The 72,089-nt window shown below is 42.6% G+C and overlaps 2 protein-coding genes and 1 long non-coding RNA gene across 3 annotated transcripts in view; 2 read left to right on the top strand and 1 right to left on the bottom strand.

Moving 5' to 3' along the window:
* Positions 1-924, top strand: part of LOC115541728 (uncharacterized) — a 9,723-nt gene extending 8,799 nt beyond the window's left edge. Inside the window, exon 5 of the mRNA XM_030353577.1 lies at positions 1-924. This exon is cut by the window's left edge and continues 2,608 nt beyond it. The gene's annotated coding sequence lies outside the window, so the exon portion shown is untranslated.
* A 24,981-nt stretch (positions 925-25,905) lies between these two features.
* Positions 25,906-38,538, top strand: LOC115541727 (NLR family CARD domain-containing protein 3-like). The gene is made up of 7 exons (XM_030353576.1): positions 25,906-25,930; positions 26,041-26,084; positions 26,502-26,554; positions 28,041-29,207; positions 30,655-30,828; positions 36,551-36,666; positions 38,522-38,538. The coding sequence occupies exons 1-7, from the start codon at positions 25,906-25,908 to the stop codon at positions 38,536-38,538; spliced, it is 1,596 nt and encodes a 531-aa protein (XP_030209436.1).
* A 5,846-nt stretch (positions 38,539-44,384) lies between these two features.
* On the bottom strand, positions 44,385-46,044 carry LOC115542431 (uncharacterized). The gene is made up of 3 exons (XR_003976543.1): positions 45,926-46,044; positions 45,488-45,696; positions 44,385-44,654 (listed from the first exon to the last, which is right to left on the bottom strand). It is a non-coding gene; the product is annotated as an uncharacterized LOC115542431 (long non-coding RNA).
* Positions 46,045-72,089: the final 26,045 nt, after the last annotated feature.

The raw sequence follows: 72,089 nt of genomic DNA, 5'->3' as shown, positions 1-72,089 counted from the left end.
GCCGTAAACATGGTCGTAACACCATGTTTACATGAAGGAGGTGTAAACTCTGCCCCCTAGATCATATAACCTGTAAATTAAACAGACAAGGACTTTTGTTTAATAATAAAATAATCAAGCAACCCAAACGACTAATGCTTCCTGAATTAGAATCTCAACTATGTGAGATCTGTGATAGTTTAATGTTGTACTGCTGTCATTTAGCCAAGAGTTAACAAGAAATCATTAGGAAAATAACCCTTAATTTAAAAAATATTGGCCATTATACATAATTAGATTCCACTACATTCTTCAAAGTGTGATTTCTGTGTTTCTTTTTGGTTTATTGCTATACAATTGCACATTTATAGCATGTTTCGAGGATACGGTTTATCATACTAATATACTATACATACTTTACATTACTATCAGTTAATATTTCGCAATCATGTACACTTTTCTGAAATCAATAAAATCGAAGAAAATTGAATCTGTACATGCTTAATGGAAAAATCTTTTCACGGGAAAAGTAACACTACCTTCGATCCGTTCATCACATATTTGAAGAACTTTAACTGAAAAATATGTTTTTTAATATGTTTTGCCTATGCACTGTGTGACAGTTTGTGTGTGTGTGTGTGTGCCCGCGTACATCTGTGTTTGCGTGTATGTGTTTGTAACAGAGAGGTCTAAGGGGGAGAAAGGATTATGTTTGTTTAACCAAAGCTAGCTCCCTGAATGTGTAACTGAACAGTTTATTAAGTTCATGTTTGAGTTTTGTTTCTATATGTTTTGTATCTATCACGGGGAACAAGGCGCTGAACGGTGGTCCTCGTTCCTCTGTGTACAGTGATTTATTATCCTGGATCTTTGTTAGGCATTCTCCTGACTTAACCTATTTGATTAAGTTGAATAAAAAAGTTGAGACAAAAACAAAAACATGAATGCGTGTCACAACGAATGTCTTCATGTATTTGGATAAAGATGATGGTCATTATAGTGTTGCCAAATTGTGGTTTGACTCATATTAGGGAAGGTTCAAGGGGGGCTATATTTTTATGTTCGATAATACACAACGATGTGTGTGTGTATGTGTGTGTGTGTGTGTGTTGCGCTGCGAAACGAAACCTTCGTTTTAGCAGAAAACACGTGACACGCAATGAGAGAGACGGCTCCTCTGGGGCTTTCCACCGTCTCTCTCTGAGTCAAACCCGGTTTCCCGAAACCTTCTTAGAGCCTTCATTGCGCTACGTCATTCGTATCCTCTTCTTTAAATTATACCTTAACTTCTAGCGTGTTTCCCGAAACGTTCATTGCTACGATCTCTTACATACATTGTTCGTTGGTAAGATTGGTCTGAAGCGCTCATAGAACCTTCTTAGCTGATGGTTCTGCTTCTGACGCTAGTCGCCGCCACTGTAACCTTTAGCCATGCGCAATCTCCGTTGCGAATGGAACTGCCACAATGGCAGTGTTGTGTTTCACCAATGGGTTTACGTCATCCATGAAGAAAATAAATGCTGGAAACACAAGCAAAAAATAAAAAGATAGACATGCAGGATAGAAGTGTTACGAGAGGGCGTCAGTTTGGTTTGAAATGTGCTGGGGACAGAGATGCATTCAGAAGTGCATTTTCAGAAGGGCTGGGTATAATGAGGATGCACTCTTTTTTCTCTCTTTAGTGCCGGTAATGAAAGGTTCTGGAAGACTGCATACCCATGTAGCTAATTACTAAGGAATAAAATGTATACAAAATCTGTCTGGCACGTTTTATGAAGAAAATGTTTCCAAAAAGCATCGGACACATGACCCACTATGTTCTGCTCCATGTATCCAATGTTGACAACCTGACATGACATGGCTAAGCTACAGACATAAACAAGAGGAGCTAGGAAAGGAAATTAACTGCGTGTTTAAGTTCAGAAGGGGAAACGTGTCGCTACACACAGCACTACAAAAGTCGTCAAGATTGAAATAAAAAATTGTTGGCACAGCTGAACGCTGTATCACATCATGAGCCGGCTGTTCTCAATACACAAAACGCATTCCATCCAATCTAGCCTACATCAGGCATTCTCACCAAAATTCATGCACTCCCCCCCCCCCCCCCACATTTATTCCAGAATTCAAGCAAAGCAGGATTGACCAAAAGTCACTATGTGTCAACAAGAGACTGACTCCAAGACTATCAATTGGAAGTTAAAACAGCCGACCACTTGAACACACACAAGACCTTGCCACAGCACCACCAAATCTTAAGCAATAAATATCACGTCTTACCTTTATTTATGTGGCAGTGGTTTGCAGATGCATCCCGTGGTGTAGCCTACCACATCCATTTAGTTAAACTACTGTCCATGGTACTAGCAACCTGCTCTGGTGCTTTCTACCTATGTATTAAGGCTAAAATGACTTGATTGTCTGATGCCTCATCATCCCAGCCAAAGAGTATTGGTATTTTTAGTAATAGCTACTTGCCAAAACGAAAAAAAAAATTCACACAGTGTGTCTTTTTCCAATGCATTTATTATCATTCGTAGCGTTGATCAGCAGAGAAATAGTTCGCCAAAGTCGTTGACGTCGCTTAGCAACCGAATACGCTGTGGTTGATAACTTACCGGCTGCGGAGTGATACAAATGTCGTGAGTCAGAGGCAAAAAATACACTTCCTTGACGGCGGTCAAATATGCTGGACGTTAGCATTCCACTGCATTGAGAAGAGCCGTGTAATAAGTAAGGAATAATCACCGAGAGGCCGGGCAATAAACAGTTTGATATGCCCGGCTCGTGGACGGCTTACCTTCCGCGAGCCGGGCATATCAAACTGTTTATTGCCCTGCCTTGAGGTGATTATTCCGTTTATTCTACTTCGCGCCGGCCAACATAATAAAACAATTCATATACTTTAATAATTAGCCTTTTTCTTATTCGTATTGCATGCTTATTAAATCTATGCTCTGTTTAAGTTCCTCTCCCTCGAAAAGTAGTTCCCTTTAGAACTATGGTGAATAACGTTAGCTCAACTGTAGGTAACGCGTTTCTATAGCAACCACACAAGGTTGCAACTGATCACTAGTTTAACAACGTAGTTGTTACATTCGTATCAAGTCAGCTTTAATGACGATCGATCAAACATGCACTCCTTGGTTTATTTTTACAACGGACCTCATGTTTGAAATGCATGTGATAGAAAACGATACAAGCGGCGTATTGATCTACTGTGCTCAGTCAGCAGCAAGCAGAACCGACAAGTCAGCGGGCAATATGCCGGATTAATGCACCCCTCCCAGCCAATCAGAATCGAGCATTCTTAAATGAAGTAGAATAAACAAAAATAATTGACAGCTGAACGTTGGGAAGGCCCATGCAAGTGAATGGAGCAGTCTACGGCATTGAGAAGAGCCGTGTAATAAGTAAGGGATAATGTATCCAACGCCGGTCATTATCGGGAAAGTAAGCCCCGACAGGGCGAACAGGACACCGACACGCAGCGAAGGTGTCTTGCTTCGCCCTGAAGGGGCTTGTTGACCGGCGGTGTTCTATACATTATCCCGCTCATTACACGGCTACTTGCCAAAACGAAAAAATAACTTCACATGGTGTGTCTTTCTACAATTTATTTGTTACCAGCAATCGTAGTGTTGATCAGCAGAGAAATAGTCCGCCAAAGATGTTGACTTCGCTTAGCAACCGAAGACGCTAGGGTTGACTAGTTACCGGACTACTTGCGGAGGTAAACCAAAGACGTCATTAGAGGCAAAAAGTCCTTTGTTTTCCTTGACAGCGGTCAATTATACTTAGCAACGGTGAATTATTGAATATAATTCAGCGCTGGAAGTTGTGAAGAGCCCATGCAAGTGAACAGAGTTTTCAACGGCATTGAGAAGACCCGTGTAATAATCCATAATAATTAAACTCAAGTTTTTTAGTTTTTTTACAAGTGGTGGGTACAAATTGAATCTTGACGAAAACTGGTGGGGACACGTCCCCAGCGGAATCGACGCCTATGGGGGTGAGCGAGATGAAGGAAGGGAGGAAAAGGGGGAGGGAGAGGGGAAGCAGGGTGAGAGTGAGTGAGAAAAACTCATATGGCCAGAACATATAAACGGTTTAGCGTGTCTTTACTCACGAAGGTTAAAAAAATTCTTAACATATCGTACGCAAAGACATATCCTAACACCTCGAATGACGTCACAAGCCACCTAATCCCCGTCACCCTCATGTCCTTCGTCTTTTGGGGTCACTTTGTGTGGGGTTGTCTCACCGGACCCCCTGCAGTTCCTCCGTGCCTCCGGGGAAGAGGAGGCCGAGTCGGCGGGCGGCGCGCCCAGCCAGGGCCCTCTGTAGCTGGGCTAAGAGGGGGGGTTGGGTGCCCCTCTGGTCGTAGAGAACCAGCACCACCTGTGACCAGGAACAACACATTACCAGCTGAGGGGGGGGGGGGGGAGAGAGAGTGAGCGAGAGAGTGAGTGAGTGAGTGAGTGAGTGAGTGAGAGAGGGACTGAGAGATGAAGGGAGAGATTTCTCATGAGACTCAATCGAAGGACGACTGAATGACGGGTGAGGCTGCCGACACTACAGACACTACGATGTACCGCTCCCACTTATGACCGGAGACATCACTCCCACCTTCTCCCCCTCTCTCCCTCCCTCTCTGCCTCTCCCTCTTGCCCTCCCCCCTCCTCCCTCTTTCCCTCCCCCTCCCTCTCTCTCCCTCCCTCCCTCTCTCCCTCCCTCTCTCTCTCTCTCTCCCCCTCCCTCCCCTCCTCCCTTTCCCCTAACCCTTCCCCCCTCTCACCTTCCCCCATCCTCCCTCTTTCCCTCCCTCTCTCTCCCTCCCCACTCTCGTTGTCTATGGTCATTAGTTGGGGCGGGACATTGCAGTGTCTCAAATGTTCCAGGTTCGATTCCAAACACGCCCTGAAGGCTTCTTTGAGCCTAGCACTACCTGTGATTGGACAACACTGTGGATCAGAGTGAGCGTACGCTAACCTGCTGACCACTGATTGGGCAACGAGCAACAGGTGTGCAACCTCCCCCAGCCCCAGAGTCCAATCAGACTGACCCTGGGCCAGGTGTGCAGCCTCGCCAGCCCCCAGGTTGGTTTTCAGTCGTCTTTTGATTGAGTCTCATGAGAACCCTCCCTTCATCTCTCCCTCCCTCCCTCTTTCCCTCCCCTCCCTCCCTCCCTCACCCTCTCTGTCCCCCCTCTCTCCATCCCCCCCCCCCCCTCTCTCTCTCTCTCTATGGCTGTAGTAGGAGTCTGTCTGTCTGTCTGTCTGACTGTCTCACTGTGTCTCTGTCTGTTTGTATGTACTCACAGTCCTCAGGCAGCACCTCTTTGAACTGGCTGTAGTAGGAGTCTGTCTGTCTGTGTGTCTGTCTGCCTGCCTGTCTGTCTGTGTGTCTGACTGTCTTTGGGCCTGCCTGTCTGTGTGTCTGTACTCACAGTCCTCCGGCAGCACAGGACAGTGTGCTCTGATGTCTACAAGCTCAGACAGAGGAAAACGAAGAGACACTTGACAGGTCAAACAGCTCGTAGAGACAATTCACTGATTCGCCTTCTTTACAGCAGAACCCACAGGAACATAGATATCATGTTATCAATAAAGAGACTGACGAACATAATGAACAGAAGCACACTCAGAGTAAGGGTAGGCATGTCTGGACTGGCGTTGGCAGGGTTGTTTTCTTTCTTAATTTATCTTCTCCAATCATTTTATGAAAAAAACGTCAAACAAATTGTAACAGAGGCAAACTCAACTGATTTTGTTTCCTCAATATTGTCCGGAGTAAGGAAAAAAAAGCACAGAAGAATCCCATTAGGGGAAAGGTTTGGAAAAATACCCAAATATATTCTATTCATACAACTATTTATTATTTTCTAATGTGAATATGGTCAATTGTTTTACCTTTAGATATCACCACAAAAAGTTGATTACTTACATCCAGACGAACAAAAAATTTGTTACAAGTTTTTTTAAACAGATTGTTAACATGGGCAAATGGTGCATAATCTAATTACGTATGTGCTAATTTGCATAAATACCACAACAAATCCAAACATTTGGTATAGCCAGGTAAAAATGTCTTCAGCTTTTCTTTCTAGAAGATGGCTGGACTATTGTTGGGCTGGATTGGGTTGGGTTCATCTTGTTACATGCTTTACAGGGCCTCGTTTTCCGATAACGATGGATCTTCGCTCATACGATCATTCTCACGATGGATCTTGCGAACCATCATGAATTTCTTTGGAGGACCGACTTTATCTGATTCCGCATAAGGGTTCATTGATTGGCTCTATAGTCTAGAATATTTCTAGAAATTAAAATGCAACGTTCCATTCATTCATTATCATTCAAACGCAGAGGCTTGGCATCGACACAATTGCTGACCCGATTAGGAGAGCTTGGTCTAGAATCTCGATCCTGCATGAAGTAGCCTATATAGGCAGGGTTTGAATTATGATTCCATCTCTGTGGGGGTCTCTTAGTTGTTGACGGGGGGGGGGGGGGGGGGGGAGACCGTACCGGCCTTGCGCCGAGTTGTTGACGGGGGGGTGGGGGGAATATAGGACGTAAATATGTAAGGGATAATGCATAGAACGCCGGGCATTATCGAGAAAATAAGCCCCGACAGGGCGAACAGGACACCGACGCGCAGCGGAGGTCTCTTGCTTCACCATGAAGGGGCTTATTTTACGATAATGACCGGCAAAATTCTATACATTATCCCGCTCATTACACGGCTACTTGCCAAAACGAAACAATTTATTTACAATGTATTTGTTACCAGCATTCATAGTGTTGATCAGCAGAGAAATAGTCCGCCCAAGACGTTGAAGTCGTCGCTTAGCAACCGACAGCGCTTGGGTTGATACATATCCTGCTTATTACATTGACAAGTTACCGGACTACGTGCGGAGTGTTACTAATGGCAAAAAGTCATTTTGTTTACCTTGACAGCGGTCATTATTCATCCGTTGCCAATGAATTATCCAAAAATATTGACCGCCGGAAGTTGTGAAGTGCCCATGCAAGTGAACGGAACGTTGAAAACACCCGTGTAATAATTAAGCAATAGATCACGCCAGGCTGTGGTATGTGCTCATTATACCACTGTTAAGGGGCGTTGTCCGGCCCCGACGCGCAGCGGAGGGCCGGCGACCCCCCCTTCGGCGAGTTATGTATACGCTCATTATACAACAGTTGGGAACCAATCAGATCGCTGGATTTAGGTCCCCCGTTGTATAATGGCTATTATTCTACTTCATTTAAGAATGCTCGATTCTGATTGGCTGGGAGGGGTGCAATAATCCGGCATATTTCCCGCTGATTTGTCGGTTCCACTTGCTGCTGACAGAGCACAGTAGATCAATACGCCACTTGTATCGTTTTCTATCACATACATTTCAAACACGAGGTCCATTGTAAAAATAATCCTTGTTTAAAAAAGTTAAACGAGTGTTTAAAGTATGATCGATCTAACCCTGACTTGATACGAATGTAGCAACTACATTATTAAAATAGTGATCAGATGCAGCCTTGTGTGGTTGCTATAGAAACGAGATACCTACAGCTGAGCTAACGTTATTCACCGTAGTTCTAAAGGGAACTACTTTTCGAGGGAGATGAATTTAAACAGAGAATACATTTAATAAGCATGCAATACCAATAAGAAAAAGGCTAATTATTAAAGTATTTGAATTGTTTCATTATATTGGCCGGTGAGAAGTAGAATAAGTAAGGAATAATCACTACGAATGGTAACAAATAAATTCTAAAAAGACACCTCCGTTTCGCGTCGGTGTCCGGTTTGCCCTGTCTGGGCTTATTTGCCGGATAATGACCGGCGTTCTATTATCCCTTACTTAACGTCAATATTACTCTGCATGTGGAAGGGAAAAGAGCTTTATTTGCAATCACAATATTATGCTGCTGTATTTTCAGAGACCCCCACAGATATTTGAGTTTGCTGCTTTCATGGGAGCCAGACCTCTCTCTATGGGAGCTCAGCTACCACTGGCCCCACCTAACTCGAACCCTGGCTATAGAGCCGGAGCGGTTGCAGCTTGGCACGCCCGGTGTTGTGCCGAATTTCGACCCCCCTGCATATTACAACCCCCCTTCGCGTGAACGCGCATTCGCTTATTTTCAACGCCCCATACTTTCATATAGTTCGAGGCGCTCTTCCTTCTGACAAAATTTGTCAACATTTGTGTTTATATTATATCACAACATCACAAGTTGAGGAATTTATCACAGAAAGCGATGGCATATTTGAGGTTGTAAGTTTTAAGACGAACACATCGCAATGGAACCTCCGACGACCCATGTACGCTACAACATTCACGACAATGAACTACGAGAGCACGTAATAAATAAATAAATAAATAAATAAATAAATACGTAATAGTTAGAAGTAATACATTTATGCATTATGTTATTTGCTCAATTTTGACAACCTCTTGGTAGCCTACCCTAGAAAGCACATTTAACTGTGACTGATCCAAAACTAAGGAAATCCTTTACTATGTACAGACTCAGTTCAGTGCACCCTTTCCATTGTGAGGTATTGTTTATTTTCACCACAACCGTACTGTGCCTTTTTAAAATATTACCTATATATAATGGATTACCCGTGCATCGACCTGTTTGCCTGACTAATGTAGTCTAGACTCCTAGCCTGCTCCCTGCCTGGACTTCGCATACCCATCAAATTTCCTGTGTATGACCCCCTGCCTGTCACTTGACCCATCTCCAGCCTCCTCCTTGGGAATTGTGTTAATAAACATTCTATTATGCTCTGTGCTTGAAACCTCTTTTCGGCATCCTTCATATTCATTATAGTCAGGTTATAATCACAAAACAATTTCAATGTATACACTACTTTTGTACTTGCACCAAACTTTACTTCTTGTCTTCTGGTATTTTTGGCCACAAGACATTGTGGCTATTTTACAAGGGTGTGGGTTTTTTCTGTAGGGAACAGTTGTAGGGCTCATTAATGTAATGTGTGTTCAACGTTGATATCTGTTGATATTATATAGGATTTATGAAAGGAAGTCTATTTTAGAATATTCCTCAAAGTCAGAAGTTGTTAATTGCAATTACTTCATGCATACATATACATATTTACATCCATACACATATTCATAATATGTACTGTTCATTATATTGACATGGTAGGCATCCACACTGGGAGCATTTTGAATGAGTGAGTAGAATTCTGCCAGCATGAATTGGCTGTCAGAATACAACGCCCCCCCCCCCAGGGCCGGCCCTGACCAATTTGGCACCCTAGGCAAGATTTTAGCTGGCGCCCCCTACCCCTTTGGATCTCACAGTAAGTTCGACTCCCTATGTTCATAAACTCAGAGAAGCTACAAAGCTTTATCTTTGAGACTCTTTGATTTTAGATAGAAAATTAAACACACAAAACAAGCACTCAACTGAAGTGTAAAAAAAATACAATAATATATTATTATATGAAAGATATTGGAAATGTACGATATGCAAACCACAAATCCACAAATCATTCAAATCAGCTTGAAAAAAAACACTGGTCCAACAATGGTTACTACAATGCATTGGATAATTTAAGGATAATACCCCCATTTTACTGTGGGTTACAAACTGTTATGGACCTATGTACATAGCAGACATGTTTCGATTTTCATTGAAGCGTGTGGGTTTGGATTGAGCAGCGGACCAGCTAGGTAAAGAGCTGCCGTTCCTTTTTCTTTTTTAAAAACAAACACTGCATGACTAATTAACTCCGGTTAAGTTGTTTACACGTTGCTTGGCAACGCGCTACGCCCTAACTAATAATAATAATAATAATACATTTAATTTAGAGGCGCCTTTCAAGACACCCAAGGTCACCTTACAGAGCATATAGTCATCATACATTTTTTAAAAAGCAAGACATTGTGGAAAAAATAAATAAATAAATAAATAAACATAAGCAATAAGAAATAAAAAATAAATAAAAAAACTATCAAAACAGTGATCAGTTAGACGTTGTGTGCGAGTTTGAACAAGTGAGTTTTGAGTTGTGACTTGAAGGTTGAAATGGTGTCTGACTGTTTTATGTGTGGGGGGAGGGAGTTCCAGAGCCTGGGTGCTGAACAGCTGAATGACCGGGCACCCATTGAAGTGAGTCGTGATGTGGGGATACATAGTAGTCCAGCAGAGGTTGAGCGGAGGGAGCGGGAGGGAGTGTATTCTTGGAGGAGGTCGCAGAGATAACTGGGGGCTAGGTTGTGGAGAGCTTTGTAGGTGAGGAGTAGGGTTTTGTATTGGATGCGGTAGTGTACTGGGAGCCAGTGAAGTTGAATGAGGACAGGGGTGATGTGGTCAGATGATTTGGTGCGGGTGATGATCCGGGCGGCTGAGTTCTGAATGATCTGCAGTCTGTTGATAAGTTTGGTGGGGAGTCCGGTGAGGAGGGCGTTGCAGTAGTCTATGCGTGATGTGACAAATGAGTGAACTAGGATTTCAGCGCTGGATTGGGTCAGTGATGGGCAGAGTCTGGCGATGTTGCGGAGGTGGAAGAATGCAGTCCGGGTGATGTTGTGAATATGGGGTGCGAATGAGAGGGTGTTGTCCAGGATGACGCCGAGGCTCTTGACTTTGGAGGAGAAGGGTACTGGGAATCCATCGATAATTATGAGTGGAGCTGGGGTGTGTTGTGATTTAGTGAGGGTGGATTTGGATCCGATGAGCAGGGCCTCGGTCTTGTTTCCATTGAGTTTCAGGAAGTTCCTGCTCAACCAGCTCCGGATCTCTTCCAGGCACGTGATGAGGGAGGTGGGGGGGATGGCAGCGGTGGGTTTGGTGGAGATGTAGACCTGTGTGTCGTCAGCGTAGCAATGAAAATGGACCCCATGGTGACGGAGGAGTGTGCCCAGCGGGAGGAGGTAAGTTGTGAAGAGGAGTGGACCCAAGACTGACCCCTGGGGGACGCCCAGTGAGACACCTGAACACCCAGACTTGTGGTTGCTTAGTTGAACAAATTGTTGACGGCCGGTGAGGTAGGATGTAAACCAGGAGAGTGCACCACCAGTGATCCCAATACCAGCTAGGCGGTCCAGGAGCAGAGGGTGGGAGATGGTGTCGAATGCTGCGCTGAGATCGAGGAGGATGAGAATGGTGAGTAATCCAGAGTCGGCTGCAAGGAGGAGGTCGTTGGTGATTTTGACTAGGGCTGTTTCAGTGCTGTGTTTTGGACGGAAGCCAGATTGGAACGGTTCGTGGAGATTGTTAGTGTCGAGGTGGGACTGTAGTTGTGCGGCAACCACCCTTTCAAGTGTTTTGGAGATGAAAGGGAGATTGGAGATGGGCCGGTAATGGTTAAGGTCAGTTGGGTCAGCACCAGGTTTTTTTAGGATGGGAGTGATGGCAGCCAGCTTGAGAGTGGGGGGTACAGTACCAGTAGTGAGGGAGGAGTTAATTATGTTGGTGATCATGGGGGAGATGGACGGAAGACATGCTTTGACAAGGGAGGTGGGAAGAGGATCGAGCTGACAGGTGGTGGTTTTGGCTTTGCGGATGAGTTCTGAAACGGTCTGTTCTGTTACTAGGGTGAAGTCAGAGAGGGAGCTGATGAGAGGTTGGCCAGAGGTGATCATCCAGGGTGGGTCATCAGAGGGGGTACGAGATGAGGCCAGTTGTTGGTGAATGGTGTTGATTTTAGAGCTGAAGAAGTCAAGGAACGCAGTGCATTGGGTGGTGGAAATGTCTGGAGGGAGAGATTTAGGAGGCTGAAGTAAGTGGCTGACTGTTGAGAAGAGGACTCTGCTGTTGCCTGTACCAGTGTTGATGAGGTTGGAGTAGTATGAGGTTTTGGCAGTGGTGAGGGCATTCTTGTAGTGATGGAGGTGGTCCGAATACATTTGGCGGTGTACAGTGAGTTGAGTCTTACTGTAGAGTCGCTCCAGTCGACGACCAGTGGCTTTGAGCTGGCGCAGATGAGGAGTGAACCAGGGAGCAGTGTGGGTGAATGAGACTGAGCGGGTTTTCAGGGGGGCCAGGGTGGTGAGGGAGGAGGAGAGGCAGTTATTGTAGTGAGTCACCAGGTCAGTCAGGGAGGAAGCTGGGGGAGGGTTGGGGTAGGAGCTGATCATGGTGGAGAGGTCTGTGGTGTTGATAAGTTTGATGTTTCTGAAGGAGATGGTCCGTTGTTCCTTGGTTTTGTGTAGTTGGGTATGAATGTCAAAAAGTACAGCTTTGTGGTCGGAGATTGGGAAATCAATGACATCAAGGTTAGTGGGAGTGATGTCAGTGCAGCAGATTAAATCCAGAATGTGACCTTTGTTATGGGTTGGGAGGTTGACATGTTGTGTGATGCCAAGACAGTCCAGAAGTGATGTGAAGTCATTAGCAAAAGTACAGGATGGGTTGTCAATGTGGATGTTGAAATCACCAAGGAGGATAACAGTGGGGGACATTGCACATACAGATGTAAGTAGTGATGAGAATTCATTGAGGAAAACGACGGAGGGTTTTGGTGGTCTGTAAATGGTGACAATGATAGTGGGTTTGGGGCCTGAGAGTTTTACAGCTAGACATTCAAAGGAGGAATGAAGGGGGACTGTGACAGTGGTGACTTTGATGTTATCACGATGGAGGAGAGCAAGGCCACCCCCCCTCCCATTAACCCGGGGTTTACTAATAAACGAAAAACCTGGTGGGACAGCTTCATTTAGATGGAAGAAGTCATTTGGTTGTTGCCAGGTCTCAGTGAGGCAGAGAATATCTAGGCTCTGGTCAACAATAAAGTCATTTATCAAAAGGGCCTTATTACTGAGGGATCTGGTGTTCAGCAGACAGAGTTTCAGACAGGTGAGTGGAGTGTAGCAGGTTGCTTTGAACAGAGGGGACAGTACACTGTGATTGACGGGACTGACCGTACGGGCTGTGCGAGGAGGGGGGCGGGGCCCAGTGGACCAGAAGGAGCGGATGTTTTTGTTGCTGGTGTGAGTGTACTGAAAATTCCGTCCAGAGCCTCGGTGGATGTATTTTGGTCGTTTGAGAATGTCCTGGTAGGATGCAAGCTGAGGTGGTTGGGTCCTTGAGAAGATCCGTAGACGTAACATCTCCGTTACCGAGTAACGGAGCGGCAGAGATGCGCTCGTTACGTGAGAGTCAAACATAGCGCAATCCAGAGGAACAGGTTAAAATCCACAGGTTGTGAAGTCGGAAGAAGCCAGCGGTAGATCCAGGCGATTATGGTGAAGCCACAGAGCCAGCACAGCGGAGGCAGAGGAGTGGAGCAAGCCGGTTATAGCTACGCTGGAGACGGGGAAGCCAGTTGGACGGCGCCGGGGGTTAACAGCAGTCTAGCCGGCCAGCAGGTGTCATCCACAAACAGCTGCACGACTCCACGCACAAAACACAAAACAAAACACGCAGACGTTTAACGTTCAGAAATAAATAAATAAATCAAGAAAACTGACGCAGTTACTTAACTTAACTTTGTAGTCCGACCCGAGGTCCAGAAGGGTTTCAGACAGAAGGTGTTGAAAGTAAGCAAAAGAAAACTGATAAAAAGTTAAAAGACTAGAAAGAAAAAGAAAATCGCGAAAAAATAATGTTCAGAATGACGTTCCAGTGAGCAGCAGCAGCAACAGCGTTCAAAAGGCAACAGCGTCCACCAACTGTACGATCTCACGTATAAAACACGTAAAAATAAAGAAAACTGGCGCACTGACAATAGCGAAAAGTGACTATATATAACTAGTAAACTTAGCTAAACTACTAAAAAAAACGACCAAAATGTTCAATGCAATCGTGAGAAATATTGGAAATACTGAATAAAAACAAGCCATACAGAGCGGCGTTAGACTCGCCAGCGTCCCCGTTACTAGGCAACATGACTAGTTGGCTAGTTGGCTAACTGTTGGCGGATTATTTGTATTTACTAAATAATAAAACCACATATTGCTTCGATAAGTGAGTAAATTAAAACAATAGCCACGTATTAAGCAGAGTTATGTATAGGGAACAGTTAGCTCAAGAGAAATAAAGATATAAAGGTGAACAAGAGCCAGACAAAGTGACCAGTTGGCTATAGCCAGCCAGGGCTACATTAAAGATAAACAAATTAAAGTTACTGTATTTCTGTCTTTTTCCCGTTTTTCCTCCCCTTCTTTTGTTCTCTTCCTCCCCTGGGCGCCAGAGTGTTTAGGTTTCTTTGACATTGTGATGTGCAAATAGATAGCTTTCTCCTCTCCGGTCAGAATGATGTATCAAGTGGGTAACTAAGGTAACTCGTCCCTCCCAACCTCCCGATTCAGGTAGAGTCTATGGGAGGGGGGGGGGGGGGCGCTCTTGTAATTTACATGTTATGTTATGTTGTCTAATATTTATTTATTGACTAAGTAATATAAACATTGAAGTTAAAGTTAGATGAATACAATATGCAAAAAATAAATAAAAAAATACTTATTTTTGGCGCCCCCTACCCATGGATGGGCCCTTAGCATTCGCCTATACTGCCTATGCCCAGGGCCGGCCCTGCCCCCCCCACCTGCCAAATGTCCCCTGTTATGACTACACGTCTACCCACAAAAAAATGAAGCTTCTCAGACTTTGCAAACAAGAAATAGGAGGGGGGGTTGTAATACGGCAGGCTAAATTGCCTGCCCCTCCCCCGCCAAATGTCCCCTGTGGTGACAACACGTCTGAAATTTCACATCCAGTGACCTAACGATGTAAACCCAATACATTGTGTCAGCCTTTGCAAACAAGAAATAGGAGGGGGGTGATGAATATGGCAGGCTAAATTGGCTGGATATTGAATATATCCAGTATATATATATATTCAATATGTATTCAATATAGTCAAAATATATATTGGATACATTTAATATATATTGAATATATACAATATCCTTCACAGGCCACCACAGGCCTGTGAGCTGTCACTCAGTTAAATTCTCGTGATAATTGGAGAAAGCTCACCTGAAGTTCAAAGCCGAAGACTTCATAATGAAGAAAATGTTGTCTTTTCAGTAACACTCAACACTCAACCGTCAATACGTTTCTCAGACTTTGCAAACAAGAAATAGGAGAGGGGTGATGAATATGGCAGGCTAAATTGGCTGGATATTTAATATATCCAGTATATATCAATATATCGAAAATATATATTGGATATATTCAATATATATTGAATATATATCGAATATATCCAATATCCTTCACTCTCTCGAAGGCGAGGCTGTGCTCACTGAGTCTGTAGCCTACATAGTAAAGGATTTCCTTCGTTTTGAATCAGTCACAGTTAAATGTGCTTTCTAGGGTAGGCTACCAAGAGGTTGTCAAAATTTAGCAAATAACATAATGCATAAGTGTATTACTTTTAACTATTACGTATTTAAGTGCTCTCGTAGTTCATTGTCGTGAATGTTGTAGCGTAGGCTGGGTCGTCGGAGGTTCCATTGCGATGTGGTTGTCTTAAAACTTACAACCTAAAATATGCCATCGCTTTCTGTGATAAGTTGCTGAACTTCTGATGTTGTGATACAATATAAACACTAATTTTGACTAATATTGTCAGAAGGAAGAGCGCCTCGAACTATATGAAAGTATGGGGCGTTGACAATAAGCGAATGCGCGTTCAGGCGAAGGGGGGTTGTAATATGCAGGGGGGTCGAAATTCGGCACAACTCCGGCGATTTCACGTTCTTATCTCAAGTTTCCTGTGTAAAACCAAGGGGGTCAAATCCCCCGTTCGTCACGGCGCAGGCTTTCTTGGTTCACTGGGGAAGGCGGGGCTGCGCACGGAGTCTCTGACCTCTTTAGAATAATTAGTATTAGGCTATTGCATACTCCCGAATGTTTTAATTTTTTATGAATGAAGACACCCGCATGCAACAATAAGTTCACGTCTGAGTGTAGACTACAAACGCGATTAACTATGGTCAGGGATGTTCGTTACTGTCTAGACAGGGTCCAATAAATAGTGACCTTTCATCTCCTCACAGAAGTGCCTAGAGTGCTTAGTAATGCAAACAATCGCAACAAAAAAAAAACGCTGAAATTCTCCGACACCCGCTAGTCTCAGCATGATGCTTGTCTAGTAGCCTATGTCTTCTGTCATTGATATTAGGACATTTTAAACACGATGGGTGAATTAAAATCAGAGGGAGACAGCAAGTGCAGCTCGAAAGCGACCTCCCTAAGAGGAATCATTTGGATATGCCTTGTGACTTGGCGTTTGATCGGTACATTTTGGCTGCGCATGTATTTTTGGAATTTTAAATTGCTGCAATAGATGTTGTTGTTGACAGCTCGATGCGGTTTCGCAATGACTCCATCTTTATGGAGATACTCCTGAATCGCATAAAACGAAACCGGATCGTTTTCCCCCGTTTCGGCTCCGTGTGGACGGGGCCTCAGACTGTGTGTTTCCCAAAACGTGTTGTGGCTAGAAAACCATTTATTTTCCCTGAAAACACGTGACGCCCATCGGCTGAGAGAGGGTGGCTGTCTTGCCTGCCCGTCATATTGCTTTAATCTTGCTCATGTTAACGGTTCCTCCTCATTTTATCGCAGTCTCTCTCAGTGAGCCGTGAACTTAATCTTTCTCTACGTGCACTCTGATCCCTTTTCCTTGATATACTTGTTTTAGGAACACTTTATCCTCATTTTTTTACATTTATACTTTTATAACTACATACTGTATTGAGCAGAACTCGTTTTAATCACGGAATCGATAAGGTAGGTCTACAGTTGACCACAGTTTATGTTGTCTTTAGTTTATTGGTTTATTATAATGATGTCATGAAATATGTCTGTGTAACGCTTAATTAATGATACAGTTTACTTTAGAGAAATACAACGTTAGTTCGTTTTTCATTGTTGTTGAGAGAGAGAGAGAGAGAGCGAGAGCGAGAGCGAGAGCGACGTTACATAACATCAAGACAATCCCTCCTTATCGTTCGAGAAGTGGAGACAATGCAGCGAGGCTGTGATATGCAACGTGTCAGATATGGACAGGGGTGAGAGGGAGGGAGGGGGGAGAGAGGGACGGAGGGAGGGGGGAGAGAGTGGTTGGGAGTGAGAGACAGAGGGGGGGAGGGGGGAGAGAGAACTAGAGAGGTAGGGAGGGGGAGAGAAAATGGTTGAGAGTGAGGGAGGGAGAGAGAAAGAACTAGATAGAGGAAGGGAGGGAGGGAGAGAATTAGAAAAAGGGAGGGAGGGGGAGGGAGAGAGAGAGAGAGTGAGAGAGAGAGAGAGAGAGAGAGAGAGAGAGAGAGAGAGAGAGAGAGAGAGAGAGAGAGAGAGAGAGAGAGAGAGAGAGAGAGAGAGAGAGAACAAGGGAGGGGGAGAGAGGGAGGAAGGCGGGAGAGAGAGTGGTTGGGAGTGAGCAGGGACCGGCGCTAGGCACTGTGCGATCGCCTAGGGCGGAAAATGAGTTGGGGGCGCCGCCTGGTGGCGGCTTTAATTAATTAATAAAGGAATTTTAATCAAACAAGCGAAATAAAACATGCTGTCCAAACACGTTTCGAAATGGAACGGAGAATGGGGGGAACGGGTGAACAGCTATTGAATTGTTATTGAAACCACCATTGAAGCTCTCTGAAGGGAGGGAGAGAGGGAGAGAGAGGAAGGGAGGGGGAGAGAGGGGTGAAGAGAGTGGTTGGGAGTGAGAGGGAGAGAGGGAGGGAGAGAGAAAACTAGAGAGGGAGGAAGGGGGGAGAGAGGGAGTGAGGGGGAGAGATAACTAGAGAGAGGTGGAGAGAGGGAGGGAGAGAGAGAACTATAGAGAGGGAGGGGGGAGAGAGAGGGAGGGAGGGAGGGGGAGAGAGAGTGGTTGGGAGTGAGAGACAGAGAGGGAGGGAGAGAGAGGAAGAGAGAGGGAGGGAGGCAGTTCGAGAGAGAACAAGAGAGAGGGAGGGAAGGGTGTGTGTGCGTCTATGTTCAGCGTGTTCTCCGTGGTACGCTGGGACCAACCTGGCCTGTGTGAGTCCTTTCTGTGGGGACAGCCTCGGTTGGTCTGTCTGTTTTCTCTGTTGTTTGGGCCTGGAGCTTCAGGGTCCTTGGTTCTGTTAAGAGGGCTGTTAGGAGACGGGACCTTTCTCCCTGGGGGGGGGGGGGGGGGGGGGGGGGGGACATTGGATGAAGAGAAGAGTTCTTCTGCGTGGGGAACATTGGATGAAGAGAAGAGTTCTTCTGCGTGGGGGACATTGGATGAAGAGAAGAGTTCTTCTGCGTGGGGAACATTGGATGCGCTGAGGTTTCAGCCTGCGTCACTTCTCAGGTTGTGCTCTGTGGCGGTCAGGGAGACGTTCCTGCTGAACTTACCTTGGTGAAGAAAGTCTTGCACATGATCAGCAATAGATATCTACCATGATGTGTGAACGGCGTCAACGCCCGGCTCAAGGTTTGTCGTCCACACCGTGGCTCATCAAATCATCCACCCCCACAGCAGAGGGGTGGGCAGTGGCAGGTTCTCGTCCAAGTCATGGTAAAGAGGTGGACAAGAGGAGCAACACAGAGCCACTGGTCCAGGGTCTGTTTGTACCGGGATTCTGGTTGAAGCTCTTCAGTAGAATTGGTTTTCTCTGATGAAGCAGCACCTCAACGGGAGCAGAACCCGGTGCTTCTAACCGGGGATCAGGTCTGTTTCCTGCATGGCGACGAAGACGCTGCCAAAGATGGATGAATGTCTTTTTACTTTCATTTTGTGTCGATGATGTGTCGGAGATGAACACACACCCCCTCACCCCAGTGAAGAAGACGAATACACACGTGACTTCCCTCAATGTGTACCATTGATCGATGACTCCAACACAAAAGTACACAAGGACACAACGGTTCATGAACGAGCAGTCCGCTGTTTCAGCTAGGCCTACCCCCTCAGGTTTCTTCTTTAAAGTGCTTTGGGCGGAGAGTTCTCAGGGGGAGAGGGCCTCGCTGCGACCCACGGCAGGCGATGCGCTTCCATGGCCCTGGTCGTCTGTGAGCGTTATAGCGTTTGACGTCGCAGGTGAAATGCGACAAAGCCTGTGGAGATCCACAGCTGCCCACACAGAGCTCCATACATCCACACACACCTCGCCGCCGGTGTCCCTCGGTGCATCATGTATCAACAGGCCGAGAGCGGCCCTGCACTCGGAGCAGAGCCGAACATTCACCGACTGTCTCGGCGAAGACGGTGGGATCTGAACCCTGGGATTTGACTCCTGTTTTGGCTCCTGGATTTCACGGCATGGTGGACGAGGCCTGGGTCTCTGAACCCTCACCCCTTCATTCAACAGATCCTCCATGAAGGGCATAACTAAGTGTTGCTTGAATTAGATAACTCCACATGCTTCTAGTTTGGTTGCCCTGACAGTGGGGAGCGGAGTAGGGGGTGACGTCACACTGTGACGGCTCCGCTGTCTCCCAGAGGTGCTGGGTCCTGAGTCTGGGCGTCCTGTTTGGCCCGATGCTTTCGTATGATCAACATGTAAGAATGATCACCAGAACCACCTTCTCTCATCTGAGAGACGTTGCTCAAGTCAGACTAAAGTCAACCGCAGCGGAAGCGGAGACGCCCTTCCACGCATCGTCAGCACTAGATGACGTAATGCGCTGATCTCTGGCTTAACCAACTCACCATGAAAAGCCCCCAGCTTGTGCAGAACGCCGCTCCTAGACTCCTAACAGTGTGCATGTTTGTGTGTGTCAGTGTGTGCGCGTGCGTGCTTGAGTGCGTGTCTGAGAGGTCTCAACCCTTCTCCTTCCCTGAAACACCTCTTGCTAGATGAGGTAACATCTCTTCCTCCCTGAGACGTTCAAACGAATTCCTCATCTGAACTTCAGTCTTTCTCAGTGAGCGGCAATGAAGCTCAATCTTTCTCTAGATCCACTTTAATCTATTAATAATTAATACATTGAATCATTTTTATTTTCCTGATTGACTTGTTGTGGGAACACTGTCTCTTCCCTTACATTTATAACAGTTTACTACCGTTTATATTGTGTTTGGATTATTAGTATATAATAATGAACAACCAGTTCACTACCCTTTATATTGTCTTTAAGTTTCTGGTATATAATAATGAACAACCAGTTTACTACTGTTTATATTGTCTTTAGGTTACTGGTATATAATAATGAACAACCAGTTTACTACTGTTTATATTGTCTTTAGGTTAATGATCTCATCGCTTATCAATTAAAGACAGTTTTTAGAGAATACAACGTAAGTTAATGTTTCACTGCTGTGCTTTACTAACCTGTGGTAAATTGAACATTGAGTTCAATATTGAAGTGCTTTGTTTGTCTTGATGCTGAAAAGACGGAGGAGACATAAGTCCTTTGAATGTCCTGATATTTAAGTTGTTAAGTTAAATAAGTTAAAGTTAAAGTTAAAGTTTGAGAGAGAGAGAGAGAGAGAGAGAGAGAGAGAGAGAGAGAGAGAGAGAGAGAGAGAGAGAGAGGGAGAGGGAGAGGGAGAGGGAGAGGGAGAGAGAGAGAGAGCCTCTGATAAGACAAGGTTGGGTAACAATTCAACAATTCATGGATTAAAAAAAAACAGTGTTCACAGTTGATGAATTACCCCCTCAGACATTGTGTATCCGTAACCGGTTTTAGTTTGAACCCTTTATTAACAGCTTTATATGGTATGATTGTTTTCATCATAAGTTATGTAACCACACAGTGTTTCTGCAGAGATTCGGACCGGGGACCTTTCGCATGCGAGGCCGACGTGATAACCACTACTCTGCGGGAACTTCAGAGCGTTAGTTATAATTTTGCTGGGGTAGCCTTAATGAGGAGAAAGACTACTTAAAGTTACTCGATAATTACATGCAAGATACAACTTGTTAGTCCACGTTTACTGAGGCTGCTCTTGTTTGTATGTTTCTTTATTGAATACATTGTGTTTTTGAAACAAGGTCACGTTTTTTGTATTTAGAGTTTGCTGTTAAGAACATAGACATAGTAAAGCTCGGGAGTTGAGAGAATGGATATGTAGGATCAGGGCTGTAGTGGTCAAATTAGAGGTGGGTAAACTATGAATTTTTTGATCAGACCGACCTCGACACAACGCAACGCAAAGTGTTGCGACTCTGTAAGGCTAGCCTGGCTATATTCCATTTTGTTATCAATTAAAGTCATATTAAATCAATCAATGACAGTCAATGAATGTGTTTGTAGTTTATTCAAGTTATTCAAATTTCAACAGTAAAGAAAAGTATGTGTAGATTAAGAACTATCTATCTATGGCATGTGTGTATGTGTGTGTATTAGTATGCATGCTTTTCACAGTAGTACCCAGAGGGCCTCCATGTCCTCCACGTCAGGTCCTGCCTTGCAGGGGCGTGTTCTGGGGTTCATGGCTCCCCTGTGCTTCACCAGCCAGGACTTCACATACGTGTTGGATTGAACTTTGTGGTGGCTGAGTGGTGGGCCATTCAGTTGAATAAACATCAAGGACGACACTGTGACCAAGTGCAGACTGCATCTCAGGGGGCACACTATGATGTTCATTAAGCTGAACCCCCTCTCACACTCAGCAGTGCTAACTGGAATGAGATGGTCGATATTCAGGAGTGGTGCAAGGTTTTCTGGAATGATGCTTGAGTTATCCTTAAAATCCCTATAGCCTTCAAGAATTTTTCTGTCATCAAGTCTGAACCTTTGGGCAAGTTGTTTCAACTTGGATTCCCCATACTGCTCCTCTAGGGAACAGGCCAGTTTGCTGGGAAAATAACTTTAAAGAAAATAAATAATAAAATAAAAATATTTATAATATATAAAATACAAATATTTATAAATATTTATATTTTTATTGGTTTAACCGCCAACCGCCAACCGCCCGAATTTAATTGAAATATATTTTTGAAATTGAAATATTTTTTTTGCCGCGTCATCCGCCCGATACACGGTTCAGCCGCGGAGTCCACGGCTGCAACCGCCAACCTCGCATCTCCAAATTGAGGCTTTAACATAGCAACCAAGCTATAGCGAAGTTGATATGCCGAAACCGGAGTTTAATATGGATAGTAAAACTCTGACTGACTTTCACTCATTTTGACGTGGGCAGTACACGGATAGCATGACTACGCATTGGCCAATCTGAATGCTCGTAGTCACTTAATAGTTCGTCAAGTAAAATTGATTTATAAATCACAAAAACAACTCATGTGAATTGATCATCTTCAGTCTTACTTTGTACTTGAGGCCTTTTTCGGGCATCTGTTGGAGTGGGAGCACTCGAAGGTCTCTTCAAAAATCGCCTGATATCCATGGCTAATTAATGACAGGTATGACAATCCACAACGCGCAGGGCCATGTGTTTACATACTTCCTGTCAGTGGCGGATTGGCCGTCGGGAGCACCGGGACGTTTCCCGGTGGCCTGATGGTCCTCCTGGCCTGACTTGAACAGTCACCGGACTGAGTGACTGACGCCCGGGCCAATCAAATCGATCCATCTAGTTACGTAATAACGCCGCTCGGCGACCTGTCGGCGTAACACAACAACCAATTAGCTCCGCTGTCTTCATTCCAGTAGTCGAGAGAAATGGAGAGTCAGAAAAAGAGGAAAGGTGGAGCAGAGAGAGAGAGGGACAGAAAACGTAAAGCCCATTTGCAAAATGTTGCAAAATAAGTGACATGTTCACCAGAAGGGAAGCTCAGTCAAAAACGATACAGCTTTCATTGCGTTTATTGACATAGACGTCAATAGCAGCATCATGCTAGTTGTAAATAAAAGTTTGATGCCGAACTCACCCCGTGAGTGATGGGACGATTAGTCGACATAGTCGACTTCAAAAATTCGTCGACATGAATAATTTACGTCGACTAGTCGCCTCCCCCCCCCCCCCCCCCCCCCCTCAGTCCAGTCGTGGCGGTATATATGCACCAGCAGTCGGTTGCACCAGCAGAACGTAAAGCCGATCATAAGTTCGGGTGTAAAGTCTGCCTTAACCCTACGCTCGACGTAGCTAGTGCCAAACTAAAGGTGTTCTAAATTTTGGTTGCACCACCATAACTTAAGTTGTAACGTTACTAGTAGTGCATAAAGTGTACCAGTGTCGCTTTTAATGACGTTTAGATAATTTCAAGCCAATCATTGACAGATAACAACGTAAACAGGAAATACCGGCAAGTTTCCACCTTACCCGAGTGAAGACGCGTTAGCACCCAAATGAGAGGGCAAACAAAACAGTTTCAGTCATTTATTCTCTACAATTTGCTTGGACGGTATAGGCGTGAGGTTAAGCTATTTGATGGCGGATTTTATAATAAATAAATAAATATAATAAAATATAATAACCGAAATCGCGCATATAATTCAACATCATCATAATAAAGAAATGGATCGATACGGTCACGGACAATCCGTTCCCGGCGCAAATCGCATTGAAACTCCTCTTCCCATTGCTCAAAACGAATAGCCATCTTTACCCTGCGTTAGTGTTGAAATCTTTTTACGTTTTTTTCTTTTAACGGTTCTTTATCGTTAGTATGGAACTTACACCAGCTAGAGGGGAGGTGTAAAAGATAAGTTATAACTTAGTGTTACGTTGAAACTATCTGCTTGGTGCAACTGCTATTTTTTTAGTAGAGTGTAAAGTCGAACGTTTGGGTGATTTACGTTCAACATAGCCTAAGTGGGACCTTACGTTCTGCTGGTGCAACTGGACCCAGAACGTTAGTCGCCAATCGTTTAATCATAACAATGGCGGCGGCAAGCAGTAGTAGCGGGAGCACAGAGGCTCCAACAGCAAAAAAAACACGACTGAGGTGTTCAAAAGTGTGGGATTTTTTCACTCTCAACGCTCCCAACAAGGTGGTTATTTGCAGACTATGCAAATTTACATTAGCGTACCACAGCAGCACTACGGCAATGCACGAGCATTTAAAAAGAAAACACCCGGGAGCTCTGGTTCAGGATGGCCGCAAACCACCGCAAGTTCTGTTGATTTTCCCCCTTCCCCGAACTGGAATGTTCGTTTATCAAGCAGTCGCAGTAGTATACCAAAGATAAAAGTTTGTATGTTTATTAATATTAATATTCGAATATATTCGAATATTTATTAATAATATTTGGACCATTAAATGTCTTCATTCCTTTATATGGTATAAAACTCGGCCAAAAGCCGAGCTCCGAGGGTTTGTTTACCAGCGTTGCTATGGTGACCGCCAGAGAAGGAGATTCTAATGGCACTTGACAAAGATGACATTATTGACAAGATGGCAGAGAGCAGTGAGCTACTGCGCCGCCTACTGGTTTACTAGGGATAATCGCTGACTGGTTACTCTTAGTGATCTACTTTATTGACACTAATGAGTGAATATTGTATTCTAAGTTCTTCTTTGTTGTTCTTACATTGTTGCTTGTTAAATTTAAAGAAATTAATATATTCCAGTTTTGATAAATGTTTTATATGTTTGATGCTTGAAAGTAAAGTTAATTATTGAACATCCAAGCTAGTATTTGTCTCTCTTTTTACAAATATGGGCCCATTGTTTTGTGTGTCTTGCCTTGTACATTTGTGTATCCTATGGCTGCTGTCCTCAATAGTTTTTGAGTATTCATCCATTGCTATAACATTTGAAAACAGGGTTTTCAATGAAAATCATATATTCAAATAGATAACTCATCGGTCACTCCTAAATCTCTTTTAACTATCAAATAGTGTTAGAATACACAACTAGAGGTATGGTGGTCTGCATGAGAAGGGTGGCCTGGAATGGCATCAAATTCCCGGCCTGAATTATTGTCCCAGTCCGCCACTGCTTCCTGTTTACATATTTTCCTGGATCCTGATTGGTGTTGCTGCCGCAGCCGCAAGGCACTGATTGGAGGGTCACAGACCATAATAGCATAGGCCTACAGCGCAGATGAAAATGATTCAGATTACAGCGTTTATTTGTTCAACAATATGAAACCTTGTCTTAGGTGTTTTAAAATGATGCTGAATTTATTTCCGATTATTCCAACAAGGCACAGGGAACTTTGAGGTGCGTAAACGCTATTTCCTAAATTCCAGAGGTGCGTAAACGGCGTTTACGTGCGTTTACCCTCCACTACAGCCCTGTGTAGGATAATATATTAACTATACCACTTTGTGATGTTGATGGATTGCAAGATTCCAGAAATGTACAGGTATAGGGAAGGAAAGAGAGAGAGAGAGAGAGAGAGAGAGAGAGAGAGAGAGAGAGAGAGAGAGAGAGAGAGAGAGAGAGAGAGAGAGAGAACACTGGATTCAATATTCAAGTGATTTGTTTGTCTTGATGCTTCTCAAAATTTAAAGAAGGACGTGACAGAAGTCCTTTGAATGTGCTGATATTTAAATCACAAGTTCAATATGTGCACATAGTTACTGGGGATTAACAGTTTTATAGATCCTCCTTGTAGCCTGTTGCTGGACTGTACCACTTTCACAGGGGGGTTCCTGTGGCTTAAACCACAGCTGGGGCCATATAGGGAGAGAAAGACACTAGTTGGTCATAAGAGGACACCCTATTGATTTGTTGAGCTTCACCAGTTAATTTTTCTGTGGTTTAGTAAAGTGACAGAATTCAGACTTCGTTCCAGTGGAGAAATTATTCTAACGTTCTTTACTTTTAATTGTTCCGCTATGCATTTTTTTATTCTATTCTATATCTTTTTTGTGTTGTAATTTAAGCAAAGTTACAGTCTCCAAGGTGATTAATTATCATCTTTCAGTTCTCAACTGCTGTACACATCTGTACTGTAGTGAGGGCAGTGTGGTTATGTTGTGTCGTGGGGTTCATATTTATGATCTATGACGTCCATAATGCTTTAGTGTGACACGGTCACAATGATCTTCTCTCTCAATAAACAGATAAAGTTCAGAAGGAGTTGTGTTTGTGTCCAGGTCTCCAGTCTACTATGGATGAGGAGAGAGTGGAGGGGGGTCCTACCTCTAAAACCCCTTTGCCTGGGGAACATGGCTGCCAGAGCAAAGCAAAGAGGTAAGAAGATTATGTCTCTGTCTGTGACTGTTGTCCATCTCAGCACTCAGCAGTGATACATCATGACTCCATAAGTAGTCTGAGTAAAAGATGTGTGTGTTGTGTTGAAGCCCAGAGCAGCAGGAGAGGGCAGACTCCCCCGGACCCAGCAATCGTATGAATGAATTTAATATTAAGACGACTTTTAGTTTTGAACCTTTACTTTACAGGTTCAATGTCTTTCAAACAGCTCAATTATTGAATCAGTTTGAATTTATCTTTGGAGGTGAAGTGATTTGTTGAAATACTGACTGACTGCTCTATTTTCTATGTTAGCTGAAACGCATTGTGAATAAACACTCTATGCACAGTATAAAGGGTACTTAGTGTGTTTTTAGGTCAGCATGTACGTAAGTGCTTAAATACCATAATAACTTTTTCTGCCCCCCCCCCCTTCAATTTCCATTTCAATAAGATGAGAAGGATTATTGAAATCAAAAGTCATGAGAAAGTAGTTGAGTAGCCCCACAATAAATGATCAAATGAAATGACATCCACAAATCCTAACTTCCATATGGTTCTTGTTTTTCAGACGGAGGCAGGAGAGGGCAGACTCCCCTGGACCCAGCTGTGTCTCCATGAAGAGTGACAGCTCTATGGGTATACCTCCTAACCTTAAAGATGGACGCCCCTCCAGGGTATCAGTTTAAATGATTTGATCCAGATATGTAGGGTTATAGTGGGGGTATCAGGTTAAATGGTTTGATCCAGATATGTAGGGTTATTGGAGGTTATCAGGTTAACTTGTTTGATCCAGATATGTAGGGATAGTGTGGGGGAATCAAAACACATGTGTTCCCACTGGCCTGCTCACTGTAATGACCCCCTACTGTGGGTTCCCCTCGTAACCCTGTTGTGCTGCTGTTCTTACCCCCTCCTTCCTGGGTCTCCTCACTGTTCTTACCCCCTCCTACCTAGGTCTCCTCACTGCTGTTCTCCCCCCTCCTACCTGGGTCTCCTCACTGCTGTTCTTACCCCCTCCTATTTGGGTCTTATGTCTTGTTTTGTTCATGCTGTTGGCCATGCAGCTCTTGCTGTTTTTGACTCTAGATTGTTTTATGAATTGTAAGGCGACCTTAGGTGTCATGAAAGGCGCCTTGAAATACAATTGAATATTCTTCTTCTTATTATTATTATTAATATTAATAATAAACATAAACTGTAGATCAACAGCAGAATAACTCAGTGGAAGAGGTGCAACACTATCTTGTTATATTAGCCATTTTACACCAATTCACTATCATTATTATTATCATTAGACAATCATATTGCTGTTACGAAATAGTCCTAAACATTTTGAATCCATAACATGTCTTTGTCACGACCATCTTCTCCGACCACAAGTAATGAAGCCACTAAATATCATGAAGTTGATCATTAAACAGGAAAAATTGACATGTTCCCACTGATGCCACCATCCACTAATTGATGGCTTCTGTTTTTCTCATTTAGGATCTGCTGCTGTCGAGTGCCAACATATAATCAAGTCTAATTTGAAGAAGAAGTTCTGGTGTATGTTTGAAGGAATCCCTAAAGCAGGACATTCAACACCTCTGAATGAGTTCTACACAGAGATCATCATCACAAAGAGAGGCAGCGGAGAGGTCAACAAGGAACATGAGAACAGACTGATTGAAACAGCTTCCAGGAAACCAGTCAAGGAGGAAACACCAATCAAATGTGGAGACATCTTTAAACCCCTACCTGGACAAGATAAACCAATCAGGACAATAATGACAACTGGAGTGGCCGGCATTGGTAAAACCGTCTTAACACACAAGTTCATTCTGGACTGGGCTGAAGGCAAAGCCAACCACGACATACACTTCACATTTCTCCTCACTTCCAGAGAGCTGAATTTACTGAAAGGGAAAGAGTTTAGCTTGGTGGAACTTCTTCATCACTTATTTATTGAGACCAAAGAAGCAGGAATCTGCAGATACGACCGGTTCCAAGTTGTCTTCATCTTGGATGGACTGGATCAGTGTCGACTTCTTCTGGACTTTCAATATACACCGATCTGGACTGATGTCACAAAATCCACCTCGGTGGAGGTGCTGCTGACAAACCTCATCAGGGGCAACCTGCTTCCCTCTGCTCGCATCTGGATAACCACACACCCTGTGGCAGCCAATCAGATCCCTGCCGAGTATGTTGACGTGGTGACAGAGGTCAGAGGATTCACCGACCCACAGAAGGAGGAGTACTTCAGGAAGAGATTCAGAGAGGAGACACTGGCCAGCACAATCATCTCCCAAGTCAAGAAATCAAGAAGCCTCCACATCATGTGTCACATCCCAGTCTTCTGTTGGATCACTGCTACAGTTCTGGAGGACATCATCAAAACATCCAAGATAGGAGAAGAGACTCCCAATACCGTGACTCAGATATACTGCCGCTTCCTGAGGGTTCAGTCCATGCAGGGGGACAGGAAGTATCGTTCGACAGCTGAAACAGATACACACTGGAGTTCACAGAGCAGGCAGATCATTTTTTTCTTGGGAAAACTGGCTTTTAACCAGCTGGAGAGTGGCAATCTGATCTTTTACGAGAAAGACCTGGCAGAGTGTAAAGAATATAGCGACGAAGCCACAGTGTACTCAGGATTGATCACCCAGAAAGACAACAAGTGTGTGCTGTACCAGGACAAGGAGTTCTGCTTGGTCCATCTGAGCCTCCAGGACTTTCTGGCTGCTCTTTATGTCTTGCGGTCCTTCAACTACACTGGTGTCAATCTGCTCTTAGAAGAACAACCAACCTCCGGTGATGATAAACTCCTCCTCCTCTACCAGAGTGCTGTGGATAAGGCCTTAGAGAGTAAGAACGGACACCTGGACTTGTTCCTCCGCTTCCTCCTGGGCCTCACTCTGGAGCCCAATCAGATTCTCCTACAAGATCTGCTGGGACAGACAGTAGCTAGTAGCTCGCATACCAACAAGGAAATCGTGTCTTACATCAAGGGCAAGATAGGTGGAGATCTCTCTCCAGAGAGAAGCATCAATCTGTTCCACTGTCTGAATGAGTTGAATGACCGTTCTCTAGTGGAGGACATCCAACAGTCCCTGACATCAGGAAGTCTCTTCGAAACACATGTCTCTCCTGCTCAGTGGTCAGCTTTGGTCTTCATCTTACTGTCATCAGAAGAGGAGCTGGATGTTTTTCACCTAAAGGAATACTCTTCTTCAGAGGAGGGACTTCTGAGGCTGCTGCCAGTGGTCAAAGCCTACAAAACATCTCTGTAAGTTAACTAATAATATGCAAATCCTGGTGCGTTCCTAGTGGGTATAAGGCGTATACCTGTGTATCACGTAGACTACACCACTGCTAATAATAACATATATCACAATATACAAACTATATAATATACAATAGTAGAATGTAAAAGTTATGATAACATAGAAAACATCTTTCGAGGTTACCTTATGACATGTATCTCAATATACACAATGTTATATTGCGTAACCAGGTTGAAAAGTCAAACTCAAAAGCTCTATTTATTATGAAATAAGGAAAGCCAAGAATTTATATTGTTTTAATATTATTTATTAATACTTGTATTTGTATTTAAATATCCAGCTATATGTATGATAAGTTATTATTGATTTGAGGGATACAATGATAAATATACGTTAATTAGTAATAACCCACTATTTTAACCCAACCTAGTTCAGTAGTTTGGTTATATGGACGCTTTGGGTTTAACCAAGAGGATGTGTTGATAAAGAGACTTCAGGGTCATGTTGAGGAAGGGTGAGAGGTCACGAGTGAGTGGGAAAAGGAGAGAGAGGGAAGAGACAAAGGAGGAGAGTACTTTATTCACTGTTGAGATCGCCCAGCTAAATGATAGTAGCAGCGCTACCCGCAATCAAAGAATTATGATTGCGCAAGCTATGGGTGGCTAGATTGTTTATAGCAGGGGTTAATACATTTGGACGCAACAAATAATACAACACACAACAATATGATATGAATCAACCAATCAAATCACACAACAAGCAGCAACGGTCATCATCACTTACGCAAATGAAAAATATGATTTCAAAGTTCAGTTTTGTTACATATAAGTCAGTTTGATGTCTTCATATAATAATAAATATATATATTATTATATTATTGTGGCAATCACGGCCTTGGTCGTCAAGTGCCACAATGGATCCTGCGAGAGTCAGCCAGCACGAGGCAGTCGTAGTTGTGGGCGAAGGATGTGTGTTTCAGGTGTGTGTATGTGTGGTGTGTTTACATTAAGTCTCTCTCACGTTCGTGCGGAGTATGAGCCACGAGAGTCGCAAACTCTCTCAACTTGGGGTCCCGTCTGGTCGTTCAGTGTGCTCTCCACATTATTATTAAAAACATATTTTTTGGGAGGGGGGGCTTGGAGGGGGCTCAGCCTTTTTTCAGGGGGAGCTTAAGCCCCCGCTAGCCCCCCCCCCCCCTTGTGCCGCCGCAGGTTGTAACGCTAATATTCAAAACATCCTGTAGATGTACTATAACATGTATTACAATGCAATACATAAAATACATAAACCTACAATAAAAAGTCAATGTATTGACTAGTATATATTTGTTAAATTCATAAAACATCGCTAATTAAAGATTTCAACATAAGTCCTTCATTAAGTTAAAAGTAAAAGATCTAAGTTACTTTAATCACAATTCTTAACGTGTTCTGTTTATTGTGTGTGCAGGCTGAATGACTGTGGTCTGTCAGAGGAATGCTGTGAAGCTCTGGCCTCAGTTCTCAGCTCCAACTCCTCTAGTCTGAGAGAGCTGGACCTGAGTTCCAATGATCTGAAGGATTCAGGAGTGAAGCTGCTCTCTGCTGGAATGGGGAGTCCACACTGTACACTGGAAACTCTCAGGTCAGTTTCACTCAGTCAAATGGTCAAACACTTACACCACAAGTTCCACATCAGAGGGCATTGAACAGATTTACCTCCAGAAAGTTAACTGGTCTAAATGAATAAGTAAACAATGTCGTCTCAGGGCTCAAGACACATTCTGGCTACTATCTTTTAATTTGGTGGCACCCTAACAAATGTCCACCCCTTTATTATACGTGAAAATGTCCTTGGTCACCTACCGGGGTCCATTCATGTGAACAGATACACTCATTTCAAATAAGTTTAAGTTAATGTTTTGAATGCATAGGGGGCAGAATGCATTTGAGCCGGAACACACGTGAATATGTTCTGGCACCTCCTTTGTCAAAATTAAAATGAATCGCTTATGTAAAAATAACGAAATCCTGTTTTTGTCTCTACCATCTCCTCCCTCCTCCTCCTTTGCCTTGTCGGTCCATACATGAGGTCATGGGCGTTGCTAGAGCCCTTTTACTGTGGCACCTGCCCCAGTATAAATCTGCTGAGCACCAGTGTTGATCTGCTGTGCCCCAGTATTGATCTGCTGTTCCCCAGTAAATTCTCATGCTCGACTTTTAACAAGCTCCATATTTGGCAGTGGATTAATATAACGGTAAAATGGATTATCAATGAAATGCAGTTTAAACAAAATACAAGCTCAGCCTGTGGTCCGGGTCCATACATTGCTGCGCGCATATTACTGTCTGCGCACGGCAGTGTGCATGACGTAGCCGGTGCACCGCACGCAGCAATCCCCTGATCCTGGTTAATTTAATAGTCTGATGGATAATTGCTGCTTGTGAAAGCGATTGTCGCAATGTATTTGTTTCCCACCCATGCAGTGCAGTTTGACATGTTCTGAAATTCAAATAAAAATTGCCCTGATGTACACACAGCGTTGTTTAGGGTTTTTTTAGTCAGAGAGGCTACGTAGGCAGTGTATTCCGTTACCTCCAAACCCTGTGGAAATAAGAGTTTCCTTGATGCACATGGTTGTTGGTAAAAAGCATATTTTTACTTAAAAACAAACAATACCTCAACAGTTGATTCACTTGCACAACTGAAGCCTCCCTCCAGTCTATAACTCTTGCCCTTTTAAGGAGCAACAGAATGGATGTGGCTCAATTAGCCTATGAGCCACAGCTGCAGACTATTACAGGTCTTATGCTGCGTTCGAGTATTCTCTGCGAACCGACTCAGATCTCGGATCTGACGCCACGCCCACACTTCAAGTTTTTTATTATTTCGCTCGGTCGTTGGAGGAAAACATGGACGTCACCCGGAAAGCTGTTGTCGCGGTAGCATTGGCAGAGGACCAGGCGCTCCAAAATAAGTAGGCTATAGGCCATAGGCAGAGATACGGACGCAGTAAGCAAGGTATTGCAGTAATACGAGTGATTGAAATTGCCATTTAAATCACCAAAGTGGTCCAAGCAAAATGGGCGCAGCCATCTCGAATTCTGTCTCGGAATTTTGCTTGGTCACCACTGAGTTCAACCGAGATGGCGAGTTCGCCGTCCGAGGAAAAGGGGCGTGTTTGTGCGTGTTGCTAGGCAACGTCCTCGGACCTCCGAGACGGATGGATATTAAAACGCAGCATAACACCCAGACAGGAACACATGAATCTTTTAAAACATGTTAAACACAGTGAAGAAGCCATTCACATCATCACACCCCGTTTTGAGTCGCCGGATCCACCCCCCCTCTGCGTTCCGGGACCTCCCACTTTACAAATTAACGTAAGCACTGATAAATGGGGTCAGAACAGTCTCACTAATAATAAATGCAGAGAAAGATTCACAAATGTATTTTTCGAATTACACTCTTCTCACAAATGCATTTCAATGCACACACAAATGGATATCGGTATGTATAAATGTAAAATAAATCCATAAACAAAAATAAGTTTCACAAACACATTTCTGATCCACACACAAATGTGTCTTGTTTTAAATAAATGTAATATAAATCCATAAATATATGAATAAAAAAAATATTTCTAAGTTTCATCAAAAATGTATTTGGATGTTGCTACATTCATATACAAACTGTTAAACTTGAATTTTCAAGACGCTTTTCATTTGTGAACTTGTTTGCATTTGTGTGTGAACTGTTGTGGATTTATATGTGGATTTTTGAGACTCTCCTGGCGTGGCTGGATTCACAAAGGCATTTTTTTCAACATGGAACTCTCTGTAGCCAATCAGATGCCCCCCTCGTTTTCAGCCAATCACATGACTGCAGTGACTGGGTTTTTAGATTGTCGGTGCCGTTAAAGTAGCATTAATAATCGTTTACTACTTTAACGGCACCGACAATCCCAAAACCCAGTCGAAACTAGATGGAAAAAGTGTGTAGTTCAAAATGTGACGCAGCTTATACTTCTTCGCCACCTAGAGATTGTTATGTACGATCATTGAAAAAAAACATGTTATTGACCATAGACATTTGACCGAAGGAACCGGGATGCTCGGAGGCTGGACTTATTCTTCAGAGGTCGGAACTGCAGTCATCTGATTGGCTGAAAATGAGGGAGGCATCTGATTGGCTACAGAGAGTTCCATGTTGAAAAAAAGCGTTTGTGAATCCAGCCACGTCAGGAGAGTCTCAAAAATCCACATGTAAATACAGACCAGGGCCCCGTTTCCCGATAACGATGGATCTTCGCTCGTACGATCATTCTCCCGATGGATCTTGCGATCCATCGTCAATTTCTTTGGAGCGTTTCCCGAAACTCCTCTTAACGTGAACGCGCATTCGCTGCACTCACGACGTCGTAGGATTGTAACTGTCTACTGACACGGTGCTGAAATGGGCTCCGTAGGAGGGGGAGACGCAGGAATGTCGCAGGAAAATTGTGTTAAAAAGGGTTAAAATATATCCCCATCAAGGACAACAGCAGCCTACAAAAAAAATAGACTGCAATTATATGAATGCTAAAGACATTAAAACACAATTGATTAGGCTTAAACTGACATACATCAGTCCTAATCCTGAATGCACTGTGCGTTTCACGGCATTTTCCCCCCTGAAATAATTCCTCTTCACACCTGTGAATAACCCGGGAGACGTCCATGATGAGGAATACAACGAAGCTCACCGTCTGGCCCGGTGCATCGTTGAGCGCACGATCGGGAGGTGGAAGTTGCGCTTTAGATGCCTTCACAAGTCAGGCGGAGGGCTCCAGTTTTCGCCGGCCAAGTCATGCGCCGTGATATGTGTGACGGCTATGTTGCACAACATTGCAGCTAAGGCTGGGGTGGCATTGCTTGAACCGGAGGACGTTGAGGACGATGACGATGAGGAAGATCGGTGTGAGGACGGCCTCCCTCATAACTACGCGGCTGGTTTTCATGCGCGTCGAATAGTGATTGAGACTTTTTTTAACCCCCTCCACCCTCCCTCATGTCACTAAACATTCCCGTCAACGTGACCAATCCCCACCATATCCCAGCCTTTTGCCTGCTTCTTTGCTTGTTTTTTATAATTTTTTTTATTTCTTTATTTTTTTTAATTTCTTTAATTTCGTTATTTTTTATTTTTTTGAATTTGTTTAATTGAATTTTTTTTTTACATTATTTTATGCTACGTTTTATGAGTAGCCTATGTCAGTCTGCACAAATCCCCCCACTTTCTCTCACACATTTTGAGTGCCCTGCCTGCGCAAACATTTTCTGGACTGTCCCGTTTTATTTTGGCCATTTTAACATCTTTATTAATAAATTAATTAATAATCTTTATTAATTACCAAACTAAGAACATAAAGGCGCAATGCGTTTTAATAAAACGCATCCAATATACGGAATGTCCGATGGTGACGCCACTGAGGCTATAGCTGACGATGCTCTTAGCGTCCTACGAGTACCTACGAGCACCCCTGGAGTACTCGTTAGCTACGAGCGTTTTCAAGACGTTCGTGACCAACGATGCTTTCGGGAAACGCGGTGAAAACTCTACGATGCCCTTTCGACGCACTTCACGATCCACTTAGGCTAACGACGCTTTCGGGAAACGGGGCCCAGTTCAGACACAAATGCAAACAAGTTCACAAATGAAAAGCGTCCTGTTTATTCAAGTTTAACAGTTTGTATATAAATGTAACAACATCCAAATACATTTTTCATGAAAATTGCAAATATTTTTTTAATTCATATAGGCCTATGTATGGATTTATATTACATTTATTTAAAACAAGACACATTTGTGTGTCGATCAGAAATGTTTGTGAAAATTATTTGTTTATGGATTTATTTTGCATTGATACATACCAATATCCATTTGTGTGTGCATTGAAATGTATTTGTGAGAAGAGAGTAATTTATATATAAATTACAAAATACATTTGTGAATCCTTCTCTGTGCATTCATTATTAATGAGACTAGCCCCATACTGATATGGTATTTTTCAGTTTTTTAGAAGGTTTACTAACAGGGGTTCAGTGAAGACCTAACAGAGACAGAATGAAAAGATCAGGCTCAAATACTGTGAGACAAAAAGGCTGAACAAATCACATGACTAATTAACAGGGGGCAGGTGAGTCTGCTTAACAAGAGACATAATTTGACGGAAAAACACAGAGAACAGAAAGTCAGAATTGGCGACATCTAGTGGTCTATGACAAAAGTCAGACATTGTGACACCTCCTCCTCCTTCTCAAACAAATACCTACTAATAATAACCAGTGTAACCACTTTATTGTTACCCGCGAACAAGCAACAGCAAGGCCGAGTGGTTTGCAAAAACACTGCCCGATGTTCTGGATTCCTCTTCCTAATTTACTTGCTTGTTCCCGTTATGGCCTACACTTTTTGCAAATCCTCATCCAAGACACACATAACTATTATTTATCCTGCTTATCCTGCTCCCTATGCATACAGAACATAGATAATGTACAGAGCATAGCATGTTCGATCGTTTCAAGGTCCTAAGTTTGACGGTGCAGTTTCAGTGCACCCTTTGGACCCTACACCTGGCATCAGCATTTTAGGCCTGACTCTCTGGCGCCATGTCAAACCCCACTTATAGGGGAAATGTGACTAGCAATTTTCCACCATTAATGTATTTATATGATATATAGGCCTGATAATAATCATAGTTTGCCATAAAATATAGGGTTAATTTCTTCCATACCGGCGTGAATAGCGGTAGTGCTGCGGTGACATTTTAATGAAACTTTGCAGAAAGTACAAATCACTGTTTTAGTTTTCCGATAAAAGCAGAGTGTCTTCATGGGAACTTAAGTGGGTCGTGTTTCCCAAAAGAGCGATCACACTGGCGCCGCAATATAGCTGCGCTTTAACTCAGCACAGAACTAAAGTGGTGAGTTACCTTGTTTGCGTGCATCGCAGTGCCATTACCACTCATCTTAGCAAACACAAGACCTCATCTCACTCTATTTGTGTTGCCATGACAGTGAAAGGTTAATGCTGGCATAAGGTGTATGTTTACATTCTTCTTCTACTCATAACCATGTAGTCAGACAGTAAGGTGGACTTTAGAGTTGTTTAGTTAAGATAATAATAGATTCTTATTAGAAATGTAACTTTTCTAGGGACAATTTCTGGAGTTTTGTTGATGCTTTAGTTATCTTACCTCTAAGTCAGTTATATTTTTAAGATCTACTGTATTGACATTCATTTAAACTAATAAAACATGTCTAATAACAAATTTCAAATGTAACTTTAATCGCAGTTCCTAACATGTTCTGTTCATTTTGTGAAGGCTGAATGGCTGTCATCTATCAGAGAGTTGCTGTGAAGGTCTGGCCTCAGTTCTCTGCTCCAACTCCTCTAGTCTGAGAGAGCTGGACCTGAGTACCAATGACCTGCAGGATTCAGGAGTGAGGCTGCTCTCTGCTGGACTGAAGAGTCCACACTGTACACTGGAAACTCTCAGGTCAGTTTCACTCAATGGTCAAAACAGTTACACCACAAGCTCAAAATCAGAGGACGTTGAACAGATTTACCTCCAGAAAGATAACAGGTCTAAATCAATGAATAAATAATGTCGTCTCAGTGCTCAAGACGTATCCTTGGTCACCTACCAACCATCTGTGTCCATTCATGTGAACAGATTCCCTCACTTTAAATAAGTTTAACGGTAAAGTTTTGAATGCATAGGGGGCAGTTATTCATTTGAGCCGGAACACGCTGGAACATTCCGGCACTTCTTTGTCTAAATGAAAATGAATAGGCTACATGAAAAAAATCCATAACTGTTTGTGTCTCTACCATCTCCTCCCTCCTCCTCCTTTGCCTTGTCGGTCCGTCGCTTTACCGGTTCAACCCCTTTAAATGCGTGAGGTCATGGGCGTTGCTAGAACCCTTTTACTGGGGCACCTGCCACAGTATTGATCTGCTTTGCCTCAGTATTGATCTGCTGTGCCCCAGTATTGATCTGCTGTGCCTCAGTGTTGATCTGCTGTTCCCCAGTAAAATCTCACGTTCAAGTTTTAACATGCTCCATATTTGGAAGTGGATTAATTGAGATTGATATAACGGTAAAAGAATGGTTACTTGTCTAATTGACAGTGTCAAAGCAACGCAGTTTAACCCAAAATACAAGCTGAGGCGGGCACCTTGTGGTCCGGGTCCTTTCACCGCGGCGCGCACATTACTGTCCGTGCACGGCAGTTTGCATGTCGTAGCCGGTGCACCGCGGCGCGCACGCAGCAATCTGTTGATCCTGCTTAATTTAATAGACTGATGGATAATTGCTGCTTGTGAAAACGATTGTTGCAGTGTAGTTATTTTTTTAAATTTCCCACCCATGCGGTGCAGTGTTACATGTTCTGAAATAAAAATAAAAATGGATGTACGTGAAAGAAGAAGGGGCTTTATTGACCATTTCAACTTGTTTTGGGGGTGCAAATATATTTTCAGAGCAGATGGCCTACACCCAAACAGGTTAGGCTCAAAACTGTTAGGGGACAATCCTCTCTTCTCGCTCTCCCACATATCTACCCTGCCATGGTCTGACACACAGGCCACAGTCAGATCACAGGTTGAGAAGAAGCGAGACTACAGCCTCCCCCACACGTCTGCTCTGCCACCATCTGACACATAGATAGCAGAAAGAACACAGACCTTGAAGAGAGACAACAGCCCGCCCAAAGCAATCGACACCGTCCCTTTCCCCATCGCTGATGCTGGCTTGGCGAGGAACGGCCACCCCCCTCCTCTGTACTCCCCCATCAATGATGACCTCATCGTGAGCCTCATCTCTCCCATAGCCACAACAACAACTCCAGCTCCACTGTCTCCTCCCTTTGTGATTTTCCAGCTGAATTTAAGGAACTGGAATATGTTGGCATCAAACTTGTATTTGTGTCAATGATAGCATCACCACGTCATGGCCACAGAGTGATAACACCCAAGTCAGTGGAGGCTTCTATAAGACTACAGTTGAAGCAGTGCTTCACCAAAGAAAAGTAAAAGAAATAAAAATAATAAAATCTGACAATAATCCCATTTTCAGTGCTTTGGAACAGAAATACAGTCACTAAGACGAGCTGTTTTCCTAAAATCAATTCTGTGACAACAGTGCCACCCACGGTGGAACAGGTAATTACAGTGAATCAGACTTTCCTTTTGCTTCACCACAATAGATACTATATTTTCCCATTGACTTCAATGTAAATCGAGTGAAACCCCAAGCGGCTCGTCTTTCTGTTTCAATTTATCGTTATGGCAGATAAGTCCCACCCGTGAAGCAGTGACGATAGGGTAGAATTTTGCACTTCCGTCACTTGATTATGATTGACACAACACTCTGGCCAGTCACCGCCTTCATTGGACAGCTATCGTGTACTGACTTTGACAGTGACGACTGACGAACACATAAGTTATTTGTTGAATATTCATTTAATAAGATACATATTTTTTTCTGTGTAGGTGAGATTTAGTTGTTTAGGGTTAGTGTTATTTAGGGTTAGGGTTTTTTGCTAGCAGCTGCTAGCTCAGGTGCAAGATGGATTGGAATACCAGTGTATAGGGGGATAAACATCGTTGACTGTGTTCATCTTACAGGATTATTTTCAGTAATTTTCATATGAGGACAAATTACGAGTGAAAGTAAAGGGCAGACCAAACCCTCCTGTGAAAATAACACAGCTCGTTGGTGCTACGGTAATGAGAAATTTCAATTGCTCCATGTATGACAAGGTCAACTGGCTAACAAATCAATGAAGGTGTTTGAATCCAGCTAACACAGCACAATGAGAATGTGAGGAAGAACTGTGAAGTTCAGCGAAGGTTGATTGATACAACCACGCTTTTGCGACGCAAGGAGCTTGCTTTTAGAGGGCATGATGAAAGTGCAGTTTCTGACAATAAAGGCAACTACATAGAGTTTGCTGATGTGGTCGCCCGTTATGACGAGGCCTTGTCTTCCAATTTAGAGTAATCTACTGCTCTTTCGGGAATGTCAAAGACGATTCAGAACGATCTGATTGAATCTGCTCCAGCTGTCATTCAAGAGGAGATTAAACGCGAAATAGTCAAAGCACTATTTTCTTGTGGCAGGTTGATGAGACTACTGATATTTCATGTAGTAGGCAGCTGTCCATTATCGTGAGATATGTTGATGTTGCTGGGGTGATCCAGGAACGTTTTCTCAGATTCTTTGACGTGCCAGATGGCAGAGATGCTATTTAAAAAAAATGTAGACAGTGAAATGGCAGTTTATGATTGCAGAAACAAACTTGTTGGTCAAACGTATGATGGAGCAGCTGTCATGGCATCATCTCTTAATGGCTTACAGGCCAAAGTAAAAGCTGTTGCTCCATACGCGCAGTTTGTTCACTGTTATGCTCACCGGCTCAATCTTGTGCTCAGTCAAGGTGCACGGTGTATCCAAGAGGCAAGAGTTTTCTTTGGTAATTTCACTGGCTTCTCAACATTTTTCACCAGGTCAACTAAGGCCACGTTTATACGTAGCAGGGTATTTATAGAAACAAATATTTCCCCCCCTCCATTTTCAAAGTTGTCGTTTACATCAAAACGCATAAATACGCCGTCGAGCGCCATTATAACTATGCCAAACCTATGGGCGGCAGTGTAGGGAGAAGGAAAAAAGCCATGCAAGCCAATCAGAATCCTCAGAATCAACAACAACGAATAACACAAGCGTCTTCCTGTAACAAACAAACTGTAAACATAGGGCGCTCATATGACGTTAAGCATTTCCTGGCGCATAATGTGACGCTTCAGAACCTAAAATCCAGTTTCTCCCCGTTGACACGACAACACATAACCGGCGTTTTCAGAAATCTCCACTTTGGCCGGAGTTTTTAGAAATGATCGTTTTCTGTGATAAATGAGAGGCCAAACCGCGGGGAAATATCTGCGTTTTCCCTTCGTGTAAACGGGGCCTAAGAGAATGATGTATTTGGAGGAGAGTGATTTTTCCCGCCTTCCTAGAATTGCCCCTACCCAGTGGAACTTTCGTCAAGAATTGTTGGCACTGTTGCAAACAATTATGATAAATTGCTTGATGTTTTTGACAGGATGGTTCAGAGTGGTGATGATGATGACACAATAAATAGAGCAGTGGGGTATACCACGAAGCTCGCTGAACATACCCAGGCTTTCTTGGGAAAACCTAGCTCGACAGAGCCGCAACTCGCAATCAGAGTTAAATGGTACCACGAAGCTCACTTTAGATTCAATTAGTTGAACCAGGTTTTCCGCTTTAGGTTCATTGCGCGTTCACGTGAAAGGGGTGTTTTTTGCGTCATTTTTCCCACCTTTATGATAGATCAAGCAGTCTATATGCGTATAAGTGAAAAGATTCTGCATATTGTCTGTAAAATAACTATGCCAAATGCAGAATTGTTCGCCATTAATCCAAATAGAATAACTATGCCAAATGCAGAATTGTTCGCCATTAATCCAAATAGAATGATGATGATTTAAAAATGCATAAGCAACGTCCATCCTGCCTTATTCTATCATTTAGGGAATTCACTTTAAATACACCCTATTTAAGAAATGTATCGCATGTTTTTGACCGCTGAGAGGTAGCAGCTGTAGCGCAGTGGATTAGTAGGCCTATAAGACCCGAACGCCAGCGACCGGGGTTCAAATTCGCCGGTCTATCATCATGCATTTTACCCCCATAGATGTGGTACCAGCACGGCCTTGAAAATATGGGTTCAAGTTCGAAATAAGCACAAAAATATAATTCCATAAGCTTTAGTGAATAAGTATTCCATATGCATGAGAATTAGGACTTTTTAAGCTTCACATAAATTCGCGTCACTTGGGAGTCGAACCCCCGCGCAAAAATTCAAAAAACTGACGCGCTACCTCCACTCTAGCACTCTGTCACTGAGACACAATGTGCAACAGTAATCATTGTCTACATAAGGTCCAAAAGGACGATCAAATAACGAACACCCTCTGATGAGAATCTGTATCTCTCATGAAGAACCCCAATTTCGTTGTTTGCACAATGACAATAAAGTCTGAAATCTGAATACCGTCAGACAATGCCAAGGGATCGGTTCTGTCCCGTAAAACCCTTGTCTATGGAGAAGTGCGCCGGGGTCCACGGGAACACCCACAAATGGTGACGCCATTGTCAGAGGAGGGGCTAGGAAGCTGCGCACGCCGATTTAAGTAGCAGATCTCCGGCTAGACTAAGCCGAAAAACTGCTCCCGACCAGGTTTGGTTGCGAGCATAAGTCACCATGGTGATACAGCGACGCTAAAAGAGATCGACTTTCGTGGTACAACTAACCCAGGCTTGGAGCTCAACATACCTCGCTAACCCTCTAAGCGAGCTTCGTGGTACAGGGCCCTGATGGAATCATGAAAGATTTGGAGGATTTTTAATTTATTTTCATGTTGCTGACATAGAATCAGGTTCTGGCAGAAACTGATTTTGTTTTCAACATTTTACAACATAGAGCTGCAGATGTGGTTTTCTAAAAAGCACGGGTTAACGCTCTTCTGTCCTTTATCACAGAGAAGACTTCAGAGGTGTCATTTTGTGCCATCTATGAAAAGGCTGTTGATATGGCCTATGATCCAGCACAGAATCCAAGGACAAGAAACCGTGGTCCAGAACCAAAAGAGTGTTACAAAGGAGTGTACATGGCTGTGTTGAACAAACTCATCGATCAAATCACAACACGCTTTGCAAACATTGAGAACCAGGGTTTTTCTTCAACTGCTCAATTCAGCTTCATTTCAAGAAATGTCAGTTGGATACCTTTCCAACTGAGGCATTTGACTGCTTGTTGAAGGGATATGGCCAGTTGTTTAAATCAGACAGATTAAAGGCATTTTTGCAAGTTCTATATTAAGACAGGGATTTTCACACTGGAAAGGTTAAACTTTGTGACTTCATTGCATTTTTCAAGCAGGGTGGACTTGACAAAGTTATGTCAGAGGTTTATTGGCTATTGTGCTTAATTGCTACAATAGGAGTGACATCTGCTGGTGTGGAGAGAAGTTTTTTGTATCTAAAACGTCTTAAAACTTACACACGCAATACCATAGGACAGGAGCGTCTGCGAAACTTGGCTTTTGTTGCAATTGAAAGGAGAACAGTTAAATCCTTAGAATGAACTCCCAGTTGGTATATGAGTTATAGACCACTTCACCAGGATGACCAGGAGGGCAGAATTTAACTACAAGGTGAGAGATAGGTTAGGCATGTTATCTTGTTGCCTAGACGGGCGGTTACTTCACTTATGCTTTTAAATTGTAAGTTAAAAATAAAGGGACAATTTAACAACACAGCTTTGGGTAACACTTTAGTTTGATAGTCCACTGTTGACACTCAACAAGCCATCAGTAGATATTCAGTTGCATGTCAACTGTGAATGAGTTGACATTCAACTGAACTATCTCAACTGATAAGCAACATGTATTCAACTAACTGTAAGGTAACTATAAGTTGCACTATTAGTAGGTGGTTAGTTGATATTTGACAGAGCTTGTTCAACAGATAAGAAACATGGATTCAACTGTCTGTTAACTATAAGTTGCGCTATTAGTAGATGTTGTTTTTACACGTAGCATGCATTCAACTAACTGTCAGTTAACTATTAGTTGCATTATTAGTAGATGGTTGTTGATAATCAACAAAGCTTTCAACAGATAAGAAACAAGTATTCAACTAACTAAGTTAACTACACGTTGCACTATTAGCTGGTGTTTAGTTGATATTCAACAGTGAGTTAGTTGATACTCTACAGAGCTTGTCAACAAATATGTAACATGCATTCAACTAAGTGTTAGTTAACTATAGTATATTTTTATTTTGTTCATTTATTTTTACAAAAACAGTCTGCAACAGACATTGTGCTTTTTACTACATGTTCTTTACAAATATTCATCTATCAGTTGAGTGTCAACTTCTAGTAAGTTGACTAACAACTGCTGTTATTAACCAATTCTCAACTTACGTTTCATATGGATCAACTTTCCTCCACTCACAAGGAACACATCTAATGAATGAACATTCAACCCTCTGTTGATCATATATGTTCATTGTAAAATAAAGATGAGAATATTTTATCAATCAATAGGCACCCTGTGTAGGTGACAACCTGTTCATTGTCATATGACTGTCGACAAACTATCAGTCAATATTCAACTAAGCATTAGTAGAGAGGTCTTAGGACTGTCAAATTAAAGTGAAAACAGTTTAGTGTCTACACACTATTAACAGAGCAAAACAGAGAAAATAGTTGACTATCAGTTGATTCTCAACAAACTATCAGTCGATATTCAATTAAGCATGAGTAGACAGGTCTTAGGACTGTCAAATTAAAGTGAAAACAGTTTAGTGTGTGCAAACTATTAACAGAGCAAAACAGAGAAAATAGTTGATTCTCAACTAACTATCAGTCGATATTCAATTAAGCATTAGTAGACAGGTCTTAGGACTGTCAAATTAAAGTGAAAACAGTTAAGTGTCTACACACTATTAACAGAGCAAAACAGAGAATATAGTTGACTATCAGTTGATTCTCAACAAACTATCAGTCGATATTCAACCAAGTATTAGTAGAGAGGTCTTAGGACTGTCAAATTAAAGTGAAAACAGATGAGAACAGTAGACAAACTACAAACTAGTAACTGTACAAAATAGAGACACGTTTTGCTCAACTGATCAGTAACACTGGATGACCGCAAAGTGAAATAAACAACTTTATTATTAAAAAAAAAACTAAACTTTAACAGAACTCTTTTTACAAAGGAAGAGTTTGAAGAGTCAAAAGAACCAAGAATACTATAAACCGTTTGAACATATACAACAAAAACTTTTCTTTTAAAAATAAATTAAAACACTCCCCTTTCTCCTCTGTCCATTTCAGCTTATTTTGATCAATGCCAAGCTCTGCTTCCTATGTCTGATAGGAGCGCCTTATGTCCTTGACAAGCCTGCCAAGGACACCTTCTGAATTTTTCCTCGCTAACCAGTAGGTCCACTCAATAAAGCAGAGCTGCTCTTTCAAGGCCTTCTCCGACCGATTCCCCCGCATTCTCCAAATTTCCTTTTTATAGGTCTGCCACGCTCTCTCGAGGTTCTGGGTATGGAGTCCTGTCTGAGGGTCAACATAATGTTGGCTGTGGTTCACCCTGACATGCCTGTAGCCCTCTGTGGCGAGACCGGCATACGCTCTCCACTCATCACTTACGACGAGACTGTGACGCTCCACATGCTTTTTGATGATAGGAATAAGGGTCTCCTTATTTCGTCTCTGCACGAGGCGAAGAATAGGACGCCTGTCAGACCGTTTGATTTGGAGCATTCCAAAGACCCATGTCCTTTTTCTCCTCCAGCTGTTCCCGAAGCGCCCTCTTCCGTACTGCCAAAACACAATATAAATGTTATAAAATAAATAATACCCTACAGTCAAACATATACATAATCAATGTTATATTACTGCCAGTGAGAAGTAGGATGATTATGCTAATTTCCAAATGATATAAATAATGGAGTAATATAAAAACTTTTGTTTTTTTAAATTTGGAATGCATATTATTATTAGTATGTGTTGTTGCATGTCAACAGTGAATGAGTTGATAACTCTTTCATGCATTGAACTACCTGACAGTTACCTAGAAGTTGCATGATTACCTTGATATGATATAGCATACGGTCTAATTTTATTTCTTATTTCAACTTGCTCTACCTGAAAAAACTATAATGTTGCCCATGTTTTCTTAAGGCATAGATTGGTTATAGCAAATAGTATCAAAACACTCCTCGGCGTCTTCCATACTTCTTGAAAGATGCATACAGCACACAAGTCATGACCTTGTAACTTTTCATCGGCCCCTCCAATATGCCGATTTGCATGTGAACACAGTACATAGTGCTATTTATTTGATTGCATTAACATCATCAAGTACTTAAATTAATATTTTTTTTCAAGTGTGGTTAAAACCATTCCAGGGAAAATATTTTCAATGGTGAGGCTTTAAATACAAATTCCGAAAATTCAGAAATTATGTTCATAGAGCCAAATTTCCACAATAATTAATCTAAAAGTAAAGCTTAAAGATTTCTCTTGAAGACAATTGATATTTCAACATTAATTTTATGATAAAATCCAAAACAAGAACTGAGGAAAGATCAGGTTTTTGATGAGTTGAAATTGAATGACCCCATATTTAGTGAATTATATTACAAATATACCTTGCGCTTATGGCAGAACTTGCTCTCGTCAATGTGGACGATAGCGTTGACTCCACCGATTTTCTGGCCTTTTTCTTTCCTGTGCCTTTTAAGGCTTTTTAGGCAAATTCTTCGCAGTTTTTTTAGACATCATTGAGAGTGTTGCAGTGCTTTTAGTGATGCCATCCTGAAGCATGTCTACCTGCCGTAGCTGCAAACCCTGTGCAAATCTACAAAGAAAACAAAGATTGAATCAGAACTGTTTACATAAACAAAGAAAATATGTGCTTGTTTGATCAATCCGTAAGTCTACTTTTGTCACAAAGCTTTTTCTACTGAAAAACTACTGTTGCAACTTGCAACTATAGTTTCAGCTTAAATTGTACAAACATTTCACACTCTGAACCTAGAGCTGTAATCTGTGAAATACTGGAGTTGGAGAAAACCTAAAATGATTACCTGTGAATGTACTTCATCCATGTGAAGAGACTACAGTGTGAGTTTGAGAAAAGAGACTTGGTCCTTACACTTCTCCTCAAACGTCCACATCTTTTACGACGGCACTCCCTGAAAATTGCAAACAAATTGGAAATTTAAATGATGTCTATAAGTTTGACATATACATACATACATTGTCTACAAACTGCTCAGCCTAAAACATTGTGGCAATGTAAATAACCCTTATTGATGATCATGTCATAAATGATAACTTGATCAAATAGATATCTTAAAACTTAAACTAGCTTGATACTACATATCAAGCTACATGCTTCCGGCTATTCGCTGTGTACAAGCTTATTCATCATTTCAATCATGCAATACAAAGGGGTAGGATTAAGTGTATGGTTATTCCTACTTGTTTCAGGCATATCAATTAAATATATCTATTTTTTATTTTTTTTTGTGAATTGATTTGAACATAATTTTTGTCTATTGTATTTTCATTCTTTTCATTTTTTTTTGATATGTCTGAAATAATAACATTGAATCAATCAAACCATTCATTAGCATTTGATTCATTACTTACATATATCACATTCAAATGGGAATTGTTAATAAGGGCTACCATACAAATATTTCAATATTAGCATTTGTTTTTTTGGGGCGGTGTCACGTTAAAATTGTACCGGGGGCGAAAATTGTACCGGCCTACGTCATCACAACAGATTACGTAAGGGGTTGTCCGTTGCCAGGCAGGTTTCAATTGCGCTCATGTTGCCGAAGATGAAATAATATAATACCGATAACGGATCGCGCTAGATAACACTTGTTTTTACTTTATATTTGTATTGCATTTAATTGTTTAATCGAATTTAGCTAGTAAACTGAGTGTTTAATGTGTTCATAGTCTAGCTAGCTTGTGTTAATTTAATTTCCTTAATTAAATTTAGAGAATAGATTATAGGTAATAGATAGATAATAGATAGATAGATAGGTAGATAGGTGAGCAGGCATTTACTAACTGTTTTTTATTATTATTATTCACGTTATCCCCATAACATTTAGCTGTTACTGTGTAGGGAAATAGATAAATACAATGCAATACAATACAAATATAAAGTTAGGAACGCTAATAAATGTAATTTGTAAAATAAGTGTTATCTGTCTTGTCGCGTTCAATGAACGAGTTCGCGAATGTTCAAGAACCTTCCACGTCATTCGACGCGATCCCCCGTTGCGATCGTCTGTTGCCAGGCAGGTTTGGAATGGATTACTATGGATGACGTAGGCCGGTACAATTTTCGCCCCCGGTACAATTTTTAACGTGACAGCACCAAATCCTATGGCCCCAAAATCTGTGTATCTTCCGTTCAATCCATATCCGTTTGGAAATCAAAACACGAAAAACGAAAAGTGACTTTTTAAAAAATCATCCTCGTTGGGATAGCGTGACCAGAAATTCATCACATGTATTTCTCTTTTAAAACATGTATACCGGTGTAATAGTCTCTGTATGAGCTTTTACCAATAATAAAGTCGAGAGAACAGTTTGGGAAAGCTGAGCGGTAGGGAAACCGCCTCCCCTCTGCCGCGTTCCCTCTTTGAAATGAAGGGAGGCGACGAGCTGCAGCGCGGTGGAGGCGCGGAAACTCGCAATAATATCATATTCCAACCTAAATGGTTGTGCCGATTGCCAAACAACTGATGGGCCCATGAGTTAACAATAATTAATAACATTAGCACACTTACCAGATGTGGAGGTCTGTGGACTGTGTGTAGTAGACCATCTTCATTTTGTGTCTGCAGTTTTTGCATTTCACTTTTCTTTGCAGCAACCTTTTCTTTTGCAACCATGTTATCAACTTGAATGATATTTTTTTTGACTCCTTGACATTCACTTTTCTCAAAAGTGTTCCCACAAGCGAAGCCATAGCACCGGTGGGCAGAGGAAATAACTGATGTTACTGGCCCCGATTTGAAAATCTGGCGCACTTTTCTGTTATTAGTTCAATATGTGGAGGTACGCTTGATTTTTACATCTAAACACCTCCCACCGCAAAGGTTGGGCTGATTCCCTGGTTGATGCCTGACTCAATCATAATAATCAAGCGCTTCTACCGTCCGATTGGCTAAGCCGCACCGCCAACTCTGTGCCGTTGAAAGAAGCTATTAGTCCGCGCAAAATAAATTGGATCTTATCGCTATGGTAAGTATCAACCCTCTCTCATCAGTTATTGTTTTATTTCGAAAGCAGGCGCCATTACTTGTATGTGTGAACCACTTATGTTAGGCCTACCTTTTGTTTCAGTACCAGCATATGATTTTCCATCAGTTAAGTTCGGCGTTGCCTGGAAATATGATGGAAAGGCCTGAGCGCTCTACCCGGGCAAAAGGACAGCGGGGGAATGAAGGAGAAAGCTCCGATATGCCTACTGCTGGTAAGTTGGGTTGACACATTTGTAAAGTTATTGTAATACTCAAACTGTTTCTGGCCGGGCTCGGCAAGAGCTATTACCGTTAGCTTTGCTTAGCTGGGGGTTGACGACGTTATTACCCATAGATAGATATAGAACTAGATGTCTCGTCCACGCTGCTGGCCAATGGAGTTGAACGTCACCACTGGCGGCCATCTTACCACAATAAGCTGCTCACCCGTAACATTGTGTTGGTAGTGGTACATGTACTTTTTAAATAACCATAACTTGCTAAACTTTCAACAGATTTTCAAACGGTTTGGTTTATTATAAACGTCAGAGATGTAGGTATGACAGTACATACTTACGAATAATTGTTAGGTTCTAAGAAAAATAGAATAATGTTCTAAAATAGGTACAAGATTTCCTTTTACAAATATACATCAAGAAAGGCTGCATGTTGAAATCCCCACCCTGTACAGAGATTTATTCATGCAATTATTACCATGTGTTTTCTTATGAAATTATCATTAAACAGAACAGATAGGTGCAATAAATATACACATGCACAAGGTATTCATGTTATTTATGTTAAATCAATACATGGGTTACTAAAACTCCGCAATCTATTGTGTTGGTAACTTCACTCAAATCTATCTACAGTCTAGTATGCATTTAGACAAATACGATAAAATATGAATATAATATGTGCAACCTTTGTGGTTGTTCAAGACACACTGAAGGCATGATGCCGACATAGGTTTGCAGAGAAATGTATACAATATGCAGAACTGATGGCCGTTGAAACCCCAGTGTCCATCCTCACGGGAAGGTGTGTGTGTGTGTGTGTGTGTGTGTGTGTGTGTGTGAGCCTGAATGAAGTTTTAGGTTCTCCAACAGAAAACACAACAGCATACTTTTCAGAATTTGTACAGGCTTCTCCACTTATAATAGGGGTGTGAATCTTTGGCTTCAGACGATTCGATTTGATTAATGATTCAGTAGGCGATTCGATTCAAGGACAATTATTATATTTTGGAACGATTCGATTCGATTCTGTAAACCACGATTCGATTCAGTAACTTTTAACCAAAATTCTATATCTGTGAAATAAACATGCAATAATGTGACACCCCTTGTCAATTTTACCACTATTCTTTGCGAAGCCAAAATGCTTCCACACTTTGGATTTCAAGTTTGCTGGTGCATTAACAATCTCGCTGCCGCTCTCTGCCATGTTTGAAATGCACCATTAGAGGGTGAGGGAGAAAAAAAACTTGTGGGACTTCCTTGCAAGCTGACTAGCTGATGACAGAGTTACGGATTACCGAGCTGCACTTCACAAAATAAATGTGTAAACTAAGTCTTAAAACATTAATCATGATCGATTCATACGTTTTAAAGCATTTATATCGATTATTGGTGAAGCCAAAGCGATTCATTCTATTTATTTATTTTAGCAGATCGATTTAGTTGAATCGGTAGGACTGACAATCGATTCATTGATTTATCGCATGAATCGTTAGACCCCTAACTTATAAGGCGTTTTGTGGCTCTGGACAAAAATATAAAGGTTGCCTACCCCTGGGTGTAGTTTCAAGGTTGACAAATGTTTATTCATTCAAGTGTATGAGTGACAGAGAAAGTGAGGTAGCCAGTGGTTTTCAAACTTTTTAACAATGAGTACCCCCTCAGAAAATATTTGTCTCTTCAAGTACTGTACCACCATTGTGACTAACATTGACCCACAGTCACATGGCTTGTGAAGGGCAAAGTGTTGTAGCCTTACTGTTACTGTTCGTCACTTTACTTCACGCTGCTACAGTTGCAGCTTGAAGTCGTGCTGGTATTAAAAAATATTGTGAAGGTATTAAAAAAGGTAGTAAATTCAACTCAAGAATCTTTGTATAAACCCTCCCAATGACACTGATCTAATACCACTAATCTGTAACGTAACGTCTGACTGGTAAGAGTCGTCCCTCCAGAGGTGCCTGTTGCGCCAGCGGTGCACCCAATTAGTGTTGCGAAGATTTAGAGAATTTGTGCGATGTGATTATGGTGACCAATATTGCGATTTACGATGCAATATATAAAAAGGAATTATGATTGTACTGGCTTGGTTTTCAAGGAAAATGTGAGAATTGATAGTTTTAAAACCTGTATATCTCAATTTAAAACATACACATATAAATAATCAAAATATGAATGTATAAAAGCTTGTACTATAGGCTAATGCCTTTAATGCGTGAAAGCCTTTAAAAATGTGTGAAAGTGATTCCACAGTGATAATGCCCTTTTGTCCTGTCTCTAAATTTCTTTATTTATAACATGCACTTCATTTGCTGTTTAACAATGCTAAATGTATTGTTTATAACCAACAATTTCTTGTGTGATTTTGGACACCAATAACATTAATATAGCCATCTGGTGCATTCATTTTGATGCATCAACTTCTGTCAGTAACCAACATTTTCCGTTGTGTGTCCTGATAATTCACCTATGACAAAGGATAGTAGTATGCCAAAACTGGGTAATACATGTATAGTTCATACCATTGTACAAAAGTTAACATGTTAAATTTTCCTACAAGTTTTGACTTGTTTATTCTATTTTTTATCCTATTTTGCAGTTAGTAATATCGAAAATATTCAACCACACAAAGTGCAATGGAAGAAAAGGTCGGAAGAGCTGTAGTCCCGAATCAATGAGCTGGAGGAGGAGAATGCTTTGCTCAAGCAGCAGCTTGAGCAAAGGCCTTCAGCAAATCAAGGTTAGTAAAGCTGGAGTAAAGTTTTACTTAAGGACTTTCAAGAATGTATGTGGCTTCACTAGAATTTTACAACAATATACCACAACAATATTGGGGTTCACCCATCGTATGAGGGTCACTCTATGTCACAACGTCTGATAGACATATGAGCATATGAGCTCACATCGTGTAGCGACAGTACCTTTAGACTTTGTCTCACTCCGTTTTTCAAGGAAATCATGTCATTCAGATCTTCCTGAGTGGAAGCTAGCTTAACCCCACCTCCTTTACAGCCACCCTCTTCCCGACTATCAGCCGTCAGAACCTTGGTCAGAACGTATTTTTCGAAATTGTGCAGTGGGAGAAGTTATGCTGAGACAGGGGGTAAAGTTGTACTTTAAGGTTGTTTTAAGTTTTATTTTTCTGCTTTTTGTCATTTCTCAGGTGAGAAAATGGACAACACTGCCACCGACCCAGAGTCAGACACTGACTCGAGTTCCAACTCCAGCACTGACTCCACCGATTCCAGGAACAGTGATACAAGCTCTTCCTCCTCTGATGGCCGCAAGAAAAAGAGGAAGCACAAAAAGAAAAACAAAAAGAAGAGCAAAAAGGCTTCAAAGAACAAAGGACTTCGAGGTAAAGTAAACTATAGAGTTGTGCTGTATTTCTTTAGGTTTGGACATTAAATATAGTGTATACAGCTTAGGGCAGAATTATTAGCACCCCTATGAAAATTTCATTTTTCTAAAAGTACATACTAACCCTTACCCTGCAACTAAGACAAACCACAACAATCTTTGGGGAGAAGTAAACTGTATATATATTAGTGTTTTATTGTTGTTAATTTATTTTCCATTTTCAGTGACAACAATATCGGATGTTGTTAAAAGGTACCGCCGGGTCCTTAAACTAATTCAAAAAGGACGCAAGATGTCGAGGGCATTCCTGAAGGCACGTGTTTCTAGAAACGCAGTTAAAGACACCGCAGCAATCGCGGAGCTCTACATTGCAGAGAGGAGTGTCCTGGATGGAATCAAAGGCGAACAGAGGCTCCTTCATTTAGCAAAGCTCTGCCAGTCCAAAATTGTTGGAGAACTTGCCCTTAAAATTGAAGAGCTGAAGAGGGAAAAAAACTCATACCATTCTCCAAAAAGGGTTAAAGGGACAGGGGTGAAAGGAGAGAGTTTTTTTAATTAAACGATAAATCCTGTGTAAAATGGATCTGGGATTTGTTTAATATGATAATGAGATGGGATGTTCGTTTGGGAGCAAAAAACCACATGCAGACGCATTCTTAAGTTGGCTGTTTTTAGCCGATTCTACCAAAACGCTATAAGCTTGGAACGATGTCTCGTGGTAAAAACAAAATCGCTATTTTAAACAGTTTAAAAGGCTAGAAATAGCCCGACACTTCTTTGGTAGTATAGTAAGGGTCTTAAAATATAAAACGAGGCATTGATAACTTTGTAAGTGTACAGACTGTTTATTACAAATTACATTTTATACACACAATGCCATCAGTTGTTCACCTGTCGACGCCATTTTGTATTTAAGACTCGATATAAGTACATTGACAAATACAGTGATTGTGACCTCCGGGAAGAACACGCAAGCTAAGCTCTGTGTTCGCCAATCTACTTATCAAGTCTTAAATACAAGATGGTGTCGATGGGTGAACTTCTGATGGTATTGTGTGCTTAAAATATCATTTTTAATAAACAATCTGTACACTTACAAAGTTATCAATGCCTCGTTTTATATTTTAAGACCCTTATTATACTACCCAAAGAAGTGTCGGGCTACTTCTATCCTTTTAAGTGGTTTAAAATAGCAATTTTGTTTTTACAACGAGACTTGCCCCCATCGTTCCAAGTTTATAGCGTTTTGGTAGAATCGGCTAAAAACAGCCAACTTAAGAATGCGTCTACATTCACTTTTTTGCTCCCAAATGAACATCCCATTTCGTTATCATGTTAAACATATCCCAGATCCATTTTACACCGGATTTATCCTTTAATTTTTTTTCTTTTTTTAAAAAGTTCAAAGTAAGCCTGGTTGAAGTTCTTTGACTTACTATAAATGTACATTGCCCTTTGAACTCTTCGCCTTTGAACCACAATTTCTGATTACGTTTAGTTATTTATTTTCAAATAATAAAGTTGTTTTCCGTGTCTGATATCCTGCTTATGTTTTGTTTATTTCACTTTGTGGTCATCCAGTGTTACTGATTAGTTTTGCAAAACTTTTTTTCTATTTTGTACTGTTACTAGTCTGTAGACTACTGTTCTCAACTGTTTTCACTTTAATTTGACAGTCCTAAGACCTGTCTACTAATGCTTAATTGAATATCGACTGATAGTTTGTTGATCATCAACAGATAGTCAACTATTTTCTCTGTTTTGCTCTGTTAATAGCTTGTAGACACTAAACTGTTTTCACTTTAATTTGACAGTCCTAAGACCTGTCTACTAATGCTTAATTGAATATCGACTGATAGTTTGTTGATCATCAACAGATAGTCAACTATTTTCTCTGTTTTGCTCTGTTAATAGCGTGTAGACACTAAACTGTTTTCACTTTAATTTGACAGTCCTAAGACCTGTCTACTAATGCTTAATTGAATATCGACTGATAGTTTGTTGAGAATCAACTGATAGTCAACAATTTTCTCTGTTTTGCTCTGTTAATAGTGTGTAGACACTAAACTGTTTTCACTTTAATTTGACAGTCCTAAGACCTCTCTACTAATGCTTAGTTGAATATTGACTGATAGTTTGTCGACAGTCATCTGACAATGAACAGGTTGTCACCTACACAGGGTGCCTATTGATTGATAAAATATTCTCATCTTTATTTTGCAATGAACATATATGATCAACAGAGGGTTGAATGTTCGTTCATTAGATGTGTTCCTTGTGAGTGGAGGAAAGTTGATCCATATGAAACGTAAGTTGAGAATTGGTTAATAACAGCAGTTGATAGTCAACTTACTAGAAGTTGACACTCAACTGATAGTTGAATATTTGTAAAGAACATGTAGTAAAAAGCACAATGTCATTTGCAGACTGTTTTTGTAAAAATAAATGAACAAAATAAAAATATACTATAGTTAACTAACACTTAGTTGAATGCATGTTACATATTTGTTGACAAGCTCTGTAGAGTATCAACTAACTCACTGTTGAATATCAACTAAACACCAGCTAATAGTGCAACGTGTAGTTAACTTAGTTAGTTGAATGCTTGTTTCTTATCTGTTGAAAGCTTTGTTGATTATCAACTAACCATCTACTAATAATGCAACTAATAGTTAACTGACAGTTAGTTGAATGCATGCTACGTGTACAAAACAACATCTACTAATAGCGCAACTTATAGTTAACAGTTAGTTGAATCCATGTTTCTTATCTGTTGAACAAGCTCTGTCAAATATCAACTAACCATCTACTAATAGTGCAACTTATAGTTAACTTACAGTTAGTTGAATACATGTTGCTTATCAGTTGAGATAGTTCGGTTGAATGTCAACTCATTCACTGTTGACATGCAACTGAATATCTACTGATGGCTTGTTGAGTGTCAACAGTGGACTATCAAACTAAAGTGTAACCCAGCTTTGTGACCCACAACAATGGGCCCTATCTTGCATCTGGCGCAATTGACTTAATCACTGGCGCATATGTCGTTGCTAGTTTGCAACTGGCGCAGAGCATTCTTTTCCCTCCTGCGCCACGTTTCGGTAAATTAGGGAATGATCTTGCGCCCCAAGGGGAGGTTCGGCGAAAGGAGGAGGCGTGTTCTGGCGCAAACGTTCCCTGGTGCTATTTTGCAGTTTCAGAAACCACTTGTGCCACAAACCAGGAAATACCTGGTTTGAAGTCAGTGGAGGGTTGTCCAGATGCTATTTTAAGGGCGCATACATAATGTTGCTTGTGCAACTTGCGCATACACTTTGCTTCTCTGAAGTTTCGCATAATCTGCTGAACCCAAGGTTGCCTACGTCAAAACATGGCAACTTTTGCATTCCTGCTGTAACCACTAAGAGAGTAAACAAAGGGAAACTTAGACACACTGCTAACCTCACAAATCTCATACCTATTGCTTCCAAACCAAAAACAACCTTAAGGCCTATCAACAACATCATCAGGATGGGTCTACTTAATCGTAGGTCTCTTAATAACAAATCATTTTAAGTTAATGATTTTTTACCACTTTTAAACAGGATTTTATGTTTTTATCTGAAACATGGCTGGAACAAAATAACAGTGTGTAATGACCTCGCGGTGACATAACGATGTCCAGTCATAAGTATTTAATTAACAATAAATAAATTTTATTGTTACAAAAACCAGGTCACTGAAACGCGTAATCAACGGCAGAAGTCCCACACAAAACAAACCCCTGTTACCCGGGCAACCCCCAACACGGTCCCTCCAACGTGCAAGCCCCCACCCTCCTGTTCTTCCAAGGCCCTCCCCCAGCTGACCTAATGATTCGCCCCCAAACTGATTGACAAGAAGAACATTGCAATACATGCACATAGAACAACTCGCTTAACGGACAACGAAATACAATGCAACACATAACACACAAACTATTTAAATGTCCCAGGGTCGCTACAAGTGCAACCTTTCTGATAGAGAGAACTCCTCCCAACTATAACTTGTTTGAGGCATGTAGATCTTGAAAAAGAGGTGGCTGCCATATTTAAAAATGTATTTGGGGGGGAAACATGTTATTTGGTGATTTTCCATCATTCGAATACCTTTGTGCTGTTTTGACAGGCCACCACATACTCACCAAATTGTTTCAATAACTTTACTGAATTATATTCTAGCATCTCCACAGACTTTAACTGTCTAGTTATAACTGCTGACTTCAATTTTCTTACTGATGATTTGAATGTGCAAAAAAAACGTTTTACCATTTTGGACACATTTGAACTGTCTCAACATGTGATAGAGGCTACTCATTGTAAGGGGCACACTCTAACCCTGGTTATCACAAAGGGCCTCAATGTTTCTGATCTCTCTGTGACTGATCCTTCACTGTCTGACCAATTTGTGTTTTCTTTAATATATATTTTATTCCCAACATACAGACAAAATCAAGTGCTGTCAAAAAACGGTATATCAATGAACATTCGAATGTACTTTTTAAAAAGGCCATCTCCTTGCAACCACCTCTCAACCCATGTTCTGCTGATGGAATTTAATTTGAAAGTTTGAAACTCATAGATATCATTGCACCTTATAAGGTTAAAACGATTTCTGGAAAGCAAAAGGCACCCTGGAGAAAAGCTGCTTCTGTAAAAGCACAGAAAAAAGAATGCAGGAAGGTTAAACACATCTGGTGTAAAATAAAAAAAATTCACCATGATAACTATAAAGAGAGCCTCTGCACCTAAAACTTAGACTTAAAAAGTGCTAGAGAAACAATTGTTTCTAATATCATTAAAACCAATATTAATAATGCAAAAACCCTATTTGCAACTGTTGACAGACTGACCAACCCCCCAACACAAATTCCACCTGATCTCGATTCCACACAGAAATGCGTTTGAGTTTGCAGCTTTTTATACTGATAAAATTTAAGGCGTCAGACGCACCATCAATATCTCGACTTCAGACAAAACCACCCTATTCAGGCAAAAGTAACGTGGCAATGATGGCATGCTTTAATTCTATAGACTCTAAAACTCTTGTGGAAACAGTGACACAATTAAAGCCATCCACCTGTTGCCTTGATACTTTACCTACCAACCTCTTTAAGAATGTTTTTGACTGCCTAGCAATAGACACATTGCAAATAGTTAACAACTCTCTCCAGTCAGGCAATTTGAAAAAAGCCTTGAAAACTGCAGTAATTAAACCTCTAATTAGGCCAATATCAAATCTACCCTACATACGTAAAATCATTGAGAAAGCTGTCCTCCAGCAACTTAATCACTTCCTGGCATCAACTGGTTACTATGAAACCTTCCAATCAGGATTTTGACCGCTTCACAGCACCAAGACCGCCCTTGTTAAAGTTGTAAACGACATCCCTCTTAAAACAGACTCTGGCAAAACCTCAATACTAATGCTACTAGACCTCAGTGCTGCATTCAACACTGTAGACCATACAATACTTTTGGACAGGTTAGAAAACTGGGTGGGGCTTTCAGGCACAGTCTTAAATTGGTTCAGGTCCTACCTACAAAATAGGAACTACTTTGCTTCCATTGGCGACTTTGTATCAGTATCAACCAACGTGACATGTGGAGTCCCACAAGGTTTGATCTTAGGACCTTCTTTATTCAATATCTACATGCTCCCACTTGGGCAAATCATGCAAATAAACAATATTGACCATCATTGCTATGCTGATGACGGGCAAATCTATGTATCACTATCACCAAATGACTATCGGCCCATAGATCTGCTGTGCCAGTGCATTGAGCAAGTGAAAGACTGGATGTGCCGAGATTTCCTTCAACTAAATGAGGACAAAACCGAGATAATTGTATTTGGATCTAATACGGAGAGGCTTAAAGTAACCCAACACCTTCACTCTCTGTCCTTGAAAACCTCAATCAAAGCCAGAAATCTAGGGGTTATCATGGATTCAGATTAACATTTTGACAGTCACATCAAATCAGTTACAAAATCTGCATATTATCACCTTAAAAATGCAGCAAGACTTAATAATAATGATAATAATAATAATAATAATAATAATAATACATTTTATTTATAATGCACTTTATATTCAAGAATCTCAAAGTGCTTCAGAGAAAAAAAATAACAAAAAACTATTAAAAGGGGAACCTCAAAGAAAGTTTAGCTAAATGCTCTTTTAAAGAGATGGGTTTTGAGGTTCCGTTTAAAAAGAGCTGTAGTCTGTGGAGCCCTCAGGTGGTCAGGGAGGGCGTTCCATAGTCTAGGGGCAGCAGCAGAAAAGGCCCGATCACCCATGGTGCACAGCTTCGTATGTCGGGTTTGGAGGGTGTGAGTGGATCCTGAACGGAGTGTACGTGAGTTGGTCGGGGGGGTGAGGAGTTCCTGAAGGTAGAGGGGGGCAAGTCCGTGAAGGCACTGGTGGGTGAGGAGGGAGACCTTGTACTCAATTCTGAGTGGGACAGGGAGCCAGTGCAGTGATTTCAGGATGGGGGTGATGTGGTCATGCTTGCGCACCCTCATCAGGACCCTGGCAGCACTGTTTTGAATGTATTGGAGCCTCTGGATGCTCTTGCCAGGGATCCCAATGAGGAGTGCATTGCAGTAGTCCAACCTGGAGGAGACAAAGGCATGGACGAGCTTCTCTGCATCAGCCAGGGTGAGTGATTGGCGGAGTTTGGCGATGTTCCTGAGGTGGTATAAAGCTGTCGTACAGAGGTGTTTGATGTGGGTGTCAAAATTAAAGTGGAAAGGAAGCAATCAAATAAACAGATGTCTATAGCACTTGTTAAATATTTCAATATACCATAAATACAAATAAAGTCGGAAATATGAACCATTATTCAGAATAAAGCACAAACAAGTTGCATAAATTATAATGTTTTCAGCCTGTGCGCCGCCATCTCTGTTTTCAGAATACGATGACGTCACGGGAATGGTTGGTAACATTCTATGTTGTTTACATAGCGGCTCATAGCCTCACTAGCCGCGTTTACATGGCACATCTGATCCGCATAGATTTCTATGCGGCATAGATCTGTTCCTAAAATGTGTTCCGAATGTACTGTATACATGGCAGTAACAAAAGTGTCCGTTATGTCTCTCGCGCACACCTGACACATCTCTGGACCGGCGGCGACATAATGGATGTCTTATCACTATCGGGGATTAAATTTGATTTTAATGCAAGCACAGCAGGAGAGAGCTTTTCTCTGCCTGCTGCTTCAATGAAGAAGGAGGAGGACAGCGCAGCAACGTATTATTATATATTAACCCTAAGCTCCGCCGCAAACAAGATGAATTTGGATATGAGTCCGCAGCCAAGACTGGTGGGAGAGAGTGGTCTTACGGGAATTTAGTGGCCAGGAATCCTCGAAGGTCCAATTGCGAACTACTGCAGCTGCCATCTCTCTAAGTTAAGAAGTATTTTAACGTTCAGCCTGCAAAAGTACAAGTAGTAGCCTACTCATTTACAGTTATCTCGGACGCGCGCGGACACTACGATACGCGAACACGTCATTAATAAACACCCATGTCCCGTCGCTAAGCAACCGGACACGCTTACCGGACTACTTTTACGGAGTGATAACAAAGACGTGAATCAGGCAATAAATCCACTTTCCTTGACAGCGGTGAAGTTCGGTGTGCTTAAAAGTACCGACGGAGATCAGTGGACCAATTGCGAACTACTGCGGCTGCTCTAAGTTAAACCCCAATCTATTCGGAATAAGTGTATACATGGCGATTAAAACGGACTACACCACCTCTTCTATTCGGCATAGAATCTATGCCGAACAGATAATTGTATTCAGAATGAAGCGTATACTATACATGATCATTTTCTGTTCCGCATAGAAATCTATGCGGAACAGATGTGTCCATGTAAACGCGGCTACTGGAGGTGATAATAACTGACATCTCCCGGCTCTGCCCGTCCACAGGATGTTGTTTACAGCTATGAAAAGTAGTACACGGGTGCAGCAGCTGGGCTACCACGCTGTCTTACAGTTCGTTCATTTCATGATACATGTAATTGTCGTGCCATTTGGGTGTGCACATGAATATGCGAAAATAGTGCAACCGACGGTGTTTGCAAATGGATTATTTCCGAAATCAATGGATTATTTTGGCGATGGATTAGAAATGATCAAGAGCATGGAGCGAGTCTGCAAATAAGACAATCTTCGAACAGTGAGTGTACTAATTTCTCTGTTTCTCTAGTACTAGAAGCTAAGTTTACCTCTCGTTCCTCTGCCTGGCAAGCGCGTTACTGCACTCTTTCTCTGCGCATAAGAGCAGCGCCCGGGTCCGATTTGACAGGTCTGTCCGTGTCTCCAGCACTATAGCCACTAAAATTAAAAATTGTTGGCACAGCATCTGGCTTCAGCCGATTGGTGGGACAGCAAAATCTCCCTCTTCAATGTAATCAGCCTCTATAAAGTGGTCGCTACATACTCTCTGCCCTCATCCCATTCGGGGGCTGAGGCGTTTCAATGCAGCTATAACCATCTTTGGAGCAGTTTAGGCTTCTTGACAGGAATGACATGGAAATGAACTATTTTACCACTCTCTTTTACCCGATAATATTTGTTTGAACATCCAGGGGCAGTACAAAATGACACCCCTGTTCTTCTTCCAAGATTTGACATGTTTATTTGAAAGCGCTAACCATTCTGATGACGTAGCGCCTGCATTTTTAAAACATGGCCGCGCCCTAGTTGCGAACGTCGTTATCAACATTTCATTTTCCAGTGAAACTACTTGAATTTCAGGTTTAATGAAAATCCATGTATTCTCAAAAATGAAAAAGCAACCAAAAAATGGTCACAGTTCTCATTGCTTCATTTCCACTTTAAGTTGTGGGTCCATTTTAACACCGAGGTTGGTGACGGATGTGGAAAGGGGGATGTTTTTGCCAGAGAAGGTGATATTGGTGATGGTGGGGGAGCGGAGCTGATGTGGCGTGCCAACAAGGATGGCTTCCGTTTTATGGCTGTTAAGTTGTAGGAAGTTGAGCTTCATCCACGCCTCTATCTCCTCCAGGCAGGTGGTCAGTGTGGATGTTGGCAGAGGGGCAGAAGAAGTGGGGGTTGTCCTGATGTAGAGCTGTGTATCATCAGCATAGCAGTGGTAAGATAAGCCATGCCTGCTAATGACACTACCCAGGGGGAGCATGTACAGTGAGAACAGTGTGGGGCCCAACACCGAGCCCTGGGGGACACCGCAGGTGACGTTGTTGGTGTGTGATTTTGCTTTGCCCAGGGCAACGTGCTCAGTTCTGTCAGTGAGGTACGAGGTGAACCAGTTCTTTACATTTCCTGATAGTCCAATGGTGTATTGCAGGCGGTGAAGGAGAATATTGTGGTCAACCGTATCAAAAGCAGCTGTTAAGTCCAGGAGGATGAGGAGAGATGGGGAGCCGGTGTCTGCTGCCATCAGGAGGTCATTTGTGACCCTGACCAAGGCTGTTTCTGTACTGTGGCCATAGCAGAAACCAGACTGGAATTTTTCAAACAAGTGATGTTGTATGAGGTGATCCTGGAGTTGTGCTGCAACTGTTTTTTCCAGAACTTTTGACAGAAATGGGAGATTTGAGATGGGCCTGTAGTTGGAGAGGACTTCTGGATCAAGGGTAGGTTTTTTTAATGTTGGTCTGATGACAGCAGTTTTTAATGCAGATGGGATATGGCCGGCCAGGAGGGAGTGGTTAATGATATTGGTGATGAGTGGAGAGACAGCAGAGATGTTGGCCTTCAGCAGAGCTGTAGGGAAGGGGTCTAGTGCACAGGTGGATGGCTTCATTTTCCTGATGACGTCCTCCACCTCTTCCTTTGTGATGCTGGAGAAGGAGCAGAGGGTCTGGACAGAGTCAATCGGTTGGTCAGCAGTTGGAAGGGGCAGGGCAGTAGTGGTGGAGAGGTGTGAGCGGATGTTATTCACTTTTTGTTTAAAAAAGTTGATGTGCATGTTGCACCTCTCCGTGGTGACATCAGATTGGGATGGTAAAGGGGGTTTGAGAAGGTGATGGATAGTTGAAAAGAGCTGTTTGGAGTTACCAGGGCTATTGTTGATTATTGCGGAATAGAACCTGGACCGTGCATTATTCAGGGCTTCAGCATATGCCCTCCTGTGTTCCCTGTATGCCTGTTTGTAAACGGTCAGACCAGAGGCCTTGAGTCGCCGCTCAAGGACACGCCCAGCAGCCTTCATTGTACGTAGTTCACTGGTGTATCAGGGTGCGGAGCGCGAGAAGGAGACTGACCTCGATGTTAAGGGGGCGTGGAGATCCAGGAGACCGCTCAGGGACTGGTTGTATAAGTCCACTGAGTCAGCAACAGAGAGGGAGTCAGTTGAGCCAGAGGAGAGATGTTGAAGGTCCAGGGCCAGGGCATCCATGTTGATATTTTTCACATTCCTGAAGTGGATCTGCCGCTTTGGTTTGGTGTGGGAGGAAGGAAAAGGGAGCTCCATTGACACAACTCTGTGATCCGAGACGCCAAGATCATAGACCTGTAGGTTGCTGATGGGGGCGGAGTTTGAGATGACCAGGTCAATTGTGTGTCCTCTGGAGTGTGTGGGGGCATCAACATGTTGTTGTAGGTTGAGGGAGTCTAGCAGCTGAAGAAAATCAGCAGCGGGCTGGCATGAGGGGGTTTCAACATGAATATTTAAATCACCCAGAATGATGGTATTGGCAGAGGTAGTACAGAGTGTTGTGAGGAGATCAGACATTTCCGGGATGAAAGCAGAGTTGGGTTTTGGGGGCCTGTATATGAGTAGAACAGTCATGGGATGGGGGGGCTTGCATGTGAATGCAAGACATTCAAAGGAGGAAGTTGTAGGCAGCACCATGGGGGACAACTCCAGGTCCTGTTTGTGGATGACAGCTAGGCCACCACCGCGTCCAGTTCTGCGGGCTGCCTCCAAGTAACTGTAGCCTGGGGGACAGGCTTCGTTTAGGGCAGAGTAAACCTCTGGCTGGTGCCAGGTTTCTGTTAGACACATGAAGTCAAGTCCTTTCCCCCGCGATGTTACGTCTTTTGCCCTCAGCCGTCTCAGCGGACCTAATGGATGTGATGAAGCCGGCAGGCTGACCATAAATAAAGTTTCTCCCTGAGCCTCTGTGGATATATCGAGGTCTACGTAATAGTCCTAGCTGCTTAATGGTGGAAATACAGGGTGGGATGGAGCGATTGTTGTACTTCAGCAGCTGTGGGGCGAAGTAAGTCAACATCGAACCTGATGTTGAGTGATGTTTGCCTGTTTGTAGCTAGTTACGGACCCGACGCATTTGGGGAAGAGCTGGGAGGCAGTGCAGAAAATCCATGAGACAGTAGAGACAGCTTAGCAGGTTGACCAGGGCATATTCCTCACCAGGATCACCGAAAAAAACGCAAGCAGTGACCAGGAAAATGTCACATCAGCTACTTGTTTTTAGCCGTTGTTATTAGCCGTTACTAGGGACGCCAAAATAACAAGTGAGCTACACGGCTCTTCACAATAACACAATAACACTGGAACAACTAAAGACAGTCCATAAGCTTGCTTTTCGTCGCTGATGTAGCTTGCAGGGAACCAAGTAGAGATTATATGTCAACAAAAAATCACTTTTTAAAGTAAAATTGGCCAAAATTGGCCCAAAAATGGCTAGGAGAAGCGGCGAACAGACAGCGCCAGCGTCCTCTCCGTTTGTTGCCAACTTAGAGGGCTCATGTCCACCGAAAACTTAAACAAACTTGTACAAGCCTTTATCACTAGTATGCTTGATTACTGCAATGGTCTCCTTATGCTGCATTCACACCAAAATACATATTTGCCACCCGTTCGCGTTGTCGCCCAAGTTTTGTCGTGGGACAAATCATAATCTGTCTGTCAAAGTTTTGTCAGGCGAATTTTTCTTTTACCAGCAACTGTGCTTCATGCCAATTCATTCTCAACCATGGCCGAGAAGATAACCACCATTGCATGTTTTTACCTGTTGTGGAAGAGGGAGAGACGTGGGAGAACCCGACGCAGTCTTTTCATAATATTGTAATGACCACGGAAGAGACAGTGAATGATGTATTGATTAGACAGCGATTTATTCGATAGATAAACCGTTGGAACACACAAGACCAGTAACCATTGCAACGCCGGTAAACAAACCCCGCAAAATCCAATCCCTACGAGAGCTCCCCGCGGTACGGCCATCCAGAGGCGGAAAGAGCTTTTGGCCGTGATATTATATATAAAATTATATTATATGATATACTGTTATATATATTGAGCTCCGGGAGTCGCAAACGGCAACAATCACTTTCTCCTCCATGCTGCGGTTCACCCCGGCCTGCACTCCAGGGAACTGTTGGCCGGTTGAACGCTGATTGGCTGTTACGTTACGCATGTCACTCAGCGGCCACGTTATGGAACGCTGATTGGCTGTCATCACGCGTATGTCGCGGCAAAGTTGAAATATTTCAACTCGAGCGAATTGGTCGTGCTGCAAATCCTCGTGAATGTGCCGTGCCGGGCGAAAGTGTCGCGCAACAAATCAAAACTTCTCGCCGGTTTTCTCTAGCAAATAATTCACCCGATTCGCGTCTCTACGTTGACTTTGTAGGGAGTCGTGTCACCCCTTCACGTATGGTGTGAACGCACCATTACAGGTCTCCCAAAAAAAACTCTAAGGAAACCTCAAGATTGTTCAGAATGCTGCTGCTAGAGTTCTAACAAAGACCAAAAACTTTTAACAGATTACAACAATTCTTAAGTCGTTACATTGGCTTCCTGTAGGTCAGAGAATTGATTTTAAAACCATGTTGCTAACCTATAAATCCCTACATGGTTTGGGGCCAAAATATTTAACTGATATGCTTCGACTAAATAAGCCTTCTAGACCAGTAAGATTTTCTGAGACCAATCTGTTAATTATCCCCAGAGTAAACAAAACATTGGAAAGCAGGATTTAGTTACTATGCAACAAATAGCTGGAATAAACTTCCTGAGGATTTAAGACTTGACCCAACTCTGACCACCTTTAAAACCAGACTGAAGACTTTTATGTTTGCTTTAGCTTTCTGCTAAATCTTAAATAAATGGCACTTTGTAAAATGCTTTTTTAACTTTGCCTTTATTTTCTATTTTATTACTAAAATGCCTTTTTACCTTTGCCATTTTCGATTTTTACAAGAAAGATACATGATCTGATAGCAGAGAGAGAGGATTACTAATTTCTTTGCATATGTTTTCTTTTACTTATCTATGATTTTCTTTTATTGTAGGACAATGTTCATATGTGAAGCACTTTGAGGGCCCTATTTTAACGGTCTGAAACGCAAGTGGGAAGCGCAAAGCGCAAGTAGCCCTGTGGGCGGTACTACGGCGCTATCGCTATTTTACAGGCGGATAAATGACGCTTGCGCCGCGGCGCAAGTGTCAAAAGGGTTGGTCTGAAGCAGCCTAATTACCCGTAGGTGTGGTTTGGGCGTAACGTGCAACAAACCAATGAGAGTGCCAGCTCCCATCCCCTTTAAGAGCCATGAGCGCATTTGAATCGGACGAGTAGATATTTTGACAGCGCGTCTGCAGTCTCCGAGAATTTCAAACTGCAAATGGCTCAGTTTATTCCCAAATAATATGGCCTAATTCACACATGGAATAAGGGGTTTTCTTCCACAACTTCAGAAATACTGAGTCCTCAAATAAATTTCGGCAAAGAAAACGTATGATAGGCTATAACATATGATATGCGGTAACTGTGGTTCTATAGGCCTACGCAATACATTATAAACATTGTTTCTTATCAGTATTGTATGCTATCCTAATATGCATGTGTCCCCGCGGTAATAGACATTGCCATTGATTGTATTATGCGTTACGTGTTTAGTTTGCCCAGTGAAGGAGTTCAAGTAGGCCTACCTCGGGGTCTTGTTCGCGAGTGAGGGAACTATGGAGCGTGAGATTGGCCGGAGAATCGGAGCAGCGGGGGCGGTATTGCGTTCGCTTTACCGCACCGTTGTTACGAAAAGAGAGCTGAGCCTCAAGGCAAAGCTCTCGATCAACCGGTCGATCTTCGTTCCTATCCTCCCCTATGGTCATGAGGGTTGGGTGATGACCGAAAGGACGAGATCGCGGGTACAAGCGGCCGAGATGAGTTTTCTCAGAAGGGTGGCTGGCGTCTCCCTTAGGGATAGGGTGAGAAGCTCAGCCATCCGTGAGGAACTCGGATTAGAGCCGCTGCTCCTTTACTTAGAAAGGAGTCAGCTGAGGTGGTTCGGGCATCTGGTAAGGATAAGAAATACCATGCAAATTAAATTTAAATGAAGTGAAATTTCGAGGTTGGAAACTGGGCGCCTTACAGAGCACACACGCGCGCCAGCATTCATTCATTCTTTTTAACACTCACTCGCTGTAAAACAATGTTATTCACGATCAAATAGGCCTACTCATCAATCCTAAAAGTTATGGGCATGTAGGCCTACACGATGTCTGTGTCAAGAAAATATGTGTTTGCTGTACGGTGTTTGCAGATGCATTGATTTAATACCGCTGCATCAGCTGTTCTTTCCCAAATAATTTACCAAGAATGTGCGGCTAGGTAGATGAGAGAAGCAAAGTGTATGCGCGAGGTGCACAAGCAATCCGTATGCATCGCATGCGCATGTATGCATGCGCCCTTAAAATAGCGTCTGAACAACGCGCCACTGACTTTAAACCAGGTATTTCCTGGTCAGTAGCGCAATGGTATTCAGAGACGGCAAAATACCGTTTGCGCCGGAACACACCTCCTCCTTCCGCCGAACCGCCCCTTGCGGCGCATGATCAATCCCTAATTTACCGGCGAGTGGCGCTGGTGGGAAAAGAACGCTCTGCGCCAGTTGTAAACTAGCAACGACACATGCGCCAGTGACTAAGTCACTTGCGCCGGATGCAAGATAGGGCCCTGAGTCTGCCTTGTGTAGGGAAAGTGCTATATAAATAAAGTTGCCTTGCCTTGCCTGGCCTTGCCTACCTCCAACCCCCGTTTTGAGTTGTCAGATCCACCCCACCTCTGTGCTTCAGGAACTCCCACTTTACAAATTAACGTAAGCACTGATAGGGGGTCTTTTTCTGTTTTTACCACCAGCGCCGCGACATCTCTTTCCTCACCAACCAACTCTTCAGCCTCAACCTCCTCCTCCTCAATCAAATACCTACTAATAATAATGTTGATTGGATAATATACTCCAAATAGGATTTATCTTCTTCTCTGGGTAATCCAGAATAGTGCATTTCTTCACAGGCTCTTGAATAGTGCTAGTGCTGTGGTTACATTTCAATGAAACTTTGCACAAAGTACAAATCACTGTTTTAGTTTTCAGATTAAAGCAGTGTGTCTTCATGGGAACTTAAGTTGGTCGTGTTTCCCAATAGAGCGATCACACCGCCACTGCAATACAGCCACGCTTTAACTCAGCACTGAACTAAACCATGACAGTTTGCGTGCATCGCAGCGCCATTTCCACTCATCTTATCAAATAGACCATATCTCACTCTATTTGTGTTGCCATGACAGTAAAAGGTGTACATTGGGTTCAGTTTGTTAATGCTAGTATAAGGTGTATGTTTACATTCTTATTCTACTCATAACCATCTAGTCAGACAGTAAGGTGGACGTTAGAGTTGTTTAGTTAAGTTTAATAACAGATTCTTATTAGAACTTTAGGGACATTTTCTGGAGTTTTGATGATGCTTTAGTTATCTGAACTCTAAGTTATATTTTGAAAATCTACTGTATTGACATTCATTTAAACTAATAAAACATGTCTAAAAACAATTTTCAAATTGAACATTAATTGCAGATCCTAACATGTTCTGCTTATTGTGTGAAGGCTGCGTGGCTGTCATCTGTTAGAGAGATGCTGTGAAGCTCTGGCCTCAGTTCTCAGCTCCAACTCCTCTAGCCTGAGAGAGCTGGACCTGAGTACCAATGACCTGCAGGATTCAGGAGTGAAGCTGCTCTCTGCTGGACTGGAGAATCCACACTGTACACTGGAAACTCTCAGGTCGGTTTCACTCAATGGTCAAACAGTTACACCACAAGTTCAACATCAGAGGACGTTGAACAGATTTATCTCTAGAAAGTTAACAGGTCTATCTTTTTAATTTGGTGGCACCCCTAACAAATATGCACCTCTTTATTAGATGTGAAAATGTCATTGATCACCTACCATCCATCTGTGTCCATTCATGTGAACAGATGATTGATGTATGTCTAGTATGTTTGTGTAGGTGTGTATACATATCTATGTATTAGGGGTGTAACAATGCATGTATTCCTATTGAACTGAATCGGTGCGGGCGTCACGGTTCAGTGCATGGATTTACACAGAGAATACACGGTATAACATTTTATAAAACTGGGGTGCGAATTAATAAATGTGATGCAGAACTAATGTTAGATACACAAGTTATTCAGGTACAACTAAACTGCAGCCCTGATTGGCGCATAGGTAGTTGAGCTCCGCCTTCTTGCCAGTGCTAAAAAAAAATTGTCAGGTCGAAGGTGAGTGAGTTTGTCAGTCAGAGATAGCAGTGTTGTAATCACCCCCCCCTCTGCGCACCGGGACCTCCCACTTTACAAATTAACGTATGCACTGATAGGGGGGCTTTTTCTGTTTTTACCACCGGCGCCGCAACATCTCTTTCCTCACCAACCAACTCTTCATCCTCCTCCTCAATCAAATACCTACTAACAATAATGTTGATTGGATAATATACTCCAATTAGGATTTATATTCTCTTGGTCATCCAGAATAGTACATTTCTTCACATGCTCTTGAATAGCGGTAGTGCTGCGGTGACATTTCAATAAAACTTTGCAGAAAGGACAAACCACTGTTTTAGTTTTCTGATTAAAGCAGAGTGTCTTCATTGGAACTGAAGTGGATCGTGTTTCCCAATAGAGTGATCACACCAGCGCCACAATACAGCCACGCTTTAACTCAGCACTGAACTAAACCTTGGCAGTTTGCGTGCATCGCAGCGCCATTACCACTCATCTTATCAAACACAAGACCTCATCTCACTCTATTTGTGTTGCCATGACAGTAAAAGGTGTACATTGTATTCAGTTTGTTAATGCTGGTATAAGGTGTTGGTTTACATTCTTATACTACACTTAACCATGTAGTCAGACAGTAAGGTGTACTTTAGAGTTGTTTAGGTAAGTACAATAACAGATTATTATTAGAACTATGTTATGGAACAGGACGTGGGGACCCAAGTGCTGAACACAGGGAGGCAGAGACGGGATAAAGGAAACCGGATTTATTGGTAGGCAGGCGGGTAGTCAGACAGGCAGGGGTCCGGTAACAGGCAGGCAGTCAGACAGGCAAGGGCTCAAGGACAGGCGAGTAGTCAGGCAGGCAGGGGTCCGGTAACAGGCAGGCAGTCAGACAGGCAAGGGTTCGACGACAGGCGGGTAGTCAGGCAGGCAGGCTGGCAAGGACTCAACGACAGGCGGGTAGTCAGGCTGGAAGGGGTTCGGTGACAGGGGGAGAACTAGAGAAGAAGAGAGATGGTTACCACAGGGACAGGCTACGAAACAGATGCTCAAGAATGCTGGTAGGACCGATACTAACTGGGTAGACGTAACGACGAACTGGCGCCGGCTCATAGGAGATCCTTGGCTGAAGTAGGGAATGTGATTGGTGATTGTAGACCGGTGTGTCAGGAGAAGAACCACTCTCGTCAAGTAGCCAGTAGATGGAAGTATCGGACCGCGTAGCAGGACGCGGCTAGACAAACTATAACTTTTTAGGTACATTTTCTGGAGTTTTGTTGATGCTTTACTTATCTGACCTCTAAGTAAGTTAAGTTTTGAAGATCTACTGTATTGACATTAATCTAAACTAATAAAACATGTCTATTAACAAATTTCATATACAACATTAATCACAGTTCCTAACATGTTCTGTTTATTGTGTGAAGGCTAAATGGCTGTCATCTGTCAGAGAGATGCTGTGAAGCTCTGGCCTCAGTTCTCAGCTCCAAATCCTCTAGTCTGAGAGAGCTGGACCTGAGTACCAATGATCTGCAGGATTCAGGAGCGAGGCTGCTCTCTGTCGGACTGGGGGATCCACACTGTACACTGGAAATTCTCAGGTCAGTTTCAGTCTACAGTTTTGTTTTTGCTCTACCCTACTCTAAAATGCTACAGTTTTAAACAGTTAAACCACAAGACAGTTAAACCAGATTTACCTCAAGAAAAGTAATACTTACTCACAAGTGTGTGTGTGTGTGTGTGTGTGTGTGTGTGTGTGTGTGTGTGTGTGTGTGTGTGTGTGTGTGTGTGTGTGTGCCTGTGTGTGCGTGTGTGTGTGTGCCTGTGTGCCTGTGTGTGCGTGTGTGTGTGTGTGTGTGTGTAGCTTGTCTGGCTGCCTGGTCACACAGGAAGGCTGTGCTTCTCTGGTCTCAGCTCTGAGCTCGAACCCCTCCCATCTGAGAGAGCTGGACCTGAGCTACAATCACCCAAGAGACTCAGGAGCTGCGCTGCTCTCTGCTCGACTGGAGGATCCACACTGGAGATTGGACACTCTCAGGTATGGACAGGACAGCTCACCACTCAGGGACAAAGTCTCCTACAAGGGTTGAAGCCGCTGCTAGATGAAGTGGTTTTAAAAGGCAGCTGTAACTCATGTTATGTAGAACATGATGAGACAGTAGGTGATGAAGATGAATGTTTCAACATGCTGCTCTCACTTTGATTCCCCCCAGTGTGGAGCACGGTGGAGTGTGGAGGCTGATACCAGCTCTTAAGAAGTGTAAGTGTCTGTTTGATTCATCACATCACACACTCACTATTGAGATGGAAAGTCCATCCACACAGCAGGAGGTGACGTCCGCTCATTCACATGTGGACTTGTGTATACGCATGTGTAGCTATTTTCCCTGTGTTGATGTATGACTAGTATGTTTGTGTAGGTGTGTAGGTGTGTGTACATGTCTATGTATTAGGGGTGTAACGATACATGTATTTGTATCGTATATTTGACGTCACGGTTCGGTGCATGGAGTTACATGGAGAATACACTGTAGAAACTTAAATAAAACTGGCGTGCGAATTAAGAAATGTAATGCGGAACTAATGTTAGATACACAAGTTATTCAGGGACAACTAAACTGCAGCCCTGATTGGTGCCTAGGTAGCCGAGCTCCGCCTTCTGGCCAGTGCTACATTTTCTTCCACCGCTACAATTTTTTCCTCCGACGTCTCTGGTTCTTCCACTTCCACATCAATCGGAAGTAGCTGCCGAGAACCCGACACAGTCGTTTGAGATTCATAATATCGTCTGGAAGCGCACACAGGTTTTGGCCATGATAATATAAATGTTATGATATAGATATCTATGCATAATATATTATTTAGATATAGAGCTCCATGACTCCCGCTGGAGCACCCAGTGTTCTAGAATATTTACAGAAGATGGCCAAAGGCTGTGTGCACCTCGCAATTGCGATACATCAACTGTAATCACCAGCGCATGGTACCGTGGCCGCAAGCTGCTCAGTGCCACTCCCCCACCCTCGACCTTGATCCGCCTCGAAAAAACGGCAGGATTGTGGAAAGCTCATTATGGGACTGGCTAAGGTCCTGTTTTGTTATATGTACTTCGCACTTTCATAAGACAAGCGGCATTTTCTGTTTTATAACTGATGGTCTTATTGTTTACAAGTTACGAATGAAGGCTGGAGATGATGTGGGGTACTTATTGTTTCCATCTTAGATTACACAGTTCAGGCGGTTGCAGCTGGCTCAGGGGAGAGGCTGTAAAACACTAGGTGGTACAACCTGAGACATGCACAATAAAAAATAATTGCTTGCTGCATTTTAGTTTTTTCATTTCCCTTCATTGTACTGAACTCATACCGAACCGTGAGGTCTGAACCGAGGTCTGAACTGAACCGGGACTTCAGTGTTGTCAAGACTGCTGGCCAGGGTGCAGAAAGTGGACCGCAATGCCGACACGATATACTTAAACCAAAAATATAGTTTAATTTAAAACAGGGTTCGTAGGCAACAGGCTCCAACGAGCATGGGCAAATCAGTTGTGGGGGACAACTAAGGAGCTTGGCTAGGCACTGGGGCACTTAAGTCCAGGGAAACAAAAAACTAGCGGTCGCAACGACGAAAATGTCCAATAGGAAGTCCAAAAACATGAGGGAAAAGAGCAACTTAAGGGCAAGGGCCGGGGCGAGGGCCGGGGCGATGGCAAGGGCAGGGGCAAGGGCAGATCCTGGGACAAGCACCGTCTTGCGTTGGTTGTACCGTTACACCCCTACTATGTATGTATGGTATGTATGTGTACTTGTGTAAACGTGTGTGTACTTGTTTACAC

Source organism: Gadus morhua, chromosome 4 (assembly GCF_902167405.1).
Source record: "Gadus morhua chromosome 4, gadMor3.0, whole genome shotgun sequence".
Lineage (NCBI taxonomy): Eukaryota > Metazoa > Chordata > Actinopteri > Gadiformes > Gadidae > Gadus > Gadus morhua.
This window is presented reverse-complemented; position numbering and strand designations above follow the sequence as displayed.

Coding starts and splice junctions, on each gene's coding strand:
- LOC115541727 (XM_030353576.1), top strand. CDS start 25,906: ATGGCTGCCAGAGCAAAGCAAAGAG. Junction 25,931..26,040: donor TGCCAGAGCAAAGCAAAGAG/GTAAGAAGATTA, acceptor GTTGTGTTGAAG/CCCAGAGCAGCAGGAGAGGG. Junction 26,555..28,040: donor CAGCTGTGTCTCCATGAAGA/GTGACAGCTCTA, acceptor GCTGACAAACCT/CATCAGGGGCAACCTGCTTC.